The sequence below is a fragment of the Euwallacea similis genome, chromosome 5 (genome assembly GCF_039881205.1).
Source record: "Euwallacea similis isolate ESF13 chromosome 5, ESF131.1, whole genome shotgun sequence".
NCBI lineage: Eukaryota > Metazoa > Arthropoda > Insecta > Coleoptera > Curculionidae > Euwallacea > Euwallacea similis.
In genome coordinates this window covers 6947972-7020060 of record NC_089613.1, presented here as the reverse complement: position 1 = coordinate 7020060, position 72089 = coordinate 6947972, and the positions used below count along the sequence as shown (strand labels likewise).

Sequence of the window (72089 nt, the reverse complement as noted above, 5' to 3'; positions counted from 1 at the left end):
GGGATAGAAAGGGTGGATAATTATGAAGAGTTTTTGGAGCAGGTCGAGGGAAATTGGGATGATCGAAATTATAAAAATACTGAATTGGTGGTGGGAAATTTACTAGATAATAAAAGTAATATAACAAAAGTAATAACAATGGGACTGAAAGAAAGTAATAATGTTAGTATAAGACAAGAATTTGAAAAAATATATCCGGAATTAACTGAAATCAAGGGAAATATGGGAGTGATCGAGCAGGAATGTAAAATAAGAACGGGAGGAATTGTGAGGCCAGTATCAAGGAAAATAGTTAAGTTGGAGTATGATGGGAGTGAGAAGGATTTGTTTGGAAGGATTTTGGAATTAAGGGAGGAGACAAATAAAGATGAGCTGGAGGGTGTGGCAACGGAAACATTGAGGAAAATGTTGGAGAGTGTGTTCTACGAAGGGAAAACGAAAATTAAAATTTATACAAAAGAAAGAATAGTAGAAGGGAAAAATCAAAAAGGGAAGAAAAATGGGAAAAAAAACATATGCTCTAATTCTAGAGAAAAAACCGGATGAAGAGACGGAGGAGATTGTGGATAGGATAAAGAAAACAGTGGTTGGGTGTGGAGTGAAGCAGGATGTGAGGGGAATGAGACTGACAAGGGAGGGAAGAATCTTTGTGGAGATGGGGAATCAAGAGGAGATAGCCACGGTGGTTAAAAAAGGGGTACAGGAGGAAGTGAAGGCCAGGGTAACGATGGTGGGACCAGCAAGGAGAAGGAAAGTGATATTTGTAAGGGGTATGGACATAACAACGACTAGGGAGGAGGTGATAGAGGCAATTAAATGCAGACTGCAAGGAATGGAAGATGGGGAGTTTTCGGTGGGAGGTTTAAGAATGAACAGGGGATGTACGCAGGCGATAACGGTGGTATTGGAGGAGAAGTGGGGGAGGGAGTTAATTAGGGAGCCACGCCTTAGGGTGGGGTTCTCGGTGTGCGGAATGGAGGAAAAAATGAGAGTGGGGAGATGTTCGAGGTGTTGGGGACTGGACCATGACGTAGGGAGCTGCAATGGGGAGGATCGAAGGGAAGTTTGCTACGGGTGTGGTGAGAAAGGACATAAAAGTAAGGATTGTAAAATAGGGGAGAGGTGCGTGAATTGCGGGAAGAATGGACATAGGACCGGATCGGGGCAGTGTGTGGAGTTCAGGAGGGCCCTTGCCAAGGCGAAGGAGGAGGATAGGAGGAGAAGGAAGAATGAGCCTCCTCCCGAAGGAGAGGGCGGAATCTAGGAGGAACTTAAATTCCATTCCACCCCCCCCTGAAGTAATGCCTAACGGGGGTTCCGGGGGGGATCCTGGGTGAAGAGAGGAAGGGGGTTTTAGTGGGTAGTCGGCATTTCGCTGTTCACCGGAGCCCCACACAGCCAGATCGATCTACCAACAGAACATCAACGGCCTGGCGGAAGTGCGTAAATGCATTTCCCCTACCTCTATAAAAAAAAAAAAAAAAAAAGGTTGATTTGCGATAACGAAAATGGTTTTTAGGTAATCTGGTCAGACGAAAAAAAATTTAATCTGGACGGACTAGATGGCTTTTCTGATTATTGGCGCGATTTGCGTAAAGAACAGTGGTATTTTTCTAAGCGCAATTTCGGGGGGGGAAATGCCATGGTGTGAGGTGCATTCGATGCAAAAGGAACACTTCCTTTGGCATTTAGATCGAAGAAAATGGTCACTGAAGATTACCAAAAAGTTCTCGACGAACACCTCATCGCATATTGGCTGCTAGATTTCCTGTTTATGCAGGATAACGCAGCTATTCATCGCAGTACCGGACCTTAATCCCATAGAAAACCTTTGGGAATTACTTGTTCGTGAAATCCATCGTGATAACAACCAATACGCTTCTGTTAATGAGTTAAAAACTGCCATTTTGATCGCGGGGGGGCAACATTGATACACGTTCTTAGCAATTTGGCCTTCTCTATCCCAAAACGTTTAGTTGAAGTTGTTAAGAATGCTGGTTGTCCGACTAAATATTGATTTATCGTTGTTATTGTTATTTGTTGTTAATTCGTAATTAAACGTTAAAAAGCAAAGTGGCTTTATAGTTTTACGCAGAGTCAAAAACGCTACAACACGGTATTATTAAGTTTTTCACATCACATTTACCCACAATATAACATCACTTTAGGATATCATTTAGAGGCCTAAAATATATGTGTAACAAAAATTTCAGCCAAAACGGACGTCTTTTCCAGAATCTATGCAATTTTTCCAAGTGGCTTTATAGTTTTGTGCAGTAGTGTATATACACTGAGTTCCAAAAAAGTGGCTCACCCTATTTTTTTGTCAAACTCGAAGCTTTATAACTTTTAAACCAGTTATCCGAATTCAATAATTTTTTTGATGCTTTGTAGCCTAGCCTATTGGCTATTAATGTAAATGGAAGAAATGGATTTTGTTTCTATATTCGTGGAAATTAATGGAAAAATCTAGATTCATGTTCTTTATCATTTTTTTACATCACTCTACGGATGACTGCGGCATTTGTGTTAAAAATCTTTAAACGTTGTTGGAAAGTGCCCTTTTTAACAAACATTTCGGTTTTAAGTTCATTGTCTTATCTTTAAAATTGTCGAAATGACAGCATTCTTATTGAAATCTTGCATTTAGCAAAGAATCCACTCTTACCAATACATTGCTGAATTCAAGTAGGCTATGAAAAAACAATTGCCTCCATATTTGACGTTTGATAAACATTGTGGTGGTGTCGTTATTGCCACAAAAAGTAATTTTGCGATTGAAATAAAAAAAATGCCTATTACACCTGAACAAACGATGAAATTGGTTACTTTAGTGAATGATGGTCGTAGTAAACGATATGCTGCTCGTGCAGTGGGAGTTTCTTTTACCACAGCGCGTAGAGCTCTTCAAAAATATGAAGAAACTGGAAACGCAGCTCGAAGGGCGGGCTCTGGTCGCCCCCGAAAAACAACTCGTAGAGACGATCGCTTTGTGAGGTTACAGGTTTTACGTAATCGATTTAGCACCGCAGTAGAGGCGCAACAAAACCTCCGACAAATTCGAGGGACCACAGTTAGCAAACAAACTGTTTGTAGACGACTGCAAGAAATAAATCTTAAAGCAAGAAGGTCTGCCAAAGGTCCTAAATTATCTCGAGAGCACCGTACAGCGCGAAGAAACTTTGTTGCAACCTATGCACAATGGAACATTCCAGAATGGTCCTGTGTCTTATTCACGGATGAATCAAGGTTTTGTCTCAATATGGTAGATGGCCGGAAGCGAGTGTGGCGAAGATTAGGAGAAAGATTCAACCAAGAGTTGTTTATGGAGCACCAGAATTTTAATGGAGGCTCAGTCATGGTCTGGGGTGGAATTTCGATGAACGGACGTACACCGCTTCATGTTTTTCCTCCTAGGCAATCAATGACAACACAAATCTACATTTATGACATTTTAGAACAGTATGTGCAACCGTATGCTGAGTTAGTTGATCCTAACTTTATCCTAATGCACGATAATGCCAGACCACATGTAGCAGGAATCGTTAGAAACTTCGTAGAAGCTGCTGGTATAAACACATTGCAATGGCCTGCGCAAAGTCCAGATATGAACCCAATAGAACATCTATGGGATGAATTAGGACGCAGGGTGCGTTCCCGTGATAGGCCTCCAGCAACTCTAGAAGAAATGCGTGATGCATTAGTTGAAGAGTGGAATATCATACCTGACCAAGTCATACGAAATTTAATTTCCAGTATGCCAAGAAGATTAGAATCTCTAAGAACTACTAGAGGTGGTAATACCCGCTACTGAGTTTATTTAATTTGGTGATTTTGCCTTGTTCACAACACAATTTTATAGTAAACATGTTAATTAAACTACTGCCTTTTGTATTCACAATACTTTGCCTTTGATAATGTTTAGGAAAAACGAAAAATAATGGTTCCAGTAAAAATGCTGTGATTTAGACAATTTTAAAGATAATACAATGAACTTAAAATCAAAATGTTTGTTAAGAAGGGCACTTTCCAACAACGTTTAAAATTTTTTAACACAAGTGCCGCAGTCATCCACAGAATGATTTAAAAAAATGATAAAGAACATGAATTTAGGTTTTTCCATTAATTTCCATGAATAAAGAAACAAAATCCATTTCTTTCATTTACATTAATAGCCAACAAGCTAGGCTATAAAGCATCAAAAAAATTATTGAATTCGGATAACTGCTTTAAGAGTTGTAAAGTTTCAAATTTGACAAAAAAATCGGGTGAGCCACTTTTTTTGGAACTCAGTGTATATACAGGGTGGGCCACGAGTAACTCTTCGGAATTTTATGACAAAGCCAAGAGATTTTTTAACTGTTTCTTTTTTGGGATGTATACAGACTAACTAGAGCTACATTTTAAAATTATTTTCAAAGTAAACAGTGTCCCAAACACATTGATCAAAGTTGCATTTTTTAAAATGAGATCCCCTGTATATTATATAATTTTTGAACTCAACCATTAAAATAAAATTAAGTTTTATTAAGGCTTATGGTATCTAACTCTAGCAGTTTTTGAAATAATTCAGTTTTCGTCAAAATACAAGATAATTTTCAACACCCAATCTCTCATCCGATATTTAAGTTTTTAAAACAAAATTTTAATAGGAAGCCATCAAGGGACCAAATTTTGTACTGCAAGTTTCAAAAAGTCGGCCAATTGTACAGGGTGTTCTAAAAATAGCGTCAAATTCGTTCAACTTTTAACTATTAATAACTTCTTTAATTTAAATGAGACACCCGGTATGTTGTATTACTGTTAGATGCCAAATTTACTTATCTATCGAATATCATTACGGTTCCCTATACCTAGCTCTACTCATTTTCGCAAAAACATAATTTTTTATAAAAATATCTAAATCCCCAATTTTAACAATTTTTTGAGAACAAGTCTATGCAGAAGAAATTAACGACAAACCTCAATTAATTTTAAGAATAAAGACGGCATGTACCGAGTTGAGGAACAACAGCGAAATAATATCACCCTCTATTAATTCATTGCGAAGAAGATGTGAAATGTGTAATCAGGAAGGTGGTCTTCATTTTGAGCACTTGTTATAATAGTTTATGTTTATTTGTTACTGTTAATTTTATTAGTAATAAATAATTTTTAATTTTCCAACTCGTAAATGTGTTCATATTTTAGAAGTGTTGAAAAAAACTATTAAATGGTGTGAACGTAAACGGTTTTTATTTTTTTACTGAAAAACAACACGTCGGAGGAAAAAAAGTCAAGTGAACTTTTCTCTTCTAAATTAAACGAGGATTCTAAAAATAATTTTTAATTTGAGAAAAATCATTAGCATACCAATTTTTTATTGAAAAATATTCCAATTGGTGCCCGACTGCACGCCACTGGTGAATCTAATGTTAATGTTTTTACAGCTAAATATGAACTATTGAGCACAAAAAGTGCGAGCAAAGTTTCATTGTAATACCTGTAGGGATTTGAAAGCTATTAATAAATTTCTATTTTTTTACGAAAACTTTAACACCCTGTATCTCAGTAACGAGAAGTTTGCGAATATAGTTTTAACAAGTAAATCGTCATATTTTAATTACTTCTACATGATCCTCAATTATTTATATTAAACTTTGAAACACCCTGTATACATATACAGGGTGTCCCAGAATGAGGGGGTCAACGCTTAACCACATATTCCTTGGTCAAAAATATATCGATTCATGGTGATATACTTATATACGAAATTGCCTCCTTCTGAAGATACAAGCTCTTAAAGTCTCATTTTTTTTTTCATTTTGCAGATAAATAGAAAACGGCTAGATGGATTGCTACGAAATTTGGTGTATAATCCTTCTGCTTCTCGGGGCACATTCGACGGAGCTTATTATGGTAAAACCACCAGGGGTACTGGTCAATTGCTACAAGGTCGAATGTTAAATACACCAGAACTTTTCTATACGTTCATGTAGATGGTTGGTTGTTTTTTAATGAAATTCCCGGTCAGTTACGCAATTTTTTTATTTCTTATTGAATTTTGATTTGGAGCCTTCATTAGATGAAAAAAAATTAAAATTTTGATTTTGATTTCTGGAAAACAAGTTACAATGAATGCGACGCCTATGTTGTGTAATTGACAAGAATGCCGGCACTAGCTCAACTCATTGTTGATAATGTTAGTGAATGCATGTGATTGATTAGTTTTGCCAGGTTTTAAGAAAATTTAAAAAAATGTATACGTTTCGAGAAAAAACAGATATGTTGCTCACATTAGTATTTTGACAAGAAAATTATCGTAATACTGTCAGAGTTTATGCGGAAAGATTTTCAAATGGGCAAACACCAAAGTGGAAAATTTTTGCGCGATTGGAGAGAAACCTCCACGAAATTGGCAGCTTTGCTGCTCAACGTTATCTATGTGGGCGCCATAGGGCGCTACGGGTAAAACGGGAGGAAGGAATTTTAGAGAATCTGGAGCAAAATGCTCGTAACAGCACAAGAAGACTAGGACTTCAACTTAATATTCCAAAAATATCGGTGCATACAACAATAAGAGAACAATCAATCCGTCCTTTTCATCTTCAGGCAGTTCAAGATATGGAAGAAACCGACTATCCACTTCGTTTGAATTTTTGTCGAACCATAAAGGATCGTCAACGACGTGATCCCCGTTTTGTTAATAAAATTTTATTTACGGATTAATCATGCTTCACTCAAACGGGTATCTTGAACTTATATAATGAGCATGTCTATGCAGAAGAAAATCCTCATGCTACTGCTGTTAGGCATTACTAGTGAGAAATTCGGGTAAATGTTTGAATTGATGTTATAGGAGACCATTTAGTTGGTCCATATTTTTTGCCCCGTGCTCTTAATGTCATTAATTACCTCCAATTTCTGCAAAATGATTTGTTGGAGTTATTTGAAGAAATACCCCTAGAAGTTCGAGGCGAAATGTGGTTTCAGCAGGATGGGGCTCCTGCTCATTTTGGATTAAATGTTAGGTATTATCTCCACGAGCAATTCCCAGAACGTTGGATAGGCAGAGGAAATGATGCCCCTCTTCAATGGCCACCTAGATCACCAGATCTAACTCCCTGCGACTTTTCCATTTGGGATAGGCTAAAACCTCGTGTATATGCTGTTCCTATTCAAAATGAAGACCACCTAAGAAATAGAATTTTGCAAGCAGCTGATGGAATGCGCAGTGACCCAATGATGTTAGAAGATTAAAATTTAATTTTCTCCGACGCGTGAACCTCTATATTCGAGAACGGGGTGGTCACGTTGAGCACTTATTAAATTAATTGTTTATTGAAATGTATGCTTTTATTTCCTTCTGAAGGGTATGTATTGACTGACATTATCAAAAATTTAAATTTTTTTTCGTCTAATGGAGGCTCCAAATCAAAATTCAATAAGAGATAAAAAAATTGTGTAACTGACCGGAAATTTCATTAAAAAACAACCAATCATCTACATGAACGTATAGAAAAGTTCTGGTGTATTTAACATTCGACCTTGTAGCAATTGACCAGTACCCCTGGTGGTTTTACTATAATAAGCTCCGTCGAATGTGCCCCGAGAAGCAGAAGGATTATACACCAAATTTCGTAGCAATCCATCTAGCCGTTTTCGACTTATCTGCAAAATGAAAAAAAAAGTGAGACTTTAAGAGCTTGTATCTCCAGAAGGAGGCAATTTATTAGGTCGTGTAGTATGAAATGAGTAGATTCTCGAAATGCCACATTCAACTGCGAATAACTTCACTCTAAATCTATATTTGGACTTGACTTTTTTATGTGGGAAAGGCACATTCTTCCTCTTTCGATCAGAGTTTAAAGTGTTAAAAATTATTGAAAACTTTTATTTTTATAAAAATTTTTGTGCAGCCATGCAAAATAGTGAAATTCGTGTGTTAATGAAATATGAGTTCCACCGTGGAACCACAACATCTCAGACGGCCCGCAATATTAATAATGTGTTTGGTACTGAAGTCACTTCACAGCAAACAGTATCTCGTTGGTTCATGAAATTTTGTTCTGGCAATTTTGACCTAACAAATGAACCACGTGGACGACCTGAAACTCAAGTGGATAACGTTTATCTGAAAGCCGTGGTGGAAACGAATCCACGTCAAAGTGCAAGCGAATTATCGTTAATATTCAGTGTAACCAAAAAAACAATATTGACTCATTTGGCTGAAATTGGTAAGGTGAAAAAGCTGGACAAGTGGGTACCGCATGAGTTGAGCGACATACAGAAAGAACGACGTCTCGAAGCTTGTTCTTTGTTGTGCCGCTATAATAACGATCCATTTTTGAATCGGATTGTTACTTGTGATGAGAAATGGATCCTATATGACAATACCAGACGTTCATCGCAGTGGTTGGATCAAGATGAACCACCAAAACATTGTGCGAAAAAAAATCTTCATCAAAAGAAGCTTATGGTGTCCGTTTGGTGGTCCAACGCAGGTGTCATCCATCACAGCTTCATGAAACCTGGTGAATTGATTACGGCTGATGTCTACTGCCGACAACTGACCGAAATGATGAGGCAACTGACGGTTAAGCATCCAAGATTAGTCAATCGAAGCGCACCGTTATTGTTGCACGACAACGCTCGGCCACACACCGCACAAGTCACCTTGGCCAAGCTACAGGAGTTGGAATTGGAAACTCTTCGTCATCCACCGTATTCACCCGACTTAGCACCCACTGATTACCACTTCTTTCAAAATTTGGATAACTTCTTGGTAGGGAAAACATTAAACTCCGACGAGGCTGTCAAAGCTGCCTTCCAAGAGTTTATCGACTCCCGGCCTGCAGGCTTTTACAGCAGGGGAATCAATGAACTTCCCGTTAAATGGCAGAAGTGTATTGATAATGGTGGTGCATATTTCGATTGACAATAAAAACATTTCATATGAAAAAAAAATGACTAAAGTTTCAATTCAATTCTACTCATTTCATACTACACGACTTAATAGTATATTAGTATATCACCATGAATCGATATATTTTTGACCAAGGAATATGTGGTTAAGCGTTGATTCCCTCATTCTGGGGCACCCTGTATATGTTAGAAATAGACCGGGAAGATACAACACTGAAATAATATTAAGGGATTACGTAAAATAGGGCTCTCCAGTTATTATTCTCTTGAGATGAATCAAGGAGAGTATCAACGATGACACCGCAGCATATCCGACCAACAAAGGTCGCTCAGTTTGTGAACAGGTTGCTTCATGGCCCTATTTTCCGTGAAAATTTATCAATTTTTGCAAAAGTTTCGTGAATAAATCCCTACTGAAAGTTAGTAAAATTGTTTGTGCCTTGAAATTACCGTCTCCTATCATGTATGTATTTATTCTTATGTTTTGTTCATTCTATAGCAATAATTCATGTCCCGGGGAGAGCACGATTCAGGAAGATCAACCTTTTCCTAATGAGCAGTTGCATTCTCTGATTGACAGTGGGTTTGGTAATCCTCTACATCAAGATGTACAGTACCAGTCAAAAGTATTTGCCCACCCTAATATATTTACATTAAATTAATTCTTAAGTGTACAAACTTCGATAAAATTATATTTCCTGATAGATATCGCCAAACAAAATGTTTAATTAGTGTTCTTGCCTTATGTCTCGAATGTTGTCCTATGTGTTTTAAACTGATCGAAATTTTCCTTATCGAGGAATTTTAGTCGTTAGGGAAAAATTCAATAAAATCATAGTTTGCCAAACATTTTCGTTCGAATAATCATCGTTTATTATATTGGGAGTCGTGCAGAAATTGACGAATTGGTACATGTTTTTGGTGGTTTGCCACATTTGTACGTTCTGCTTACCGAAAGTCAGTCGTTTAATATTGGAAGCATAGTACAGTTATTTTTACTTATTTTTTCGAAAATATGCCAAAGAGAACTGAAACTTCCATTCAAACTTGGGCACTAATTATTGCTCAACATAGAATCGGAATGACTAACCGTTAGTTTGCTTTAGAGCTAAAAATTTCTCGCCGAACTGTTGACTATAAGGTTAGAAGATTTAGACCCGGGCAGTCGTTACCCAGTCCCTCCCGATGTGTCTCCACTTTGTCGTAGTGGGAGGGCTTGTACTCATCCAATGATCCCAAAGGCCATGCCGGTGATAGCGTAGCTACTGGTGAGTCTTACCTTGCCGGACGGGCGGAAGGAGAGGATGAGGACTAAGAGAGGCACACAAACACAAAATATGATGATGAACCAAGCAAAAAAAATGGAAAGGTTACCTTCTCAGAGGGACTCAGAACCTCAGGGAACGGCGGATGACGTGATGAAGCAGGCCTCGTTGTCGGTCGTAATACAACGACTGTCTTCAAAGGAAGAGTGTGCGAGGGACCTCAAGGTCGCCGCTCGGGTATAAACTTCTGGGAAGAGAGGAGACTCTAAAATAAAAGTTGGGGAGCACAAACGGAATGTATCCCAGGCGGGTGACAATCCCGCCACCGGCTCCGACCGGGTGAGACCCCCAGTGGATGTTGCAGGCCCCAAAAAACGGTCCCCGAAGCCAGGGAGAAGGGACGAGGTCGAACCGACGACGATCAAGGGAAAGATGGCCAAAGTGGAGGAAATTGGCCACCTTATGAAAAGCCTGAGCGACGAGGCGAAAATCCTAGAGCGGCTGATACTGGTGAACACCAACACGAAAATGGAGGTAAAAGAATCAGCTAGAAGATTGGAAAAGCTGATCGAGAGGTTAAGTTCGCTCAGAAAGGAAGTCTTAGGCGAAGCAACATCAGCGGTGGAAAACAGCCCGGTTTGTGTGGAAGCATTCACACAGACGGAAATTTTTGCTACGGCGAAGCCAGCAGGAAGCAAAGAAGGCGGCAGCCAGCCAGACAGATGCCGCCGCTATACCTGCTGCAAAGAGCAGAAGAGACTTTGACGTTCTAACGGCACCGACGCCGACGCCAAGGAAGGCTGAAAAACAGCAGGAGCAGATGACAGAACTGCCCGTAGAAGGTACCTACGAGGCATTCAAAAAGGTAGCTAGCCAGGACTGGGTGGAAGGACTGTACAACTCTATGGAGATTGTATACAAGAACCCGGTCGAGGAAAAAGTGCCTGGAGGAGCCAAAGTCGTCTTCGTGGAACAAGACGACTTAAAAATGGACACCGGCGTTCAACGCTTGTACAGGAACAAGCACCCGGAACTGGAAGAAATGGTGGATTTTGACGTCATGGAACAAGTGACTAGAATCCGATCCAAAAAAAGTGGTGACAAAGCCCCAGGAAGCAAGATCTATAAGATCTTAGTGCCTTCGGACGAGGAACATCTTTTTGCGGCACTAACGAGGCTTCAGAAAGAAGCAAAAGACGTCCCGAAAATAGCGTTGCACCAAATGAAAAGCGTGACGGTGCCGAGACTACAGAAGCTAGTCGAATTCATCTTCCGCAAGGAAGATCAGCAGGTAAGGATATACGCGACCAGGCAGAAGCAACAAGTGCAGAGCCAGCGATCCCTCACCCCACGGCAAGCGGTGACGGTGAAGATCCAGAAGCCAAAGAAGTTCCCCACATACGCCATTGTGGTCAACAAAAGTAAAGAGAAGACGGCGTCGGAAACGATCGCCCAAATAAAGAATGGCCTTGGAAAAGAGGGCAAAGGACTCTTCAGAGCCATCAGGACAAACAGGGAAGGGAATCTCGTCATCACGATGGATAAGGACGAGAAAGCCCTGATGATGGCGGGCGAAGCCATACAGAAGACAATGGGGAATGAAAATGTCCGTCTCTGTAAAGAGAAACAACTGAGGACGACTCTCCATGTCAGAGGCTTGGAACCTACGTCCACCAAGGAGGACGTAATGGAGGCACTGCTATATAAATCACCTGGCCTAAAAGCGACCGAGGTCAGGATGGGAGAGATGAGGCCCCTGGGACGAGCAGCAAGGGCGATCACGGTCCACTTGCCGAGAGACATGGCAAAATCGATCGTGAGGAAAAATTCCTGACAATAGGGCTCGTCAGATGCAAGGTAGACGAGCACCTACAGATTATCAGATGCAACAGCTGTTGGGCATTCGACCACAGGGCGTCGGAATGCAACAGGAGGACCAGACGAGAAAACTGCTACAGATGTGGCAAGAAGGGACACAAAAGCAAAGACTGCCAGGAACGAGAGCAAGACTGCACTTGTGTCCTTTGCGAGAAGAAAGGCTACCATTCGGGAGGAAACAAATGTCCGAAGTTCAGAGAGGCTCTGAACGCGGCCAGGAGAGCGGCCGAAGCCACGGAAACGGTGACAGCTGTACCCGCCGCAACCAGGAAAGCAGAAGGAGGAGAACACCCAAGACGACGCCAGACGGAAGAACTGAGAAACAGTGACAGGGGGGTCGCGACAAGGAACGCCAGCGGAAAGAGAAGGGACTCATACTAAGTAACAGAGCCCCCCACCCACTCCTTTAGTAGTAAGCACCGCCCCTAGTTAAACTATAACTCACCTAGGGAGCAAGTAAAGAAAAAACCACAGGATGAGGCTCACCGAGAAAATCAAGGTGCTGCAGATAAACGCAGATAGGTCCAGGAAGGTCCACGACATGGCGGACCTGGAAGCGTCCAAGAGAGACGTAGACATCATAATAGCCAGCGAGCCAAACAGGAACCTGATGAGGAACAATCCCAAATGGATCTGCGATGCGAAAGGCTACGTAGCTGCTTTCGCCAGGACCGACTTGATCAAGTTGGAGAGAGTTCGAAGAGACAAAGACGGAACCGTCACACTGACAGGAGAGGACTACACGATAGTAGCATGTTACGTGTCACCTAACTGCTCTATCAAGGAGTTCGAACTTCGGATGGACGAAATTCAAGACGAGGCCGCCGGCAGGAGAGGGGAGCTCCTCCTGCTGGGAGACCTTAACGCAAAGTCCCCAGAATGGGGCGCAAGGGCCGAAGATAAAAGAGGTGCGGCACTCGCGCAGACGTGCGCGGACCTAGACCTGGTGACGGTAAACACCGGGGAGCCGACGTTCTTCAGACGGAACCAGAAGTCTTGGATCGACGTCACTTTCGCCAGCAAGGGACTAGTTGCCCGGGTGGAAAACTGGCAGGCCCTGGACGAAAACGAGCCATGCTCTCCGCACAGGCACATTTATTTCGAGGTCGGAGGCATGAAGAAGAAGAACAAGACTCGGAAATATGAGCTGGGAGCAGGGACATTCTCGCATTAATTAGACAAGGAGAGGTACGTCGCAGTCTTCGACGACCTCCTCGCGAGAAAGAACGAGGAAATAAACTGCGAGAAAGACATCACGCGCCTGATGAAGTCCGCTCGACGAAAAGCGTCGTCGAGAAGAGAGCAAGGCCATCGCAGTAAGGAAAAACCGCACTGGTGGACGGAAGAAATCGACCAGTGCAGAAAAGACTGCATCGCGCTAAGAAGACGAGCGCTGAGGGCAAACAAAAACGACGGGAAGATGCGCTGTCGTCCCTCAGATCCGTCTACAGAAGAAGACCCGTGGAGCCTGCACAAGGAAGCAAGAAAAAAGCTCCATAAGGAAATCAACAGACAAAAGAAGCGAAATTGGACACAGCTATGCCAAACACTAGAAGATGACATCTGGGGCTACGGATACCGGATAGTCATGAAACATCTGAAGCCAGGAAATCCCTACACGCTGACGACGGGAAAGAAAATGGAGGTCGCCCAACACCTCTTCCCCCGAGGCATGGGATTCATACCGGAAAAAAAGATGCCGGTCGCCTTCACGCCTTTCGATGAGGAGGAACTCACGAAAGCAACGGCGAAACTGAAAAGCAAAGCAGCCCCAGGACCTGACGGCCTGGGAGCGGATGCCGTCAAATTCAGCATGGAGACGTACCCAGAAACGTGGCTACGCATCATGAACAACGCTCTGATGTCTCAAAAATTCCCGGAGTGATGGAAAATGGCGAAACTAATCCTGCTTTTAAAACCAAATAAAAGCAAAGAAGATGAGAGATCAGATGCGTACAGGCCGATTTGCCTGATCAACGCGGCGGCAAAACTACTCGAACACCTGATCAACGAGCGTCTTGACAGGGAGCTGACCGAGAAAGGACCGCTGTCGGACCGGCAGTACGGCTTCAGGAAGGGAAGATCCACCTTCCAAGCCATGGAGCAAGTTCTGGATCTAGCTGCCGAACACAGGATAAAGCAGCTCGACAACAGACACAGCGAGCGCTGGTGTGCGCTGATCACACTGGACGTGAAAAACGCCTTCAACACAGCCTCGTGGCTGTGTCTGGTGAAGGAACTGGAAAAAAGACGAGTGTCAGACTACCTGGTCAACATGATCAAGGACTACTTCGCCAATAGGAAGATAGTCATCGATAAAGACACGGACCTGAAGATGGCACGTGGTGTTCCCCAGGGATCGGTAGTCGGGCCGATGCTCTGGAACATCATGTACGACGCCATACTGGATGCCGGTAAGACCGAAATGGCGACCCCGATAGGCTACGCCGACGACGTAGCTCTCGTCGTAGCGGGCCACAACAAAGAAAACCCCATGGCAAAAGCCAACGATGCCATAGGAAGGTGCGAGAGATGGCTCCGAGATCACTCGCTGAAGCTAGCATCGGAAAAGACGGAAGCCGTGATACTTCACGGCAAAAGAAACAGGACGAACATAAAGTTCGTGGTCGGAGGAGTAGAGACAGTGCCCCAAAAAACGGTACGGTATCTGGGAGTGCTGTTTGGAGACAACATACACTTCGGACAGCACATGACGAACGCCTGCAACAAGGCGCTAAACAAATTAGGCCGGCTGCAGAGGATCATGCCTACGTTGCGGGGACCCCCGACCCAGAAAAGACTGCTCTTGTACGGAGTCGCCCAGTCGACGCTCCTGTACGCAGCCCCTATCTGGGGAGGAACACTGAAGACTAAAATGTACGGCCAGATGATGGCGAGCGCACAAAGGAAAGCCCTCGTTAAGACAATATCGGCGTACAGGACGGTATCGGCCAAAGCGGTCCAGGTGCTAGCCAGCACCCCCCCTATCGACCTGTTGATTCAGGAAAGAACGGAGCTGAACCAACTACCATCGGTCATCCCCCACACAGAACACGGCGCCACTCGCCAACGACAACGAATGTCCCTCGATTGGATTGTCCCGGAGGCGAGAACAGCGCAGGCGAAAGAAGAGCGAGGTTTTTTTTAGTGGGTAGGCGCTCGGGGGACTCACCTCAGCAATCAGCCAGCTGAGTGCGGGACGAGTCCTCCGGGTGAATCCCACAGTACCCGGCCGCCAGACCACCAGGCCGGGTGTCTTTAGAAGATTTTTTTTCCTCGGAAAAAAAAAGTCGTTACCCAGTAATGGACGGTGTGGAAAGCCAAGAGTGACAACTGCTATCGAAGACAGAAACATTGTGATCAAATCCAAACGTAATAGAAGATTGACTGCTCCAGAAATGGCTGCAAGTGTGAGTTTATCGCGTGACAACTCAATCAGCGTTACCACAGTACAGCGACGTCTTCGGAGCAGTGGACTGTATGGCAGAATAGCCGTGAAAACCCTTTACTAAGAAATGTGAATAAAGTAAAATGATTACAGTGGGCAAGAGAACATGAAAATTGGACTATTGAACAATGGAAAAAGTTTCTTTAGAGTGATGAGTTCAAATTCGAAGTGTTCGGGTCAAGGAGTAGAGCTTATGTCAGGAGAAAATTGGGTGAGCGTTGTGCTGACCAGTGTTTAATAGCATCTGCTAAACAGAGAGGAGGCTCCTTGATGGTTTGGAGATATTTTCATAGCTTATCTGTTGGAAACATATTTAAGTAGAAGGAATTATGCGAAAAAGGCACTATTTGAAAATTTTGCAAGAACAAATGTTGCCTTCCGGTTTACAAATTTTCGGAACTCACTTCATTTTTTAGCATGATAATTATCCAAACCATTCTGCCAAAATTTGTAATGAGCATCTAAACAAATTGAAACAAAATAATACCATTGGTGTCATGAGCTGGCCACCACAATCTCCTGATCTGAATCCCACAGAACTCTCGTAGAAATCGCTCCGGCGCAAATCGTCTCGTTAAAGTGGTCCAAAAATCGGAATTTTTGGGTCTACGTAAAGCACGAAACTAATGCTTTGTGCGGATTTAAGTGCAAAGTTTGTACAATTTGGTTTTCATGAATTACGTAGAATTTTGTAAATAACTAAGAATCTGATTAAGTCATAAAAATCTACATTGCCTATAAAAGGGTACTCGCTTCGAACGCAAGTGCCATAAATCGTCCCTTTCGGGGTGCAAAATTTTCTTCAGGCCCCAACATCTGATGGCTAAGTGTTTATTTTCTTTTCTATTACTTTCGCTGGTAATTCTGTTTTTGGTCGTCGAAAGTAAGTAAAAGCGCGGAACCTCCACAATGAATTCCATTGTGGAGGTCAATCTGCTACATAACAGCAGCGAGGATGAAAGCGAGGAGGCGTGAGTCCCAAAAAGGCCGCGCAAGCAGAGGTCCCCCAAAACACTAGCGGAGCCTCCTCCAGCTCGGGGGAGTCTTCATCCTGGGAAGGGACGTCACGGGGCAACACCGTGAAAAAAGCCGTCAAAATGGCGGAAACAAACCAGACGTTCGAGGAGCTTAAGCTCCTGATTAACGCCATGTTCCTCGAAGGGAGAAATTTAATGGCTCTCACTAGGATAAATAGAAACATCAAACGCGAGAGTAGATATACAAAGAGAGTTCTGGTTCAATAGCGTTAGCGGGTAAGTGATATCCGTTAACGTTATTTTGTGCAGTGCGAGAAGTCCCCGTGCGCGTTGGTGTAATTGAAAAAAGAGTGTCAATGGAGAATTGAAACTCGGTGCCGCTTTTTTTGGTTGAAGTTACGATCGCATCCAGGCAGTCGCCGGAGTGAGGGGTGGGGGGTTGCAGACGGAATTTTTGACTCACGCCATGGAGGTTAATAATCAGCTGTTTTGTGTTAAAAAATTTATTGTGCATTTCTTGGCTCTCTTGGAACAAGTAATTATTTAACTAACCAATCGTGTATATCATGACAATTTAATATAGCATATGCCAAATGTTTGTCGCTAATGTGTTCTGAACACATTGGATGTTGCGTGAATACCGGCGATGGAGACCATTCCCAATGGAATTCATCTATGTCTATGAGTTGTGGTTGACGTTGTGCAGCGGAGAACTTTTGCAGAATGTTCTTCAGGAAGTTCGTCAAGTTCTTGCCCCTCATGTACACATAATTACATCCACAGAGCTTATTGGTGATAATTTCTTCCAGTTCATCGTAGGGGATATCTTTTTTTTATAGGGAAGGAAAACCTTCATGAGTACCCGGCCTGATGGTCTGGCGGCCGGGTTATGTAAGATTCACTCCCCTGAAAGGGGAGCGCCTACCCACTAAAAATCTCCCCTCTTCACCCTGAATCATCCCCGGGACTGCCGTCAGGCATTACTTCAGTGGGGAGGTAAAATTCACTGGTTTTTCATTTTGCACCCATCCTCCATTGCACCACCACATCCGTTTATCCATTTCACATCTTTTTTTTCTTCTCTCCCCCATCACTCTACTCATAATATCCCTCATATTATCGGTCACCACATTCCATGACTCCTCGCTTCCCAACATAAGTCGTGCCACACTCTTCTCCGTCACACAAACTCCTTTTCCTCCTAGTCACCTCTCTCTCTCTCTCGCGTGCCCTACACAATGAAATAGGGTATATGTTGGTGTATCCCTCTCTCCACAGCACCAACACCCATCAGTTTCCTTCCTCACTATTAGATGCAGGTAAGTGCCAAATACTACATGACCCGTGAGCGCCTGCGTCATGTAAAAGCCCACATTTCTGAACTCCCTGGTCACCCACCCCTCCACTGTCGTGATAAACAACTTTATCTACCTATACATATTGGTTCCACCTCCTTTACCACTCCCTAAAAAATTCTTCCCTCACCTGCTTCCTGTACCCTGCACCCCTCGCGTGTATACTCATCCTTTCCTTTACCGCCAGATCAATTGGCGCCAGCCCCGCAATAACCGCAATGACATGGATTGGCACCATCCTGTATGCCATCGTTATCCCTATTGCCGCCCTTCTATTCACTCTTTCCATCTTCTCCCTATACACCTTCAGACTACAAATTCCCTCTCAAATTGGTGCTGCGTACAGCATGATCGACCTAGCCACCGCCGCCAACAACCTCCTCTTATTGGCCGAGCATCCCCCCACCCTAGGCATCTGTCTTATCAATGTGTCCATTGCACTATTAGACCTCTGACATACTTTCTTTATATGTGAGGCGAACCTAAAATTCCTGCCCAGATCCACCCCCAGGTATCTAACAATCTCCCTCGTCGCTATCCTGGCTCCCTCTATCCCGATCTCCACCTTTGTAACCTTCCTCCTTCCAGCCAACAAAACCATTTCCGTCTTACCACCCGCCACCATGAACATCAATTTCCCCAACTCGTATATCACCCTACCCACCGCATGCTCCGCCTTATCCTTCAGTTCGCTTCCGGTTTTTGCCCTCACTAGCACTGCCAAATCATCGACGTACACTACCAGATCCCCTCCATCCTCCATCTCTGTCCTCAACACACTATCTTAGAAAGCATTCCACAGGATGGGGCCAAGTAACGAAACCTGCGGCATCTCACATGAGACATCCACCTCTTCTCCCCTCTCCGTGATAATTTTCCTCGCCGTAAAATACAACTTCACCATCTGTATCAAATATCTCCTAATTTCCTTCTGTTCCAGTGCCCTTACTACCCCCTCCCATGAAGCGCTATTAAACGCGTTCTGCACATCAACCAATACCATCACACAAAAGTCCCTGTTCCTCACCACACCCACCCTAATCCCCTCCACTATGTCCTTGACTCTTCCCAAAGCGCCGACCGTCGACCTGCCTCTTCTAAACACATACTCCCTATCTGACAACATGCCCCCTTCTTTCAGTTTCCTCCGTAACCGTTCCCCCACAAACCTCTTCAGCATCTTCCCTACAACGTCTATCAGGCATATCCGTCCATATGCTACTTCTCCCCCACCAGGTTTCTCTACCAGCACCAGCCTCGCCTTCTTCCACACCGTCGGAAAGGATCTCTTTTGAGGTAAGTATTATACATTTTTAGGAAGGTGCCCTGATGCCCTCTTACGTATTTCGCTAAGAGCCCCGGAGAGATCTCGTCCAGGCCTGGGGCTTTCTTCATTTTAATCCTTGATGTTGCCAGATTAAACTCCCCCAAACTAAACTACGTAACTTCCTCCTCATCCAACCCCTTGTCTTCCCACTCCACTTTCAGTCTTTTCGGAAAGAGCCTCCCTATCTCCTGTCGCACCCTATCCTCGTTCAGCCCTCCTTTCCACCTCCTACCCAAACTTCCCGTTACGATATGATATACCCTTACCCATATGTCTTCCTCCAATTCCCTACATTATTTCCTCCAACATTCCAGTTTACCCCTGCGGATTTCCCTCTTCAGTTCTTTTTTCGCTACCCTGTTATCCTTCTTCCATCTCTACCCACTGCACCTCCGTCAATTCTCTCCTCCTCGCACGCACCATTCTTCTTCTTGCCTCATTGCACCGCCTTCTGCTGTCTGCAATCTCCATGTTTCACCAATACATAGGGAGGTGTCTTCCAGGAGACCCTATCCTTCTTTCAAAGTACTTTCTTCCTCTTTCGATTATCTCCCCCATTATTTCCTCCACCAAGAAGCCTTCTTCCTCGACAAACATGTTCGGTATCACCCGGCTGAACTCCTCCATCACGCCCTCCTTAACCCTCCACTGCCCGGCTCTTATCCCTTCTTCCTTGACTCGTCCTGACTCCGCGTTAATATTAAAACTTATTGTTCTATGGTCACTACAGTTCTCCTTTTTTATTTCCATCCGACCACTTCCCTCGCGATGCGCTCCATCCCCATTGTTACGTCAATCACAGGAGATCTCCTAGTGTCACAGTAGGTTGGTTCCCCAACCCTATTTATCGCTATCAAACCGTTAGTCGCCATCCAGCTCTCCAGAATGACGCCTCTTCTGTTGGTAATCATTGATCCAAACACCGACGTCTTTGCATTCAGATACCTCCACCAACACTTCCTTTCCAGTTTTCCTTATCCTACTCAACATATTTTCCAACATTTCCTCAAAATCCTCCTGCCTCCCATGTGGCGAGAAGTAGCATGATATCACAGTCATATCCCCACAAATCCCACACCTTTAAAGCTGCCTTTTTTATCCGTCCTCCTACTCACTTGTATAAAACTATCACCGTTATTATCACATAATTGCCCCCTCCCTACGCCTATGTTGGGTTCACACCCAATCAGTATGTCCACTCCTTCCTCCTCCATTGTTCTTGTCATTAGGTCATATGCCGTCTTACACCGTTTAAAGTTCAACTGCATGCATAGTATTCTTTCTTTCTTCTGTGGCATTTCAGTTTTTTTTTTGTTACTGTTTTTGCAGCCTACGCCCCATCTTCCCCCTGGGTTTCCTCCGCGTGTACTTCCACCATTGTTTTGCTCCCCCTAGCTATAGAGAGGGCCCACTTGAATACCTCGCATCTTCCTGACCCTGTCCTGTGCCCCTTCTCATAGCAAAAACTGCATCTCTCTTTTCCATTGCATTCTTCCTGCCTGTGTCCCTCTTCTCCGCATCTGAAGCAACATTTAGTGCGGTCCTGCCTTTTGTACTCTCGCATTGTGGTCTAGTCCCCAGCATTTGTAGCACCTTCCTACATCCACTCTATTCTCCATTCTACACTTCACATACCCCACCCTCAGGTAGGGGTCCCTCATTAGGATTTCGGCCTTTCCTGCTTCTAGTGTTAGGGTCGCCGCCTGTGTATCGTTTATATTCCACTGCAGTTGTCCCAGCACGTGTTCCTGTTCATTGAGTCCCCCCACTTTCCTCTTTACTTTCAATTGCCTCTTTCATTTTCTCCTTCTGTGTCGTAGAGTCCATTCCCCTTACATGTATCACCACCTTCCGCGTCTCTGGCCCCACTAATCTCACCTTCGTCCTCATCCCCTCCTCAATTGCTTTCCTCATCTCCCTGGCATTTGCCACTTCCCTTCTCATAGTGACTAAAATTTTTCCGTCTTTCATCGTTCTTAATCCTTGTATTTTTTTATTTCCGTCCTTATCTTTATTTGAAGTTTTGATCTTAGGGGATAATACCGGCGTTGTAAAGGAGTCCACGTATATGGTGTACTGCATGGTCCACAGCCGTTTGTTTGTGAGAGAGAATGGTACGGTACAGGTGGTTTGAACAAATAGTGATCTATTTTAACCCCATTTTTTATGGCTACTTCTTTCGCGTGAAACACTGGGTTGGAGCCTGAACCTAAATAAAAGCCTTATATGTTGATGACAAGAACTTTTATTTTTATTGGTATTTAATATGTTGTGAATGGTTAAGAATCGAGAGAGAGACGACTAACATACAATTGGAAAAATGAGCTCTGTTTAAATTACTGTACGAGGTGCGGTTAACCAGTGATGGTACTAATTTTGTTTTTTATGAAATAAACTTCAGATATATACCATACTTTGTGCCGATTACAACTTTAATTTTTTACGAGTAGACGTACAGAGTGTCCCATTTTCGTTGTAATCGTGGGATATCTCAGTTATTAGCAAAGATAGAGCGATGCGATTTTCGCGAACCTGTGTCACTTTTTAGTCAAACTAATGATAACGTTAACAGAATTGATCCAGTTATCTTAGTTTTTGCACTACAGGGCGTTTTTTAAAATATTGTATTTTGGGACCCCCCTATAGTTTGAATATGCATTAAGTTATTGAAAATGTATAAGCGGTGTCGGATAGAGATTTTTACGAAGAATCCAGTGGCGTACTCAGATTTTATTTATAATTCTTAGTTTTCGAGATATGGGCCAAACTTATGTTTTTTAATGGGACACCCTGTATATTTTTACCTATTTTGATTCCCCTCATTTTCCCCATTCTAAAGATACTAAACTCGATATGGTTACTTCAAATAATAATGTCACTATTTGACATTTTCTGAAAGAGGATATTACGTAGTGTGCCTTGATCAAGAGTCAACCATATTTAAAACAATAGAATACTTAGCTTATCTATTGTCATTTGCGGTTATCAGAATTTAACCCGGCGTTGGTACGGTGGGAAAATATTACATGTTAAGTACACTGGGGTATGTGATACCCCTATTTATAAAAGATATTAGCAATAATTTTTAAATTTGAAATTTGTGTTTTGGTGTTTTTCTTTTCCCAATAAGTACTGTTGATCATGCGAAACAAAAAATAATCATAAATATTTTTTTATTTTCAGAAAACAACAAGCTTTACACAAATATAACATTTTTCATATATGAAAAAGGTACTAAAATTATAATCACAGAAAATAAATAAAAATAAATGTTTTTGGTAAACGACCTCTTTTACCGCGAGCAATAAACATAGAACAACACAACGAAACTCATTTTGAGAAAAGAATTAAACATTTCAAGGGCTATTCGAGGCCTGACATTCATCACATGTGAAAGAGCAATGATCCATGCATATGTAACGGTTGCATGAATGGCAAGTGTAGAATGATTTTCGATCGGCCTTTCTGGGACACAAACAACATCTTCTTGACACTTTTTGTCTTTTTACAGATGGGTCACCACGTATTCCCTGACCATCAGAACTTCCACTTGTTTCTGCAATTTGTCTGAGAAGCTCCCGCCGTACATGAGGATTTTCTTGTCTTTTCTCTCTGTACTCATTGACAAGAGATAAACCTAGTTCCTTCAGAAACTTTCGGCGTGGAAGTTTGCTAGTTTTGTCATTGTTATTACTTTTCCATATAATCATGGCATTTATGGCTGCAGAGTTGAGAATTGAATAAAACAGGGTGAGGGGCCACCTGCGACTATTCCTAGAAACGCTGTAGGTACCAGATAATTCATCTACAACATTAATTCCACCTTTAGTGAAGTTATAAAACGTGATAACTTCAGGTTTCTTCAATTCATTTGTATCTGTATCTATTTTTCTGTCGTGATGCAAAGTGGAAAACAGTAGAACATTTTTTCCTTTTTTGGGAATATAGAAAACAAGCATAATGTTGGATTAGAATCCAAACATGGAACTTCTTTCTTCCCTGCCTCGTACTGCCAGCATCACTGGAGGTATTTCACGTTTATTTTTCTTCAAAGTACAGACAGCAGTAAGTTTGTATTCTTTTAGAAGTTTTATAAGAAGAGGATAGCTTGCAAACCAATTATCAAAAGTGATATTTCTATTTGAACCTCTAATTGGTTCTACGAGTCGCAGAACTATATCATCTGGTTTATTACTCAAAGAAAAAGGTCCATCCGGTTGCTTACCAACATAGACCTCCAAGTTGAAAATGTAGAAAGTCCTTGCATCTACAAGCGCGAATACTTTTATGCCATATTTGGCCGGTTTATTGGGTATGTATTGCCTGAATCCACAACGGCCCCTAAACGCCTCCAATTTTTCGTCAATCGTCATATATTCTGATGGAATATAACATTCTTGACAGTGGTTGATAAACCGTTCAAATATGGCTCTGATGGGTGCTAATTTATCAATGCGACGCCTGTCGTTTCTTGTACCTGCGCAATCAAAACGAAGACACGCAACTAAAATCTGGAACCTTTTCAAAGGCATTGTAGATCTGAAAATATCAACTCCAGTACCATCATTTGCCCACAAATCTTCAAGATTTTGTCTTGATGACCGAAAGACTCCAGCAAGGTAAAGAAGTCCCAATGCAGCTTTCAATTCAATTGTGTTAGTTTCCCGTATCATATGTTTATCAGAATAATTTTGTGACTTATGGTTTATTTTTTCATTTGTGTATTTCACAGTATCATCCAGCATAACATTGTCTACAAAAAGGCTCCAGCATTCTAATGGCGTTTTGGCTGTTGTTACTATTGTTGTTTTCTTTGGACCAGGTAGATGTGTCACTATATTTACGCTCCTAGTTCTTACAGCTTGATTTCCGGGAGACTCAGCCCATTTTGTTTTCCCATCTTTACCCCACATATACCGTTGCCGAATATTACTTGATGATGTAGGATGATCATTACTTGTAGAATTATCTACAGACCGGTCAACATCGAGAGGTTCGTAGTGTTCATTTTCAATTTCGTCAGATGGCTCAATTTCCTGTGCGCTGTCTGAGTTGGATAAATGTTCACTCACATGGTCAAGCAATTCTCCATCCGATTCAGATCCTAAGGGTTCCTCAGCATTCTCAGGTATATCATCATAAATTGCCCACATTGCAGTCAAGCGTTTTTGTTCGTTTTCATAAGACATATTGAAGAAATCTATTTAAAATACCAGGATGTAAAACGATTACTGTAGAGTGAAATACTAGTTTACCTACTTTGAGTTATGAAATCACTAGCACTGAGATAAACGAAATTTTCACTATTAGAAATGTAAACACCTTTTCACCTTATTTCACGTCACTGGTACACTGGGGTATAGTAAACCCCCGACCACTTCAGTTGCATACTAAATACACAAATGACTATTTTTGAGATTATCCCGTCAGTGACTCCATCTATGAGGTCTAATTCGAAGGTACATAGACGCTTAAATTAATAGGATGGTACGTTTCTTTAAAATTCCCAATTTACTTGGGCTCGGGTATGTCATACCCCAACGCACCAAGGCCGGGTTAATAATATAACTGTAGTTGTGTTAATGTTACCTTTGTATTTATATTATGTCAGCCAATATGAATGATAATCAGCAATTTGAAAACTATGAATATTATGATATGCTCCTAGTTTTTGCAATTTGTAAAGAGAATTCCAATGAAGCATCTGAACTTTATTTTAACAGGTAAATACTAATTGACTTATTTGTTAACCGACATTTATATCTTTTCATTGTCTAAAATTAGGTATTCAGAAAGGCGCCAACCAAATAAAATATTTTTTTCGAAATTACGGCAAAATTTAATAAACTTCGGATCTTTTAAGAAACCCAGAAAAATTTTATACAATAAAGAAAATAGAAATAATGAAGAAATTAACGTCTTGGCCAGTGTCAATTTTGAAGAAGTAATTTCATGCAGGAAAATTGAATCCCAAATTGGAGTCTCAAAAATTAGAGTGCAAAAAACTTTACGTAAACATAAATTTAAACCATACAAATGTAGAGTAGTTCAGAATCTGCATCTTGGAGATCGCGAGAAACGCATTAGATTCTGACGGTATTATTTAGAAAGAGCCAATGTTGATCCAAATTTTTGTCGCCAAATTATATGGAGCGATGAATCTTATACAGGGTGTTTCCTAAGTACGGTACATAACTTCGGGAGCGTATTCTACAGCTGAAATAAAGGTAATTTTATTATATAAACTATTTCCGAAAAATGTTTCGTTGCGGAAATACAGGGTGTGAAAGTTTCTTTAAAAAATTACAATTTTTTAAATTTTTCCGAAACTACTTGAGACATTTTAATTAAATGTTGCAGGGTTTGAGAGTTAGCAACGGTGTGTATTTTACGCTAAAAACAGTGGCTGTTTTGTAACCAGTGACGTACGGGCAAGATAATTGTTGAATATTTTAAAGAAAAAATGTGGTACGCCACTGCTCTTTTTCAATATTTTGTTCCTTTTTTACTTATGTGTTCGATTTGAAAGAAAAAAGGTCTCTTAACGTTTTTTCATAGGACGCACCGTTTTCGAATAAATAAATAATAACCATTGTATCTAAATGTTTTCATTCTTTTTTATTATTTTTAACAGAAGAAATACTTGTATGAAGATATGAATTTTTTATTGTGTACTTGCCTGTTTGGTAGCGAAATTGTCGACATTTTACTAGTCACTAACACCATTTATTTATCTGTGCGTGAGACATTAAAATTCGAAAATGAATACGGTAGGGTGGGGCAAAATCGACCGATGAGGTAAAGCCGACCTCTGCCTTTTTCTGGACAACGGCAGCCTTCAACCAATTCATTTTGTTTTGGTAGTGTAGAGCATTGTATGTGACCAAATTGGTTGTACAACAGATGTCATTCGGATTAAGTTGGATCGGTGAAATAACCACAAGTTGCTTTTAACGTGTCTCGAAGTTTTTTTTTAAATAATATGTTTCTATTTTTTTCTATGTAAATTCCGTAATTGCGAAACAGAAATAAGTAATTTATAACTATTAGATATTCAATTATTTAAAATAGTCTTGATTTTGTATACAAAGTGTGTGAATATACAGGGTGTCCCGAAATTAAAGCACCATATTTAAACAACGTAAATTAGGTCAAAAAATAACACCAAAACTTTAAATAAAACAATGTCGGAAAATGCTTCCTTAATGAGGTATGCCTCTTTAAAGACGTAACTCTGATGATGGTAATTTTGAAATATTTCCAAAACGGTGCAAGATAACTTTATGAAATTTGGTACGATTTTATACCTTATAAGCCTCAATTGACTGATGTGGCTGAATGGAAATTATTTCGTCAGAGGCGTGCTGCACGGGTAGTGTCGGGGTTAAAAAATGCTAGATTTTTTTTATGTGCCCCATTTTTTAGTTGCTGATGCAAAATTATGAAACCATATACGCTTCCAGAAAAAAAAGACACTCTTGGTTCACGATGCTAGGACGCTTCGTTTTCGAATAAAATGAATTTAAACATTACAATACATGACAAATACAAATGATTTACTTTCTGTGAAAACTTAATAGTAGGCTACGAAATATTAAACAATGTTGACTGTCAATTTGATGTTTATATTTATTCTGTTGGGGAGTTTCTTTGTGTCATTATTAAGCTGTTAGTGAAAAATGGAGAAATTTTCAAGTAGGGAGCTTGCCGATATTCATTTTATTTATGGGTTCTGTAATGGTAATTCGCGAGCCGCCGTAGAAGAGTACAGAAGGAGGTACCCGAGAAGAAGAATACCTTTTCGATCTGTTTTTAATCGAGTACATAGAAATTTAGTCGAATGTGGTTCTTTTCAACGTTCTCGAGGCCAAGGAAGACCTACAGTAGATTACGATTTCGAGGATGTGCTTAATCGAATAGAAGAAAATCCTCAAATTTCTCTAAGAACGCTTGAAAACATTACAAACATACCAAAATCGATCGTAAATACAGTCGTTAAAATAACAACAGATAAACAGTTATTTCGAATATTAATTTTTAGATAGGAAGAATGACTCGGATGCAGGGATTGCATCCCTTTCACTATAAAAGGGTTCAAGACTTACGAGAGGAAGATTTTACAGTTAGGATGAATTTTTGCCAGTGGGTTTTGAATCACCAAAATGTTTTACATAATATCTTGTGGTCTGATGAGGCTAGTTTTACGAGAGACAAAGCATTTAACATCCATAACACACATTATTGGGAGTATGAAAATCCAAAAGTCGTAAGGAGAACACATTTTCAGCATAGGTTTTCTGTCAACATTTGGGCAGGTATCATAGGAAATAGATTAATAGGACCAGTTGTATTTCCAAACCGGTTAACAGCACAACACTATTTACATTTTCTTCAAAATGAGCTGGCAGGCCTATTAGAAGATATACCATTGCATACCCGATTGCAAATGTATTATCAACAAGATGGGGCACCAGCTCACTTTGGAAATAACGTGAAAAATTGGCTTGATGAAAAGTTTCCAGGCAGGTGGATAGGAAGAGGTAGTCCAATAACCTGGCCCCCTCGATCACCTGACCTTAATCCCCTGGATTATTTTTTTTGGGGCTTTATGTGTAGCATAATCTATGCCACAGAAATAAACACGAGGGAAGAACTGTTGGATAGAATCAACTTAGCTGCTAATCAAATAAAAGAAAATACGTTTCAAATTTCCCGTGCCTCCCAGAGCATAAAAAAACGATCTAGACTGTGTATCCAACAAAACGGAAACTTATTTGAAAACTTACTTTGAAAGTGCGTCATTTAAATTTCTTGTTCGTTTTTTATTATTGTTTAATCGTTTTGATGTGTTTAATAAAATATCGCTTTAAGCATCATTTGTATTTGTCATGTATTGTAATGTTTAAATTCATTTTATTCGAAAACGAAGCGTCCTAGCATCGTGAACCAAGAGTGTCTTTTTTTTCTGGAAGCGTATATGGTTTCATAATTTTGCATCAGCAACTAAAAAATGGGGCACATAAAAAAAATCTAGCATTTTTTAACCCCGACACTACCCGTGCAGCACGCCTCTGACGAAATAATTTCCATTCAGCCACATCAGTCAATTGAGGCTTATAAGGTATAAAATCGTACCAAATTTCATAAAGTTATCTTGCACCGTTTTGGAAATATTTCAAAATTACCATCATCAGAGTTACGTCTTTAAAGAGGCATACCTCATTAAGGAAGCATTTTCCGACATTGTTTTATTTAAAGTTTTGGTGTTATTTTTTGACCTAATTTACGTTGTTTAAATATGGTGCTTTAATTTCGGGACACCCTGTATACAGGGTGAGTCTTAAGTAATGGGACACAGAGCAACGATGGATTTATGACATAAAAATAATGCAATATAGCTAAATTTATGTTATTCCAAAAGTTGATAATAACTGAGATACAGGGTGCCAAAGTTGAAAAATGAAATCAAATTTTCTTTAATATCTCTGGAACAGTTCGGGCTAATTTCACGAAATTTCTTATATAGGGGTTTTTGGAGATGGTCAATTCAAATTTATCGACGATTTCGGTGTAACTTCTAGATTGTGCCACAATCGACAATTAAGAGTCATTTAAACCATTTAAACTTTTTTGTGCCACGGTGTATGTCATTTGGACTCATTAAAATTTGCTCCCCTACCTTTTCTAGTTAAAAAAGTTATACCTTATTGGTGTCGCTAGGAGCAACGGTTTTCGAGAAATTCAATTAAATAACTTAAATTCCCATTTTTTCTACTTGTTGACATGTAACAACATAATTTTTTTGTATTGTTAAAAAAGCACAAAGATAATATGAACACAACTTAATACCGTAGTTGGTCTTCTATTGACATATTTATTTAAGTTCCAAACGAATATTTTAACAATAACAAAAAATTAAAAATTAAACATATCTTCCTGTGACAATAAATGTTCGACGTGTCCACCATTTACTTGGATACATTTTGCAATTCTTTTACAGAACGACCTCTTTATTTTAGATAGCAATTGTTCATTCTGAAATAATGTGGCTGCATTTTGAATTTTGTTTAATAATTCTTCAGGTGTATTTATTGTATTTTGGTAAACCGAAGATTTCATGTAACCCCATACACAAAAGTCCAGAGGATTGAAGTCGGGGCTCCATGGGGGCCAGGGTATTTCAAATCCACGTCCTATACAACGATTGGCAAAAAGTGTACTTAAGAAATCCCTTACTGGACGGGAAAAATGTGCGGGTGCACCATCTTGCATAAAAAACATTACTTGCCTTAAATTCAGAGGCACATCATCAAGAAGGTTCCCTAGTTCATTTTGGAGGAACTCTAAGTACAGAGGACCATTCAATTTGGGTGGTAATACATAGGGTCCTACGAAATAGTTGTCAATAATCCCGCACCAAACATTTATTTTAAATTCGTGCTGAAAGTGGCGTTCAGTAGTTAGGTGAGGGTTTTCTGTGTCCCATACATGTTTGTTACGGTGGTTAATTATACCTCGACGGGTAAAAGTTGCCTCATCCGTAAAGAGGACCTTATTTAAAAACAGTGGATCTTCATTCTGGCACATACGAAAAAAGTTCCAAAATTGCAATCTCGCTTGAAGATCGACTTCACATAAGTTTTGTACCGGCGTAAAATGGTACGGGTACAGTTTCTCTTCATGAAAAGTTCGCACTACTGATTTTTGACTTACTCCTGCACGTGCTGCCATACGCCTTGTGCTTATTTCTGGGGTATCAACAACGCCTTCTAAAATTTCTTCTTCTTGCTTTGGTGTAATAATTTTCGGGCGTCCAAGGGTTTTTTTTTATGATGAAATGAGCCGGTCTCACCCAATCGATCGTAAATTCTTTTAATCGTTTTAAAATTTGGTTGTTGTCGATTTGGGTATATTTCGAAATAACGCTGTCAAGCTTGACGCCCGTTATAATTTTCTTGGGCGTATACACACACCTCTCTCATTTCAACATTAAAATAATTATTATGTCTTGGCATTTTAATTAAATTGTAAATTTATTTGTATACTTTACAAACACAATGCAGTGAAACTGAATTTTTGTTTGACATATCTTTGTTTTCATATGTTATATCATTTATTTGTTATATCATAGACTACTAAGATAAAGAACGTCGTAATTTTTTTTGTTATTGTTAAAATATTCGTTTGGAACTTAAATAAATATGTCAATAGAAGACCAACTACGGTATTAAGTTGTGTTCATATTATCTTTGTGCTTTTTTAACAATACAAAAAAATTATGTTGTTACATGTCAACAAGTAGAAAAAATGGGAATTTAAGTTATTTAATTGAATTTCTCGAAAACCGTTGCTCCTAGCGACACCAATAAGGTATAACTTTTTTAACTAGAAAAGGTAGGGGAACAAATTTTAATGAGTCCAAATGACATACACCGTGGCACAAAAAAGTTTAAATGGTTTAAATGACTCCTAATTGTCGATTGTGGCACAATCTAAAAGTTACACCGAAATCGTCGATAAATTTGAATTGACCATCTCCAAAAACCCCTATATAAGAAATTTCGTGAAATTAGCCCGAACTGTTCCAGAGATATTAAAGAAAATTTGATTTCATTTTTCAACTTTGGCACCCTGTATCTAAGTTATTATCAACTTTTGGAATAACATAAATTTAGCTATATTGCATTATTTTTATGTCATAAATCCATCGTTGCTCTGTGTCCCATTACTTAAGACTCACCCTGTATATTTTTTACACATGTATTGAAAGTAATGTCATGGGGCAAAGCCGACCATTAAATGATGGGGTAAAGCCGACTGGTCTTTTTTTTGCTGACTTAACGTAGAAATAACTTTAATTCAATTGTCTGCCGACGGTCAATAAATGTAGATGTTTGTTAGTTTTCCCGTCAGACTGATACGAGATTTGCTATATAGTAGCGTTTAAAAAAAGTTCTTAATTTATTTTGATTAGTATCGAATAATGGTGCGCAATTATAAAAGAAAAACTCAAAAGCGTGAAGAAAACGATCTCCGCCGAGCTGTTGCGGCTATGAAATTGGGAGCTTCGTTGAAAGCTGTTTCTTGCGAGTTTGGCATACCAAGATCAACTTTGTTATTGCATCGACGCAAAAACGAAAGAACTATGCATACACTAGTGTCATCAGAAGTTGACTTGGATGAATTAGTAATCGCTAGACATGGTCGTGACACAGTAAGATATTGAACACTAACGCTTTGATTATCAATTCGAAGCAGCTGAAAATTAAGCGATCATAATACCTCAAAATGTTCGTATTTTTATTGAATTTAATTTGTTAACAGGTGCTCGGCAAAGAAAAGGAAAATGCTTTGGAAGAATATTTGATGTATTCCTCCGACATTTACTTTGGGTTGACAGCAACTCAAGTGCGATTATTAGCATATGAATTTGCAGCACAAACACAAACCAAAGTGCCTAAACACTGGAAGGTGGATTCAATAGCTGGAATCGAATGGTTTCACGGTTTTATGCACCGTCATCCCAAATTATCGCTCCGGAAACCTGAAGCAACTAGTTTGGGTCGTGCAAGTGCATTTAATCGAACTAATGTAGCTTCTTTTTTCACCAACTATAGAAAAGTTTGTGAAGGTGTTCAGTTTGGCCCACAAAACATCTGGAATGTGGACGAAACTGGAGTTTCAACTGCTCATCGAACAATGAAAGTGGTTGCTCGTCGTGGCGGTAGACATATTGGGCAAATAACTTTTGCTGAAAAAGGCAGTTTAACTACTGTTCTCCTCGCTGTGTCTGCTATTGGAATGCGCATGCCACCTTATTTTATATTTCCACGAGCTCGTTTCCAAGAACACTTTTTAAATGGTGGACCAACTGGTAACACTGGTGGTGCAAATTCTTCTGGATGGATCACATCTGAACTGTTTCTTGATTTTTTGAAGCATTTTCAAGCTTTTACTCGCTGCACAGTTGATCAGCCAATCTTATTGTTCATGGACAATCATGAAAGCCATCGATCTCTAGCAGCATTGCAGTATTGTCGCGCTAATGGCATTCATGCAGTCTCATTTCCACCACATTGTTCATATCGCCTTCAACCACTTGACGTGTCAGTTTTCGGCCCTTTTAAGACTGCAATGAACAATCAATGCGCAAACTTTTTGCAAATGCATCCTGGTCGCGTAATTCGAATGTTCGACATTCCAACAATGGTGAACAGAGCATTGGAAATTGGTGCAACGGAAATTAATATAAAATCAGGATTCCGAGCAACTGGTATCTGGCCAGTGAATCCAGATGTCTTTCAAGATATTGACTTTATGCCTAGCGAAACAACAAATCGACCATTTGAAGAAGCTGAAGAAATCGAAGTGGAAGTTTCAACTAATGCAGAACATAAAAGCAGTGATATAGTTCTCAAATCAACTCTAGAATCGATACGTCCACATTCACATGCGCCACCACGCAGCCAAGCATCAAAACGTGGTCGCAAAAGAGGGAAAACCTCAATATTGACTTCAGATAAGTCAATTCTTGAAGCTAAGGAAGCTGATCGGAAGAAAAAAGCTAAGTTGAAAACAGCAAAAAAAGCTGCCGAGAAGAAAATATTACAAGCGTCAAAAGCAACAATAGCATCAAAATCTGGGCTATAACAAGCATCAGTCAGACAATCAACACGTTCAAAAAATGTGTCAAGCAGATATTTTTACGAGGAATGCGTATTGGAGGATTCTGATTAACCTAATTCCATTGAATTATCATTTCTTTTGCATTTGTTATAGGTTATTTTTCCATTTTTTTTTGACAAGAACATTGTTACACAATGTACAGAAACTAGGTAATGAGTGACAACATTTTTTCAACAAATGTTCTCAACTTGGTGTGAAAATATTTATTTTTCTATTGACAATCGGCAGACAATTTAATTAAAGTCAAATTTACGTTAAATAAGCGAAAAAGAAAGACCGGTCGACTTTACCCCACCATTTTTGAAACTCGTAATAACTCAAGTTTTTTAAATCGATTATACTATCAAAATTTATACTTGATAATACACTCATATATGGATACAAATTTGCGACAAACGATAAGCTTCAAATTTATGTATACCTTAATTTGATAGAGTCCCATTTAAAAATCTAATGGTTAAAAATGCTTACTAGGTCGGCCTTGCCCCATCCTACCCTAACTTTACTAACGCTGAAATGGTTCAAATGCATTTCATGTATGGCCTAGTAAATGGAAATTCAGTAAAAGCTCGACGACTTTATCAGGAACGTTGTCCAAATAGAGTAACGCCATGTACTAAAACATTTAGAAAGCTACATGCCAGATTGAATGAAACCGATAGTTTTAAACATAATCCGGAAGTTCATGGTAAACCTCCAACAGTAACAACGCCTACACTAGAAGAAGCTATACTTCCAGAGATAGAAGAAAATCCTTCAACTAGTACGAGGAAAATAGCACAACAACTTCATGTGAGTCCAAAGACTGTTTGGAAAGTTTTGAAAGTTTCTCAGTTATTCCCATACCACATACAACGAGTACAAACTCTGTTGCCCCGCGATTTTCAGCCAAAGCTAAATTTCAGTAGGTGGTTACTCCATACAGTGGCTCATAACAACATTTTTTTGAGTAAAGTTTTATTTACTGATGAGGCAACTTTTTCACGAGAAGCAATCATTAATTTTCATAATGAACATTTGTGGGCTTACGAAAATCCTCATGCAATAAGAGAAGGTCGCTTTCAGCAATCATTTTCACTAAATGTATGGATAGGGATTATTGGTGACTATCTTATTGAACCACACTTTTTACCCCCTCGACTAAATCGTAATTCGTATAGTCAGTTTCTAACTGAAGAAGTAAATGTCCTGTTAGAACATAAAAGATGTTCTTCTACAAGTAAGAGCTAATTTCTGGTTTATGCACGACAGTGCCCCAGCTCATTTCAGCCGTATTGCTCGTCAGTACCTCGACAACACTTTTCCTAATCGCTGGATTGGACGCGGAGGTCCTCAAATTTGGCCAGCTCGCAGTCCCGATATGAATCCTTTAGACTTTTATTTGTGGGGTCACCTTAAGTCACTCGTGTATAAGACACCTGTATTAGATGAAAATTACTTAAGAAATCGGATAATTCAAAGTTGCATTGCCATAAGAAATACTTCAAGAGTTTCTGAACGAGTGAGACAATCAATGATGAGACGAATAGAACCGTGCATTTTATCAGAAGGTGGCCATTTTCAACATTTGCTTTGATTCTGTGTCAGAAATGATAATTTTTACGATTGCTATTTGTAGTTAAATAATAAAAAAAAAGATGCTGTATTCATTCACAAATAGTACTTATTACATTACGGTATATTATTTATTTACTCGAAAACGGTGCGTCCTACGAAAAAAAGTCAAGAGAACTTTTTTCTTCCAAATCGAACACATAATTAAAAAAGGAACACAATATTGGAAAAGAACAGTGGCGTACCACATTTTTCCTTTAAAATATCCAGCAATTATCCTGCCCGCACGCCACTGTTTTTAGCGTAAAATACGCACCGTTGCTAACTCCCAAACCCTGCAACATTTCATTACAATGTCTAAAGTTTCGGAAATATTAAAAAAATTGTAATTTTTTAAAGAAACTTTCACACCCTGTATTTCCGCAACGAAGCATTTTTGAGATATAGTTTATATAATAAAGTTACCTTTATTTTAGCTGTAGAATACGCTCCCGAAGTTATGTACCGTACTTAAGAAACACCCTGTATATCTAGTGCTGGAATATTTAATATTCTAGCGACACTGGACACTGGACACGTCAAAATAATCATGTGATGCTACCTCGAGAGCGGCAAGGACGATTTGGATATAATGTGGCGTGCTTCATACTGGGAACTAGGATCAAATATGAAATCTTTGAAACAACACTGACTGCAACACGATATGTAGAAATATTAGAAAGCATATTACCTGAGTTGTTAGAGGATACCCCTTTAGCTCAACGAGATGGTATATTTTATCAGCAAGATGAAGCCCTGCTTCACAACTCAAAATACACAAAGGCATTTTTAGATTAATACTTTCCTGAAAAATGGATAAGGACGCATGGACCTGTGCTTTGGCCACCCAGATCACCTGATCTTTCAGTCTTAGATTTCTTTTTATGGGGGTATTTATAAAACAGGATTTATCGAAGACAACACGAAAATATGATTAGTTTACGCATTGTTACAGACCAAGCTTTCCAATACCTAGAAACACACCCGGTAATAGTTTTAAATGCCTTAAACAGAATATCCAAACTATGTCAAAAATGCTTAGACGTAAATGGAAATCAGTTTGAACATTTGCTTTAATTTACATTATTATACAGTTAAAAAAGAATAGTAAATTTGTTTTTGTTAGTGATATATTCATGTTCCAAAAATAAAATTATACGTTGAGCCCTTTCATAATTCATATTGTTAACTAGATATTAACTATTAATATAATGATTGACAATTATAATTGTCACTAATTATTTTGTTTTACATATGGCCGTCTCTAGAAACTATTCTCTTTCAGAAAATGTCAATTAGTGACATTATTATTTAAAATAACCATATCGAGTTTAGTATCTTTGGAATGGGGAAAATTAGGGAAATCAAAATAGGTAAAAATATACAGGGTGTCCCATTAAAAAAAACATAAGTTTGGTCCATATCTCGAAAACTAAGAATTATAAATAAAATCTGAGTACGCCACTGGATTCTTTGTAAAAATCTCTATCCGACGCCGTTTATACATTTTCATTAACTTAACGCATATTCAAACTATAGGAGGGGTCCCAAAATACAATATTTTCAAAAATGCCTTGTAATGCAAAAACTAAGATAACTGGATCAATTCTGTTAACGTCATCATAAGTTTCACTAAAAAGTGACAAAGGTTCGCGAAAATCGCATCTCTCTATCTTTGCTAATAACTGAGATATCCCATGATTACAACGAAAATGGGACACCCTGTATAATGACGCTTTCAATAAAACATTTTATGGAAATAAGAGATCTACTAAGTCATATACAAAAAGGAAATATCAGACCATATTTTATTAAACTGTTAAAAACTGATTTAAAAGTTCCGGAAGACTTGCTTAGAAAGCTTGATTCTTGTTGTGAACACATGTGTGGATACAAGCGGAGACCAAGATGTTATCGATGGATCAGAAAAATCTCATAAAAAATTTTATATATAATATATTTATATATATTATAAATATATAATATTATATACTTGTATAAAATTACTAATTATGAATAAATAAATTTTATAATTTATTTTTTATTTTACCCATATACAATTCTACGAGTTAAACGAATTTACTTTTCGTACAATTTCACTAAGAGGTAAATGTTCGAAAATCCAATCATGAATAATTATACAATAGGCTTTTGTATTAGAGGGAATACCCTTTCTTGATTCAATTTCAATTTTCACGTCAACTATAGACGACTTTAAACTTTCATCGCATCTTGAACAGTCTACAACAAATAGAGCATGTTTTTTGATAGATTTGTAATCAAGTATCGGATATTTTCTCTCAGTAAAATTAAAAAAGCTTGGATAGAATTCTGAGTAATTATAGTATACATCAGCATAAACGTTAGTAGCAAAATTTAGATTTAATCTTTTGTACGGATAATATTCGCCGTTTAAAAATAATCTAATATCTGATATATCTAAATGGTTAAATTTGGTGACTTCGACAGTAGCTTTATTCTTTACGTCTGTTTGGAATGCAATAATGGCATAGCGAGGACAGTCCACATTAGTAACAGTTTTCACACTCCATATTTCGTTTGTAGAACTCTCATTAAAGGTGGGCAATTCATGAAGTTCTCACTTTCTAAATGGCATTAGAATGGGTTTATCATTCTTTATTTGTTTTAATAATTCAATTTTTGATGATGTCGTGAGGTACTATGTGTTTTACTTTTAACCCATTAAGGCTTAAATTATTTTTTTGTTTTTAAAAGTTGAATAAGACACATTTTTAATTTAGTTTTTAATTAAGTAAAACAAATATCAATAGCATTTTTACAACTGAGCTTTAGTTTTTGCAAAAAGAGCTGATCTATAAATAGATCGCTGGGTTTTAAAGAGATTAAAACTATTTTTTTCTTTTAACATACATTTTATTTTAAATCGAAAATATCTTTTCATTTTTCTTGTGAAATTTGGAAAAACAAGTAACACAAAGTAACATTACATTTTTTACAAAAAGCGAGAGGTCGACTTTTACATATAGGATATTGACACCGTCATTGGTTAATACGCTTTTCTAAAAAATGTCCTTTTTCATCTAGCCTTACACTGTCTAATACACGTGACGTGGAAGTTGATGGGAAACTAAGTGGCCTACCTTTTAAAACACTTCATCCATGTCCAAATTTTAAAACGTAATGACAATTTGTCGCCTAAAATCTTTTATTATGATGGATTTTTTTCCATGTATTCTTCTATATATTAAAAAAGCATTTACCATAGCCATGTCAATGATCCTGGTGAATAAACATCAGTACCATTTTTTTCCTCTTATAGCTATGGAATGTTTCTTCGAAAGCTAGTCGTGGTGATCCACTCCGCCCATATACTGATTGTAGTCGTATATTAGTTTTGGTTGAGGGACTTTAACCTTGGCTTTTTGCTGTTTGCTCCATCGTAATACGGACGATTCTGCATTTATGGTGTCAAAATTGGTTGCCACAGAAACACATTTGCTGTCATTCCATTTGACTAATAAAATTTTGTTGTTGCTGTCAAATCTGTAGTCATAAAATCCTCGTGGCAATTTTTCCAATGTTTTAGTTGCCTGAACAGGACAATTTGCCATCCTATTGTCTCTGATCGTTCCTGTGGCTCGGAAGTTCATTTCCTTCAGTCTGGAGAGTAATGCGTGACTTGTAAAAAAATTATCAAAGTATAAGCAATGACTTTTTGCATTTTCAATTATAGAGACCATCTTCAGAACAACTCTCGTACTAAGAGGATCTACTGATTGTTGTGTTTCCTTGCCTGTATATAATGAAAAATTGAAGTAATATCCGTCTTCTCCACACATTGCCCATAGTTTATAGCCAAATCGAATTGGCTTAGCTCTTATAAACTGCTTCAAGGTGTGATGACCACAATACTTAACGATCATTTCATCTATTGATAGATTCTGTTGAAATATCCCAAATTTTTGAAAGTTTTTATTTATTAAGTCTAAAAGGTTTCTGATTTTAAAGCATTTATCATTTTTATTTTCTTGAGCTCTGCTATTGTCTTGAAAGTGAATAACAGATTTCAGTTCACGATATGAATTTCTGGTCATAGCATTTTTAACGATAGCTTGCCCTAAGTCGTCATCGTCAGACCAATAATCTCGTTCAGATGATAATGTACAGGGTGAGTTTTTTAAGTGTGTCACGTAAATATTTCTGAAGTTATGAGTTTTAGAAAAAAAAGTTTCAAATAAAAAAGGGATTATATGAAAGAGGAAAACTTTTGACATCATCATTGTTTCGATTCAAGGTCATCTTCAGGCTCTAATTAAGGTCAACTTTGTTTTTTCAAATAGAAACCCAACATTGTTTTGACAGATTCTGATTTGTTGTTCAAAACAAACATGTTTTTACTTGAAACATTTTTTTATTCATTTGATAGTTTTGGCACAAATTGACATTTTTAAAGAATTTTGTTCTAACGAAAATGCTTGTATCGATACATTAAAGAGAAGAAATTAAAAAAATATATAATTTTTAAACAATTCAATCAATTAAGTGTTCAAAATGATGTCCTTCTACTTCAATGCATTTAGCGATTCTCATTTTGAATGACTGTTGGATATTCCAATATATTTCTGATCGAATGTTACGGCAAGCTACAGTTATATGGCTATTTCGCCTTACTTTGTAATATCTGAATATGATTCATCGTCTATTATACGTGCCAAAATGACGAATTTTAAGTTTAACCATATCAGCAGATAATTACTATAAAAGGCAGAACCATGTAAACCAAAAGTTAAGTTATAAGTTGACATTCAAACTAGATGTAGTTGTTGTAAAAGAATCTTGTATCGCTCTAATGAATAAAGTTTTAATTTTTAAAACATTCATTCCACGATCAGAAATATAATTCTATTCTTATTCTTTCTTTCATGTTTTCAGCAGTTGTTGGCACTTCAGCGTAGACAATTTCTTTTAAGTACCCCCAAAGAAAGAAATCTGGAGATGTTAAGTCTGGTGAACGTGCTGGCCAGTTAACATAACCACCTCGACCAATCCACTTTTGGGGAACATTTCATCCAATTTTTCCCGAACAACTGTTGCATAATGAGCTGGGCACCCATCATGTTGATACCACATGGTCATTCGTCGATTTAGATTTACTTCTTCCAGAAGTATTGGCAAGTCATGTGTTAAAAAATCGAGATACTTTGCAGCATTAAGATTTCCATCGATAAAAAAAGGGCCAATTAAATGTTCTCCTACAATGCCACACCAAACATTTACAGTCCATGGGCGCTGGTTTTCCACCTCTCGCAACCAATAGGGATTTTCAACAACCCAGTAATGCATGTTGTGTCTGTTAACTTGCCCAATGTTTTGTGAATCCAGACTCGTTCGAAAACAACACATTCGAGAAAAAATCATCATTTTGTCTGATTTTTCTTTGAGCCCAAGTACAAAAGGTAACTCGATTTTGAAAATCGTCACCATATAGTTTTTGATAAAGAGAGAAGTGGTAAGGATGAAACTTATGATTTTTTTAAATTTTATAAATACTACTTTGTGAAATACCAGACTCTTCAGCCAGCTGGTGAGTACTTACATGAGGATCAAGTGCAATGGCAGCTAAAATATCAATTTGATTGTTTTCATTTCCAACGACAGTCTTTGAGCATGCTCTTTTTTGTGTTTCGACACTTCCTGTTGCTCGAAATAAATTCACAATTTTATTGACAAAAGTCCGTGACGGAAGTACGTTTTGTGGGAAACGCTCGGCATAACGCTGCACCGTTGCAGTAGAACTTCTACCTGATTCGCCATAAGCAAAAATAATTTCAATTTTTTCGTCTTTTGAAAATCGTACTGCCATTTTACAATATTTATTATTCTAAAACTGAATTGAAACTGTAAGCGAGTAGAACTGTGGATCCTACTTGTTTACAAATTGATAAAACATCTATTTATTAGGTTTTTTTAAATTCTTTCTTTATTCGATCAGAAACATATTGGAATATCCAACAGTCATTCAAAATGAGAATCGCTAAATGCATTGAAGTAGAAGGACATCATTTTGAACACTTATTTGATTGAATTGTTTAAAAATTATATATTTTTTTAATTTCTTCTCTTGAATGTATCGATACAAGCATTTTCGTTAGAACAAAATTCTTTAAAAATGTCAATTTGTGCCAAAAATATGAAATGAATAAAAAAATGTTTCAAGTAAAAACATGTTTGTTTTAAACAACAAATCAGAATCTGTCAGAAAAAATGTTGGGTTTCCATTTGAAAAAACAAAGTTGACCTTGATTAGACCCTGAAGATGCCTTGAATCGAAACAGTGATGATTCCAAAAGTTTTCCCCTTTCATATAATCCCTTTTTTATTTAAAACTTTTTTTTCTAAAACTCATAACTTCAGAGATATTTACGTGACACACTTAAAAAACTCACCATGTATGATAACCGCTGTAAACTGAAAATCCGATAAAAATTTTAATGTCGTCCTCTTTTATTGTATACCCATGTTTGTTCTTTTGGGTAACAGCATATCTCATAGTTTCCTGTGCAATTATTGGTAAACTTCACTGTCAAAAAATTGTTCAAACAAATCAACTGCAGTTGCATGATTCAAAGAAGTTTTCAAATTAGTTTCTCTTACTAAGTAGTAATTTTCGGATAAAAATGGCTCATATGTAGGGGCTGTTTTATTCCAATTTGCAATAATCTTCATAGGAACTTCTTTTTTCAGTTTTTTTCTGTATGTATAAGACGTGCTAATGGTATATTATCATCTTCTTCATTACTTTCTTCGTTTAATTGAATTTCAACGAATCCAGCAATATCTGACACAGTTAGCACCTCTGTATCTTCGTTATTAAGAACTTCATCATCTGTTAGTTCATCAACATCTGGAGGCAATGCTAATATATCTGCATCGATATCCTCAGAGTACCGACACTCAACTGCTTCTTCAAATGATTTGAATACATTATTCTTACTCATTTTTCAATTCTACACAAACCAAAATTTTAAGATAACATATCATAAGCACCCAGCGATCTGTATATAGATCGCTGTTTTCAAAGATATGTCAGCAGCCAGCAATTGAAATTTTTTATAAAACAAAATGTTAATATTTTACATACTTTAGTTATCAAACAAATTTATAAGCATAGTCAAATTACCTAATTTAAATACACGATTTTTCTCACTAAAACAGAACTAAGTCGCTCTCACAAAAAATCGTAAATATTTGACAGCCAAAAGGTCTAACTTAACAGGTTTCTAAATTGGTAGTAACGAAAAATATTCAATATGTATGAATCCGTCTAACATTTCTGGTAAAAAGTCAAGTGGGCAAAGGGTCGGATGAGGGCAAAAACACTTGAGATTTGTTGTGATCTATAAATAAATTGCTGGCCGTTAATGGGTTAATTCGATACTATTTATAGAGATTTTAAATTCAGTATCGTTGGTGGTTATGATCACACAATTATTATCGTTCCTGGATTTGATCCATTTTAAGTTATGTTTACCACACATAGTTATATGCTAGTTCTGACAAATTTCTAAAAAATGCCTGAGGAGAATCGGCATAAACAAAGTCCCATCTGCGTTCACGCTAGGATTATCAGGAAAACTCCAACTGGCTATTTACAAGTGTTTAGAATCTTCCAGATTGTAGCATAAGTAGCCTCGAATTAAGCGGACTATTCCCGAATCTTTCACATGTTCGATTTCAATGCCGACGAGAGAATAAAATTATCTTTCAAATGAGTTATAACACAACCCCTCTTCCAATTTAAAAATTTCAAAGGAGTAGTTTCCAGGGGTAGAGGGATGATATTTCGAAAACGACTTTTTTACCAAATGATATCCCCCTCCCTATCAAAGTTGACGTGTTTTAGCGGTTTTTTTTAACGAACAACAAGGAAGATATTCAGGATGGACACTTTTCCCTGGGACACCCTGTATATTGATCACTATTAAAATGAGTTTAGACAAGTTCGGTCGAAATAATCTTAAAGAAAGATATTCTCATCTCATATTAAAACCGAAACCATCATTAGTCTATACGTCAAATGGTGATGTAGATATCGAAAATAAAAGAATTTGTAACTTAAAAGTACCTCAAGATAATACCGACGCTGCAAATAAAACATATATTGATGCTCAAATGAGTTTTCTACAGAAAGTAATGAACAACCAAAAAGATAACATTACAAATGAGTTGACTAAGATACAAAATAGAGTGAACATGCAAGAGAATGAGTTAATTCAACTTCGAGGCTTAATATCAAGTTTACAGAGAATAGTCTAAAAGTTGTCGATATGGCAAAAGAAAAAACTCAACTTGTTAATGAGTTACATAAACCTACTAGATAAAATTTTCCAAGACGACATACCATTATTAAGGGAATAGATGATTTGTGGCAGGCTGATCTTGCGCAAATGGATATGCATGTAAAATACAGCAAAAAGTTTAAATATTTTCTTATTATTATTGACTGTTTTTCGAAATATATTTGGGTTGAACCACTCAAATCAAAAACTAATGATGAAGTTGCCCAAGCTTTTTCTAAAATTCTGAAACATTCACATAGGTCACCAAAAAACCTTCATACAGACCAAGGAAAAAAATTTTATGGGCACCATTTTCAAACTATGATGACAAAATATGATATCAATCATTATAGCACTTTCAGTCATACGAAAGCTGCTATTTCCGAACGATGTATTCGTACAACAAAAGAAAAACTTTACAAATATTTTAGCCTAAGTAGTAGTTACAAATAGATTGATGTATTATCACAAATTATAAAAAAATATAATGAGGAAAAACATTCAACCGCAAAAATGCGACCTATTGACGTCAATAAAGGCAATGAAAACAAAATATTATTCTCATCATATAACTACATTAAACTTGACATTAACTCAAAGAAATATAATATTGGGGATGTGGTTCGCATAAGCAAAATAAAACATGTTTTTGATAAAGGTTGTTTACCAAATTGGACTACAGAATTATTTAAAATTAATAAGGTACAATTGACCAAACCTCCAACGTATTTGCTCGAAGATCAGGATGATAGACTCATTCAAGGAGCATTTTATGAATATGAACTTCAGGAAACCTAACATCCAAATGTTTATTTACTAGAAAAAGTATTACGTAAAAAAGGAAGACGCGTATATGTAAAATGACTCGGATTTGATAAAAGTCATAACAGTTGGATTGACATTAATATTAAATTATGATTATTCCAGAATATTCTTTCCTTCTCCATCTAAAGTTTATTTCCAATATAAAATTGTTATTTGTGGTTACTAATACTATTTTAAAATTCATTAGACCAATATGTGCAGTACAGTGGAAGAAAAGTGTGTGGTTACGGCGAATAAAGTATTCGTAATATACGAAAAAGTGGTGCTAAAAGACAATGTCACACTCCAGGGACCCAAGAAGAAAGAAAAAGACTATTACATAACTAATTCAATATTTACATCTTCAACTACTGCAATTGATGTTCACGTCAGCCTAAATATGTTAAAAGAATTTCAACCTATTATAAGGATACCTGCAAATGGGAAGATGTTATGCTTTGATGAAAGTGAATGAACAAATCTTATTTCAAATTTCTTCTGGTTATTAGATGTCTATTTCGGTGTTAACACGAAAGTTTCTTATTTACAACTTATGTCAGACAATTACGTAGTAAGTAGCTGTCTAGAACAAGATAATAGGAAACTAATTTTCGTCTCTAAATAGGAGACTGTTTTGTATTTATCGGAGAATATGCATAATCTATGTGTGATCAACGATCATTTTATTGTACATAAGTTATACGGGGTGGCGCACTTCACCTCCCGTCTCCTATACCGTATTGGCCATAATTATTGCAACTTTTAAAATTGTTTTATAGTTTTGTTTAAATCGAAAGGACAAATGCGCCACCTCGTACATACATTCTTTATTGAACTACCTTTACTTATCAGAGAAATGGAATATATTATCTCTTCGCATATTCACTGGTATAAACAAATTGTGTTTCTACGCTGGCCAAAATTATAGCAACTAAATTATTTTGCTTAAATAATTAACTATAACAACGAAAAATAAAACAAATTTTTAATATTTGGTGTAATATCCTTTAGCCCTCACTACATCTGCCATTCTATTTGACATAGAATTAATTAATTTCTCAATTATAGTTGGATCCATTTCTGACCAAGCTTTTGATAGTAATTCGAATAGTTCCGTGGCATTTTTAACTTTTCGGTCCGGAATTTTCTGGTCCAAGATTTCCCATAAGTTCTCAATTGGATTGAGGCCAGGACTTTGGGATGGCCACTTCATAACAGGTATTTTTTGCTGTTCTAACCACTCTTTGACTAATTTGGGAGCATGCTTTGGATCGTTATTTTTGTCGAACGGTGAATTTAAGCGGCATGATCTCATCTGTATAGGGTTCCAAAACGTTCCTTAAAATGTCTCTGTACATAAACCTGTCCATCCTTCCCTCAATTTTGTGTAGAGGGCCCATACCAAATGACGAAAAGCACCCCCACACCATTACAGATCCTCCGCCATGTTTCAAAGTGGGACAGGTGTATTTTGGATCCAATCTCTGGCCTTTAGGTCGCCTTACGTGAATCACACCATCACTTCTAAATAAATTGAACTTAGATTCGTCACTAAATATGACGCTTTTCCAATCATTTTGTGTCCAATGAATGTGATTTTGAGCGAACTCGAGCCTGGCTTTAATGTTCTTCTTCGAGAGCAAAGGCTTTTTGGCAGGTCTATAACTATTTAAGCCATTTTCACAAAGTCTTCGCCTTATTGTTCGACTTGAAAGGCCCGATGATCCTGCTTGGTCGATTTCACTCAGGATTTTCGTTGAAGATAGGAAAGGACTTCTTTTCGTAATATTTAAAATTTTTCGGTCCAATTGCTTGGAGGACTTTCTTGGTCTACCAGTGTTTTTTAATGGTATTATACCACCAGTACGAACAAATTGTTTGATGATTCTCGACACTGTTGATTTATGGAGTTGTAAATTTCGGGCTATTTCGACTTGCCTTAGACCATTCTTATAAAAATTAATCACTCTGTTTCTAATGTCACCACTATATGTTTTACTTCGAGCCATGATGGAAAATTCATTAACTAATAGTCGAATTGAATACAGGAACTAAAAAGCAAAATCTTCTCAAAAAAACACGAAAAAATAAATAGTTGCAATAATTTTGGCCAGCGTAGAAACACAATTTGTTTATACCAGTGAATATGCGAAGAGATAATATATTCCATTTCTCTGATAAGTAAAGGTAGTTCAATAAAGAATGTATGTACGAGGTGGCGCATTTGTCCTTTCGATTTAAACAAAACTATAAAACAATTTTAAAAGTTGCAATAATTATGGCCAATACTGTAGTTCTTACCGTTTTTGAGATATTTGACCTTGAATTAAAGATGTGCCTCTGTAATGACCAATTTTAAAATTGTATATTTCCGTAGATATTAAAGATATAATCTTCATATTTTGCAGAATGTCAATACATAGCCTTAGGTTCACACTTTCACTATTTATATGGTTTAGTATTATACAAGTTGTCCAAAATTCAGCTCCTAACATTTACATTTTTGAAGTTGCAAAAGTCTATTTCTTTATGGGACACCGTATAACTTTAAGCAGTATCAAGTAGAAGATGTAATTCTCTATCGAACTGTATTAGAGTTACCTATAGCTATTCCAAACCATTTTCGAAACAATTAAGTTTATGTGAAACTAGTAGTACAGGGTGTTCAAATAACGGAGGACGTCGGCTGTATCTGGGAAACAACTCATTATCGGCTCTAGAGGAAAAAAATATTATAGCTAAATCGACCATGAAAAATCGCTGGAATATATTTTCAAGTTCATAGCTATACCGTTAGGGGGCGTTTTTTACATAACAAATCAATAAAAGACGATTTTTAGTCAAATTTATCTGCAAAATGTATATTTTAAAAATTAAATATCACTTTTTGAGACAATTTGTCACAACTTTTGTAGGAAGAGTTTTTTTTAATTTTTTGAAACTGAAGGGTGGGGGAAGCTTCTAATTTCAGCTCAAAAAAATCAGTTTCCTCGACATTAGCTAAACATAAAACTATATTGTAATACCTCGTTGGAAAGGTCTTTTTGCAAGCTATGACGTAGCAATTCTCTCACTTCATGTTAATACGACACAAATACCACTAGGTGGCGCAATTTGAAAAATATGATAATTTTTCAAATTATTTCAGAAATCTTAAATGGAAGGGTATATCCTTTGTTGTACCCTTCGAAAGAGTGTTAAATTCTGCTTAATATAGTCAAAATCCGATGCAAATATCTTTATGTGGTAGTAAATTATTGAAGTTTGAAAAAAGGATTTTCTTACGCATGAAACAAACCAGTTTCGCTTATAAATCAAGTAGGCTATTATTTAAATACGGTTTAAATTAATCCTAATAACTTCAAGAAACAACTAAGATTAAAAGAAGAACGTTAAAATAAAAAAATTATTAAATATATAACGCGGAGTTATTTTGAATCATATCACAACCAACAACATCCTAACTACAAATTATTTAAAAACCTATATAATCTTTTAGAAGAAACAGGCTCTTTTTGCCCTAAAAACCAAAACAATGATGCTCGAAGAATTACTCGGATCGAACAGGAAGAAGACATTTTAGAGTGAATTGCTAAAAATAAAGAATTAAGTACACGCCGGTTAAGTGCAACAATGGGAATGAGTCAATGGTCTGTCTGGGAAATTTGACATAAAGAAAAATTTCATCCTTATCATTTAACACCAGTTCAAAATTTGCTTGCTTAAGATTTGCTCGATTTTTGCAGGAAAAACAAAATGAGGATCCAAATTTTTTCATCAAAATCTTATTTACTAACGAGGTAACTTTCACGCGTCGTGGAATTTTCAACTGAAAAAATAGTCATATATGGGATTCTAAAAATCCACATGCTGTAAGACAAATACATTTCCAACATGAATTTAAGATAAACATTTGCTATGGTCTAATAGGTGATTTTTTTATTAATCCTTTTGAACTTTCAGCCAATTTAAATGGCCTTCTGTAGTTAAACTTTTTGCAAGGACAATTTAACGAACTTTTCAAAGATTTTCCAATACATTTACGTCAGAATATGTGATTCATGCAAGATGGGGCAACTCCACATTTTTCTCGACCAGTGCGCCAACATTTGAACAATATTTTTCTACATCAATGGATCGGTCGTGGAAGTACATTTCTATGGCCCCCGAGAAGTCTAGATCTCAACTCACTGGACTTCTCAATATGGTCAAGTATGAAAGCCCTTGTATACAAAGGGACAATTAATACTCGAGAGGAATTGTGGCAAAAAATTCAACAAGCAGCTGATGAAATTAAGAATAACGGCGATATACAAATATATAAATATAAAAAAAAGATAATAAAATCTTTGAGAAAAAAGATAGCAAAGTGTATTGAGGTGGAAGCTGGTCATTTTTAATAGCTGCTTAGATAAGAATTATTTTTCATTTGTTTTTAATGCGCCAACAGATTTATTTGAAAATCAATAAAATCAAGTTAATAAATGTCTTTTTTTTTTTTTAAACAAAGATATGGTATTTGACCTTTAGGTCTAGACTTCTCGCGAGCCATGGAAATACATTTCCACAATCGATCCATCGATGTGGAAAAATATTGTTGAAATGTTGGAGCACTTGTAGCCATCATCGTTTTTGAGGATTTGAAATGGTACGACACTAACTAGCTTATGGGTAAAAATCTCGTAAACGAAGAGAGATATCGGGATTAAACAAGAATACCTTTTTGGAGTAAAAACAGACGTTCTTTCATAATGTGAAATAAAATTTGATTTCAGTTGCATTCATACAAAAATAAGACCAAATATACACTTGCAATGAGTCGTAACTAGCGCTTTCTAGAAATTACATAAAAATTAGATCAAAATTCTTACTTGACATCTTACAAAACCTAAGTATACCAATTTTTGTGTTGATGCTACAAAAACACAAAAAATTATTAAGGAATTTTAAAATCAAATTTCAACCTTTAACACCCTGTAATTCTGAAACTCAACATTTATGTAAGGAATATTGGGTCCAACCCATTTAAAACTGTCTAAGTAATATGGCAACTTTAGAATTGACAAGCGCCTACTAGATTTTTCCTAATGTCATTTATTTAGTATTACTTTGAGTTTTCATTAAGGTTAGTACAACGTTTCACAAAAATAGCTAAAAAATAATTAAAATGAATCATTTTACGAATCAAGAAATGACCGATATTCATTTTATGTATGGTTTGGCAAATGAGAATGCTAGAGAAGCAAGACGATTGTACATGGAAAGACTTCCAAACAGAGAAGCACCGGATAGAAAAACATTTTCAAACATTCACGCTACACTCTGCGAAACCGGCTGTTTTAAAAATGTAAATGTAGGTGGTAAGCCTGTAACTGTCCGCATTCCAGAATTTGAAGAACAAGTTCTTCACAGTGTTGAAAATGATCTAGAAGCCAGCACCAGAAAAATTGGCCAAGAACTTCGAATCAGCAATAAATTAGTATGGAATATTTTTCATGAAAATTTATTATACCCATACTACTTTCAAAGGGTGCAGGCTCTCCTGAAGTGATATTTTCAACGACGAATAGCGTTTTGTGAATGGTATTTTCAGAACTTTGAAAGACTTAATATGAAAATTTTGTTTACTTTCAAGAAGTGGTATTGCGAATTTTCATAACAATCACCAGTGGATGGATACAAATCTAAATGCTATAGTGCAATCATATTTTCAATATGAATTTTCATTGAATGTGTGGATTGAAATTGTTGGTGATAATCTCACTAGGCCTTACTTTCTCCCTGCGAGGTTATCAGGTGATATGTATGAAAGATTTTTAAAAACGCAATTACCGCAGTTATTAGAAGAAGTACCTCTAGCTATCAAGAGATGTGGTTGATGCACGACGGGGCGCCAGCCCATTTTAGTATATAACACGTCAGTATTTAAATAACGAATTTCCGAATCGTTGGATAGGTCGCTTAGAAGCGCAAGCTTGGCCTTCCAGGTCACTTGACCTAAATCCATTAGAGTTTTTTCTGTGGGGTTATTTAAAATCCTTAGTTTATCAAATACCAATAAATACTGAAAGTGAACTTAAAACGCGAATAATCCGTTGTTGTGAAATAATTAAAAATACTCCTGGAATTTTTGCAAGGGTGCGGAATCCTTCAAGAAGAAGACCACCTCATCATTTCAAGCACTTAGATAATGAAATATTTAAAATGTTCTTGCATTTTGTTAAATAAATATTATTAATATTGTTATTAATTCTTTTTCAGTTAGTCAAAAATCAGTTTTTGGACCGCCATCTTTAAAGAGTGGTAGCTCCCTTAAGAAGCAATTCCGGACCCAAGTTAATAGGAACTTTACTTCATATTTTTGCTTGAAGAATCGTTCCCTGAAGTTTGGCCATAGAGTTAGGAAATACCCTGTATACAGGGTGTCCCGAATTCAAGACACCATACTTAAACAGCATAAATTACGTCCAAAAATAACACCAAAACTTTATATAAACATATATCGAAAAATGCTTTTTTAACGATGTATGGCTCTTTAAAGACATAACTCTGATGATGGTTATTTTGACATATTTCCAAAACGATGCAAGATAACTTTATGAAATTTTGTATGATTTTATTCCTTTTAAACCTTAATTGACTGATGTAGCTGAATGGAAAATATTTCGTCAGAGGCGTGCCGCACGAGAGGCGTCGGAGTTAAAAAATGCTACATTTTTTTAATGTGCCCGGTTTTTTAGCTGCTGATACAAAATTATGAAACCACATATTTGTCCAGAAAAAAAGGTACTCTTGGTTAACATTGATAGAACGCTCCATTTTCGAATTAAATTAATTTGAACATTACATTGCATGATAAATACAAATGATGCTTAACGGAAGAATACGGGACTATCGTAAATTTTACGAAGCTCGCCCGATTTCGTCAATTTTCGCCTACTTTCGGTTAACTTATGAGACTGGCTATCTGAGTACCTTCAAACGTAGTATTGTGCAATACAGTGTAATATGCACCTGCTTTAAATTATCTCCCTAAATCGATTTTTTTCAAATTGAGTCGTAATTTTTACGACAGTCCCGTGTTCACATTAGTTTTTTTTAATAAGTACGGTTTTTTAAGTTTTGTTATTTTTTCTATTTTTTGTTATAAAATATACATACATATGTAATATAGGTAAGATTGCTTGGTTTTTCTGCCTACATGTACGATTGCAAATATTTTTGTAGTATCATGTCCAATTTAAAATTTTTGAAGCAAAAGGAATTAGAGGATGAAGCGGCACGTATATTGACTGGAAATGAAAGTGATCCAGAGTCCTATGAGGACAGGGGAAGTGAGTGGGAAGAGGACATTTTGGAAGCTGCGTCAATTGGTTCCGATACCGATAATGAATATGATGAAAATTTGGCTTCTTATACCAATCAACAAGATAATATTCCCGATCAAACTGGAGAAATAATGGACGAATTAGATGAGGATGATATTCCCTTATCACAATTGCGTACCCGTTCAAAACATATTGCCAGTTTCGAAAATATGAATCTAAAAGGGAAGAATGGCCATAAGTGGTCCACACAAATACCCAAAAAGTCCAAAAGAACAGCTGCGAGAAATATTGTACATTTTATATCCGGTCCTAAAGGCGCAGCAAGGGACTGTTCTACTTTGGACGAATACTTTCTTCATTTCTTTTCGGACAAAATTTTAAATATTATTTTGGAACATACAAATGCACAAATCGCCATACAATCGGAAAAGTTCAGCGGCCACCAGAATGTCTCCCAAACGACAAAAGATGAACTAAAAGCTATGTTCGGTATTTTAGTACTGTCTGCTCCAAAGAAAGATAATCATTTATCAGTAAAGCATATGTTTGATATCACTATTTCGGGTACTTTTTATAGAGCATGCATGAGTTATGACCGATTTTATTTCCTGCTAAATTGCCTAAGGTTCGATGCTAAAGAAACTAGACAAGAGAGAAAACTAAATGATCCATTTGCACATATCCGAGTGATTTGGGACATTTTGATTGAAACATGTAAAACGTCATATACTCCGTCTTCATACCTCACCATTGACGAACAACTCCTAGCTTTTCGGGGACGTTGTCCATTTAGGATGTACATTCCTAATAAACCAGCGAAGTATGGAGTGAAAATTGTAATGGTGTGCGATTCTTCAACCAAATACATGTTAGATGCAAGCCCTTATTTGGGAAAAAAAACACCGACAAATGGTTTACCACTATCCGAGTTTTATGTAAAAGAATTAACGAAGTCGGTTCACGGTACAAATCGCAATATTACCATGGACAATTGGTTCACATCAGTTTCGCTCGCTGACCAGCTACTACAAGATCCCTACAAATTAACAATGATAGGAACTATACGCAAAAATAAAAGGGAAATTCCAAATGAGTTATTGAATGTAAAAAGTCGAATCCCAAATACGTCAATGTTTTGCTTCGACAAGAAAAAGACACTACTATCTTATATGCCACGAAAAAACAAAATAGTTCTGTTACTCTCAACAATGCATGAGGGAGCAGAAGTCATGGAACCAACTGGTAGACCAGCAATTATTCATAATTATAACCAAACAAAGGGAAGTGTGGACACATTTGATCAAATGTGTTCCAATATGAGTTCAAGTAGAAAAACACGGAGATGGCCTTTATGTGTATTTTATGGCATGATAAATATGAGTAGCATAAATTCTTATGTCATTTACACATTCAATATATTAAAAACTGGTAAAAAACCTCTGTCCAGATACCAGTATATGATCAATTTAAGCCAGTGTCTGGCTAAGTCATGGATGCTACAACGATATAATAGCTCGACTTTACGTCGAAATCTTCGCCAAGATATAGCATCAATTCTTGATTTAGGGCCAGAAGAAGACGCCAACAACCCTCAAGAAAAAAAAAGAAAAACATGTTTCTATTGTCCTAGCCAAAAAAGTCGAATGACCACTAATTATTGCAAAGACTGCAAACAGCCAATATGTGGGGAACACCGCGGAAATATTTGTAAAAAATGCACTGAAAGTTAAAAAATAATATTCATTTTGTAATGTTACAAGTTTGTTTGAATTACAAATAATATATTCGTTATATTTGCCGTTTCTTAATAACTTGAGAAATAGAATTAAATATAAATATTCATGGCGTCGTAAAATTTACGATAATCCTGTGTTTACGTTCAGGGTAAAGAGTCCCGTATTCTAGGGTTAAAACGATAATTTTTAACCATATCAAAACTATTAAACAATAATAAAAAAAACACCAAGAAATTTAAATAACACATTTTTAGAGTAAATTTTCAAATAAGTTTTGCGTTCTTAGTTCTTTTTTTTATATATTTTTTTTATAATTCAAGCAAATAATTTTTTTAAAATAAAAAATTGTTGTATTCAATTGAATATAGGTAGCCAATTATCATCAATTTTAGGTTCTGGTTACTTTACTACTATTAATATAAATACATCAATAAAATGTGTGTATTCAAGTTCGAACTTGTTATTCATATCGCATGTTAGTGTGTGTTACCTGCATTTATAAAGTGACTCTTGTCGTGGTTGCATTTTTGTGATTATACATTATGAATTCTAAGTGAAAATTACATACGAACAAGAGCAAACTTATCTGGAAAAATTGTGGGACCTAATAGATTTGTCAGAAGAGGAAGAACCTTTCAGTGCAAGTGAATCGGAGTATAAAAAAGATTTTGAAAGTAAAAGTTCAAGCGATGAAGATATTCCTATCAAGAAAAAGAGTTTTTACAACAAAAAAAATTCTGACATTCAATGTAAATAAAAAAATGAAAAAAAAAAACATTAGTTCGATAGTGTTCTTCTGGTAAATTACATATCATTTCGATGTTTTCATTTACTTGTAGTTTTTTTTAAGTTTCTGTCAGCAATACAAAAGAAACAAAAAAACTTGATCAACAATATGATTTCAGTAAGCCCTCTACTTCAGATATTTTTCTAATTTTATTCCACTGACCATTTTTGTTTATTTTATTTTTTTCTAGTCGTTAGACCTCAATTAGTGAAACCATTGTATCCGTTATAACATCAGAAACTGCAAGCAGTGATAATGAAGAAATGGAAATGGGTAACGATGAAATTCATAATGAAAATAGAAAACTAGTACAATTATTTGGGATAATTTTACACAATCTAAGTTGAAAATTTTTAATTTCACAGAAACAGAAGTAGGGGTAAGAAAAGAGATATTATATGAGTACAAAGACAAAAAAGAGGTAGATTTTTATAATATTTTTATAACAGATGAGGTATTCAGTTACATGGCACTAACCGAAATTAATAGATATGCTCAAAGTATTAAGTCTTAAGCTACTAATATAAACTCAAAAGCATAACTATAGCACCACCCCAATTTTTGATCAAACTTTGTTTTTCAATTATAATTTTAAATAATGTCTACTGTAATAACGTACAGCAATCTAAAATATTGGTATTTAGCAATTATAGCTATTGTAGAAACTAATGTAGTTAAATTAATACAAAAAAATAAGAAAATTATAGGTGCATAACTATAGCACCACATTAAAGTTGGCTGTGATACGAACATTCAGTCAATTATTAAATAAGGGTAATAAATTGAATAACAATTAGTTCATTTCACAGTTTCGACTGAAAATGCCTCGTGGTAGTTATCTCTCGGAGTTGGAAAAGGGAAAAATTTTAGTTTTCATAATGAGGGTCTTAGTTTACGAAAAATCGGACGACGAATTAATTGGTCACATAAAATTGTGATGAATTATTTGAGAAACCCTGCTGAATATGGAACTAACAAAAAAGGTGGTCCCAAGAAAAAAATTTCCCCCAGAACTGAAAGAAGACTCATTGCCATCGCGAGTAACAGTGTAAAAAGTTGCAAAAAAATAGGGCAAGAATGTGGAACGAACGTCTCAAGGTGGACAATAAGAAGAACAATAATTAAAAATTAGGTAATTATACCGTAAACGGTTTTCGCTCCGATCGGTCTGATTTTTTAATATGTTATTCTAAAGGTCATTTTGAACAACTTTTCTAAAGGGACAAGGGCGCGCAAATGCCTCTTTCACACTTTTTTTTAGGTTGAACATTTTTCCAAATCCAACTGTCTTACGGGACCGTGGAGCGAATAGGGGTGCTGGGTGGGGTAAGGTAAGGTAAGGTAAGGTAACACATTTCCATTTTTCATCCAAATAATCATTTTGAATTTATCAATTCGACAACATTACTTGATTCTCCCAGCATTCATGTCTCACATAAAAACGTTTTGTTTTGATATTTTGGACTAGTTTGAAGGGAAAGATAGTTTGTAAGGGTTGTGAATTATCGTTAAAGGATTTTATCGTAATGTTAAGTGATAGAAGGCAATTCGTGGATTTTTTAATAAATCATGGACTGTTAGTGAAATATAGCTATTGCAAAACTTGTAAAAATCGATTAGAAATTAACATAAATAGTTTATTGTTTACTTGTGGCCGAAAATACAAGAAAAGTAAAAAAGTTAAGAAGTGTGCCTTCAAAAAAAATGCAAAAAGAGGAACGTGGTTTCAAATGTCGAAATTATCGTTGGAGAATATAATGTATTTCACTGTTTTGTGGTTACGATTAGGATTTCCTCAACAACGATTTATAATGAAAGAGCTTAAATGCAATTCCAATACTGTTGGAAAGTGGTCATCATATTGCAGAGAAGTATGTATTCAGTGGGTACTTAAAAATTCAGAAAAATTGGTGGAGTTGGAAAAATTGTGGAAATAGATGAAGCAAAGTTTGGGAAGCGAAAATTCAATAGAGGACGTAGGATTCAAGGAAAATGGATCTTTGGTGGGTTCGAAAGAGATACTAAGAGAGTTTTTCTAGTTGCAGTTGAAAATAGGACCTCACAAATTTTGCTCCAAATTATTAAAGAATGGATACACATCCTGGAACCACTATTGTATCGGATTGTTGGAGAGCATATGATGTTTTAAAAAATGAAGAATATCAGCACTTGCAAATTAATCACTCCTTTCAGTATGTTGGTCCTAATGATCCGCAAATTCACACTCAGAATATAGAGCGTATATGGAGAGATGTTCGTGGTGGAATTCCCAGATATGGAAGAAAAGAGCCCCATTTTGTTGGATATCTAGCAGAATTTTTGTTTAAACGGTCATTTCCTTTATTAAGCGACATTCATTATTTCTCTATTGAAATTGCAAAGTTACATCTGTTGGGAAAATACCCAACATCTTCACCTAATAATAAATTTCTTTCTTTGCCAACGTAAACCCTTCTTAATCACCCTTAAGGGCAGTGTTTACATTATCGAAATGCATACATGTTCCACACTCTTCCCACGCTCATAACTCTTCTCACCCATCATTTTTCTCACACCTTCATGGCACCGTATTGATAAGCAGTCCTTTCCCCTGCACTAATAATTCACAGTAATTGGTATGACTATGAGGTGGTAAAAATATATATGGATAAGATGAGGTTCATATTCGGTGGGAAGATTAAGTTATTGAGTTGGTCTAAAACAGTCTCATATAGTCTTTCTCACAACACGCAACGCCTCTCCAACTTTCTTTTTATACTCCTACAGCCTCAGTAGGATCTCAATACGGCTCTCAATTAAAACACAACATTTGCCCTGTCCCAAAAAACTCCCGATCGTCAAAGGTTCATGATAATCGGTGGTCGCTTGGGGTTTTCTAGTTGACCCTAATTCTACACTTCGTTATGACCTTTGTCACCTGTGCAATAGTGTTGGACAGTTAGTAAAATAAAAAATAAGTGTTTTGTTATCAAGTGTGTTTGTTCTGCATTGGTTCAGCGCCAAATAAGCTGTGGTCCTTTGAACAAAAATAAAATCTAAACATAAGAGATACTGTTCACCTCAGCACTGCCAATCAACTGTGCCCCCCTTGTGTTTGGGGTGAGACAGCAAGCAAAACGCAAACTTGCCCCGATCAACATCCACCTCAGTAAGGAAATTTATTTCATTTAGTTCAGGTTAGTTTAGGTTAGTTCGGATCACCTCAGTAAAGGAAATTTATTTCATTTAGTTTCAATTCTTATCAAGCAATATGTTTTTCATTTACTTATTTTGATCAGAATTTATATTTTTTTCAATTGCGATTGCAATTAAAATAAAATTGTAAAATTTTTGTATATCTTTCTTGCGCAGGGGCCACGCTAGTATTTTAGTCGATTAAGTGAAGTGTCTTTCGGGATTCATGGAGTGAATTGGAGTGTTGAGTGAGGTAATTATCAACAACGTTTCAGATCTTTAAAGCAACAAAATATTACATACCCATAGTGAAGCAGTTTACCCCACCCAGCACTCCTATTCGCTTCACGGTCCCGTAAGACAGTTGGATTTGGAAAAATGTTCAACCTAAAAAAAAGTGTGAAAAAGGCATTTGCGCGCCCTTGTCCCTTTAGAAAAGTTGTTCAAAATGACCTTTAGAATAACATATTAAAAAATCAGAACGATCGGAGCGAAAACCGTTTACGGTACTGTTACCAAAAATTATTATATCGTGCGTCAAAAACTAAAACAAGCTCCAAGACTCCTTCCTCGACATAAAATTGCAAGACTAGAATTTGCTCGGGAAAACATGAATCGTAACTTTGATAAGGTAACAAATAACATCATAACTGTCGAATAAATTAAGCTCTGTCTATTGTAAATAATCTTTTCCAACGAAAAAAAAATTTAATTAGATGGCCCAGACGGATTCAACTCGTATTGGAGGGATTTGAGAAAGGAACCTCAATATCTCTCCAAACGTAATTTTGGTGGTGGCACGCTAATGGTATGGGGGGCATTTAATAAAGCAGGTGTTTTAACTCTGGCTTACCCCTCAACGAGGATGAACAGCAGAGAATATTTTGACGTTCTCCAGGCACATTTATTACCATACTTAAATAATAATGCAGATAGGCAACTAATTTTCCAACAAGATAACGCCAGAATTCATGTTAGCAGAGAATCGAAGAGATAGTTTGAAGAACATCGTATTGATTTCTTAAACTGACCTGCTTGTTCCCCTGACTTAAATCCAATGGAAAATCTTTAGGGTATTTTGGTTCGTCGGCTATATCAAAATAACAAGCAATATGACACCCTAAATGAATTAAAAACTGCTTTGGAGAATTGTTGGAACAATTTAGAACCGGATATTATAAATAGTTTAATTAATAGCATGACTTCTAGGATTTTTGAAGTGATTAGAAGAAATGGAAACCCAACTCACTATTAATTTTGAAGAATAAGTGTTAAAAATAATTATTTTGTTAACGAATGTTGTGTGGTGCTATAGTTATGCACCTACCATTTTTTTGTTTTTTTGTAATAATTTAAACACATTAGTTTCTAGATTTACTAAATTTGTTACAAATCAATGGTTTAGAGTGCTTTATCTCATCTGCACCAAAATTATTTTAAAATATAATTGAAATACAAGTTTAGATTAAAAATTGGAGTAGTGCTGTAGTTATGCTCTTAAGTTTACCTCATGCACGTATAAACAGTTGGTATAATACCACTATTGATGAAATGAAAATGTTTTTGTCAGCTTTACTTTGGATGGGTTTAGGTAGATTACCTCAAGTTAAAGATTATTGGTACAAGAACGAGATATACTCAAATAAAATAAAGTCAATATGTTCACGAAATAGATTTGAGTTGCTAGTAAGAACATGGCATTTTTGTGATAACTTCAATCCGCCAGAAAATGATTGTCTATACAAAGTTAATAATAAACAAGCTGATTGAACGTTTTCAATATGCCTATATTCCAAAAAAGATATTTGCATTGATGAGACACTAGTTCCTTTTCGTAACCAGCTCAGTTTAAAACAATACATTCCAAATAAAAGGCACCGATTTGAAATAAAATTGTATAACCTATGTTTGCAAGGAGGTTATACCTTTAACCTAAAGGTTTATTGTGGCAAAGCTAAGTCAGATACAATGAATATTTCTGCGACAACTAAAACTGTATTAGATTTATCTGGAAATTTGCTCGATAAAGGAAGAACTATCTATACTGATAATTTTTATAGCAGTACTCTTTAGCGCATGAGCTTCTAAAGAGAAAAACTTATTTGGTAGGCATCTTACGTTCCAACAGAAAATATAATCCATCAGAGGTTGTAAAAGCACAATGAAATAGGTACGAAGCTGCAAGTTCACAAAGTAACACTGGTTATATTATATTGAAATGGAAGACAAGAAAGACATTTTGATGATTTCCACAAAACACAATGATTCAATGGTTACTATAAATAGACACGAGGAAATAATAGAAAAACCGACAATAATATTAGATTAAAATAAATGTAAAGGTGTTATTGACCTTTCAGACCAACTAAAATCGTATTCAACAAGTTTACGTAAAGGGATAAAATAGTATCGCAAATTAGTAGTAAAATTACTAACCGGAACAACTTAGAAGAGTGTTCCACAAAGCCACCCCAGCCTAATCAAATTGATGAAAATCATATTTTAGTTGAATATAGCAAAAAAATTAAATGTTCAGCTTGCTATGAAAAACTAAAAAATACCCATGATTGGGAATATGCTCAATCAAAATCTTCGCAAACTCGACACAAATACAGTGTTTGTGAATAATTTTACTGTTTAAAATGTTTCTTTAATAGTCATAAATTAAATATATGTTTTTTTATAAATAGCGTATTATTGGAACTAAAAAAAAATCGCTGGCCAATAATATATTTTGGTCTAACGAGCCATGAGCAACAAATTTACTAAGGTGTTATATGCAAGTTACATATTCAACCTTCAAAACAACAAAGGATGGGTACCCGTAATAAAGGTTCTTTCCCACGAGAGTGCAAAACAACTATTTCCTAGGAATCGGCAGAGTCAGCAAACCTACGATATACAGTTACTCACACAATTGAGTATACACCTCTGATTTTATCAAATAAAGGTCTATTTTTTCAATTTAAACAGCTTTTGGAATAACATATCTCTCTCTATATAATTGATACAACTTCAACAACAGTATATTAAAAAAAGAAATTGCAAAAAATCAATTTAACTTCGTATTTTAAATATTTTATGAAATCAAAGCGAAATACGATGACACAAAATTAAAGATACACCGCTTAATAATAATGAATTTCTAAGGATAATTTTGTTTAATAATGGGTTGCAAATCCCTTAGCATCAATTACGGCCTTTAGACGATCTGGCATAGATGCTACCAAATTTTTCGTAACGGAAGACGGGATGTTTTCCCACACATCAATAATATCTTGCTTGAGTTGGAAGATATTTGAAGATTGTTTTTTTTTAAGGGTCCTTTTCATATCCATCCACAAATTTTCTATGGGATTGATATCTGGTGATTGTGGGGGTGGGTTTACTAATCGAGGAACGTTGTATATTAGCCACTGCTTAACTATAGCCGCAATGTGTTTGGGATCGTTGTCTTAGTAAAAGTAGTAACATCGAGGCATTTTTAATTTTTCAGCTGAACGATGCAAATTATTTTTTACAATTTCTATGTATCTCTCCTTATTCATAATGCCGTCGATGAATTCCAAAGTCCCAGTTCCTTCAGTTCCCATACAACCCCACAATAGTACACTACCGCCTCCGTGTTTTACAGTAGGAACGGTGTGCTCTGTTTTGAAGACAGTATTTGGCTTTCTCCAAACAATTTGACGACCATCAGAGCCAAATTAATTGATTTTGGTCTCATCGGAAAATATTACGTTGTTCCAAAACGATACATCACAATTAACATATTTTTTGGCAAATTCCAGTCTTTTAAGACGATTTCGTTTGGAAATGAAGGGTTTCTTACGTGCAATTCTACCATGAAAATTGTTGTTCCGAAGTACTCTTCGTATTGTTTCATTGGATATCGTCCGATGTATTCTTTCCTCGACCTCCTGACGTAGTTGTGCAACACTTTTAGGATTTCCTTTAATTTGTCGCAATATAAAACGCTCATCTTGAGAACTCAGGAACCTTTTCCTTCCTCTTCCAGGTTTATTTTCGATTGTTCCTTCATATCTGTACCGATTAATAATCTTCTGTATTGTGGAATGGTTTTTGTCAATCAATTTTCCTATTTCACGAAACGATTTTCCTAGGCAATACCACTTTATAATTTTCTTTCTCATATCAATTGATATTTCGCTTCGAACATGTGCCATTTTTGTTTAAGATGATTTACTAATGCAAGTAACTACAGAAAACAACTGACATATAAAACCAAGAATTCCTAAGTGCGTAAACAACTTTTTTTTCTAAATTCCGTAGATATTTTATAGATTATTTGCAGGCGTATCTTTAATTTTGTGTCATCGTAATTCGCTTTGATTTCTTAAAATATTCAATATCCGTTGTAAAAGTACTTGTTTGAAATTTTTTTTTTAATATAATGTTGTTGACATTGTAAGACTTATTTAGATGCAGAATCGGCATTCAAAAAGTCGGTTAAAATTTGAAAATTAGAACCATATTTGATAAATTCAGAGGTGTATACTCAATTATGTGAGTAACTGTAAATTATAGGAATCACGGAAAAAAGGAGCTTTTAGTGTTCAGAAATAAAATAGTTAGTTGAATGCTCTTTGCGTTTTTTTAAAACATCCCTTTTCTTGGAAGGAAAATCTAACTTGCATCTGTACAGTTATTCGAATACAGCAAGCTCAACGTAAGAATATTTCGCATTCGTTAAGATACAGATGACTTAAGTGACCAAGGCCACCTATATCCAAAAAGATACAAATGGCGCTTAACTTGTTAAGAACATTATTTTGAACAAAAAAGTTCCTTACAATGGGAGCCGAAAACCCAATAGTTAAAAAAAAAATGTCAAAATTAGTAACTGAAAAGCTATGATAAGCTTTAAAATTTGAATAAAATGTGGAAAAATGTACTTGACACATGTTGATTGTTTGACATGTAACAAAAATCTTAAAATTATTCAACAATAACATAGCTAAAAGCAATGAAATTAAAAGCATTGAAAACTTAATTAATAACTTATACGGTAAAAATAAACGTAAGCGGCAACGCGGCAGTGAACGTGACCGAGGAAGAGGAGTTTGTTTTTGTTATGATTGTTTTTTATGGCCCTTATGAGGGTCGCTCTCCCACTTTGTGAGTGAAGCGATAAGGCATTGGAATGTGCAGTAAACAGATTGACTTAGTACCTCAATAGTACATGTAGAGTTATGTAACCATCTACGTTATGCTGTGACCATCTGCACTTTATCGTATTTTATGTGACATATAATCCTGGGCAAAGACGTCTGGCGCCATGGACATGTGGAGCCCATTAGGGACCATCGAGAAAGGATAAGACAAAATTCACCCTTATTTTTCAAATTTGTATTAACTGTATGTCTTTCCATACTTTTAATATTTTAGTATGATTTCGTTCCCGCTGATTGCATCTTCTGTTAGTACACGCAACAGATCATCATCCGAAAAGTTAATTTGGGCGAGCTTTAAGTGATTTTATTGCGACTTATTAACAATATCTACGTGACAATGTATTCTGTACGCGAGTATCATAACGTGCTTTTGATTTATGGAGAGGCGTTACAAAATTCTGAAGTTACTGGGAGTATCGGTAATCGTTATCTAGAAAGAAACTTTCCACAAACATTTGTGGAAGTTTCCCAAAGTCTTCTGGATATAGATAGCTTTATATCTCCGTATAAAGAACGCGGTCGACAGCTAGAAGTTAGTTCTGAAGCCGGAGAACAAATTTTAAACCTTGTTCAAAAGAGTTCAACAAGGAGTATCCGGAGTACAGCATGAATGGACTCAAATAATGAACATTTCAAACATTTAATGTAGCAAAAACAATCATACATTTTATTTTTGAGTGTGATGTGAGTGGTGTAAAATATGTAACGTCACATGTTATGCTAATTAAAGATGATAACAATAATTTCAAGGTAAATGGCTTTTCAAAATAGTAAAATAAGAATCACATAATTTTCAAATTTCACGAATTTAATGCATTTTGTTAATTATGTATTGTAAAACCTACCAAACCTAAAAAAACATGTAAAAAAGCAAACCTACTTCATGCGGCTAATTAGGTAGGTATGCAAATAAAATAAATACAACGCGACGTTGCCAATTTTCACAAAATATTTTTTTCATTTTCCGAGGAAATAATTATATTTACGATCCCTCTTGTAAGAAACTTTTTTGTTCAAAATGATGTTCTTAATCACTGGTTAAGTTTACGAAAGTTATTTCACTAACACCCTGCATACACAGGGTTCACCGTTACTCCGACCTCGGTTCCTGGTGTCTTTGTATAAATATTAATATGAGATGTTGAGTACAATACTCATTTATCTTGAAAAGCTGCATGATTTAATAATATTTTTGTTTATACAAGGTGTTCCGTTTTCGCTGGGCAGCATAAAGTTATATTCTTTTAAATAGCAACCCATCATTTTTTTACATCTTTTAATGAAGTCTTAACTTAGAAGAAGAATACTTTTAAAAAAATTTAATTAGTTGCGGCGTTGCCATATTAAAGCAATTTCTTTAAAAATGCAGCATCAGAATGAAATGATCACAAAACTGGTGTTTTTTGAAAATTTGAAATTTGTTTTTGTAAATTAGTAAATGAAAGTCAGAAGTACTTAAAAACTTTAAAACATTTTTTTAATGCACCATACTTTTTATGTATGTGAGCTTTAATTTTCATATTTTACAAATTGCTGAAACTCATTTTTTTAAACGGTTCCTAGGAATTTTTTCAAGTGTTTCTAATGTAGGGTTTCTCTATTAATTTGCAATAACATCTTTTCATTTAGCATTTACAGTTATGGAGATATTTACAAAATTTCAATCAAATTGCAACAGGCATTATTATAATACAACAGGTTTATTCTAGTAGGCTTTGATCCATTTAACAAAAGAATAAGTTACTTATTTCATTTAGTTGCCATATTTCTTGTCACTACCTTCTGCTTCATGAATTTTCAACACAATTTTCAACAAACAAATTTTCTACACAACGAATTAGTGGACATGGTTTTTATTTTAAGTAAATGTGAATAAAATTGCCTTTTGACTTCTCGTGTTTATGAACAAAAATTTGCCAACCTCCAAGTACCCGTGCATTACAAAAATTATTGGTTTGATTTGAACAAATAATTCGGATTGATACATTACAAACTACCTGTTCAAAGAAAAACTGTCAGAACAGAAGAGACAGAATTTATGGTATTGCAAGCTGTAGCTGAAAATCCGAATGCAAGTACCAATCAAATTAATGAAACATTTGGTGGAATTAGTGCTACTTCAGTAAGAAGAGTACTAAAAAACTATAAGTATCATCCATATCACATTGAAATATATGAAAAATTGACTATAAGGGGTTTTAACTCAAGAAGAGCTTTCTGTGAATAGGTATTAAATAAAGTCAATGAGAAGCCAGGTCTACATCAACTATTTTATTTACTGATGAAGCTACCTTCCATAGTAATAGCCAAATGAATCGTCGTAATTTTCGTTATTATGATAATGTAAATACTCATATTTTACGAGTTGTGGATCATAAGCATAAATGGACGGTCAATGTATGGGGGGGAATTGTGGATGATTTTATCATAGGTCCTTACTTCTTTCATGACCGTTTAAATACCAACAGATATTTGGAATTTTTGAATAATTTTTTGACACAGTTACTATGAAATGTTCCGGAAAACATAAGACGCACCATGTGGTATCAGCAGGACGGTGCTCCCTGTTATTATACTAGAAATGTGCGTAATTAGTTAAAAGAACAATTTCGTGACCGATGGATCGGCCACGGAGATCCTGCGCCATGGCCGGCAAGATCTCCGGATCTTATTGTCATAGATTTCTTTTTATGGGTGTTTGTAAAATATTATGTATTTCAAGAAGATTTTACTACACGAAAGGCAACGAAAAACAGAATAAGAACCGCATTTTCTAATGTGAAACCAGAGATGTTACAAAATGTGCGCGAACTTTACGACGAAGACTTCAGACGTGCCTACAACAAAATGGGCTAAATTTCGAGCAGTTGTTAAATTAATATACTTTTTTTAATTTTTGTTGTTTTTTATTATTCTTTAGTTTTACTTTATGAGTATCTCTAAAACTGTAAATGTTAGTTATAATAATGCCTGTTGCAATTTGATTGAAATTTTGTAAATATTTCCACAATTGTAAATGTTAAATGAAAAGATGTTATTGCAAATTAATAAAGAATTAAAAACACTTGAAAAAATCATGGGTACCGTTTTAAAAAAATTAATTTCAGCAATTTGTAAAATATGCAAATGAAAGCTCAGATACAAAAAAAATATGGTGCATTAAAAAATGTTTTAAAGTTTTTAAGCACTTCTGACTTTCATTTACTAATTTACAAAAACAAATTTCAAATTTTCAAAAAACACCAATTTTGTGATTATTTTTTTCTGATGCTATATTTTTAAAGAAATTGCTCTAATATGGCAACGCCGCAACTAATTTAAAAATGTTTTAATGTGTTTTTCTTCTAAATTAAAGCTTCATCAAATGGCGTAAAAAAAATTATGGGTTGCTATTTAAAAAAGTATAACTTTATGCTACCCAGCGAAAACGGAGCACCTTCTATAAACAAAAATATTATTAAATCATGCAGCTTTCCAATATAAATGAGTACTGTACTAAACATTTCATATTGATATTTGTACAAAGACACCAGAAACCGAGGTCGGAGTAATGGCGAACCCTGTATATATAGTGTGTCCCCGGATTGAGTTAACAAGAGGAAAAGCTTTTTTATTTTTGCTTTTACAAAAAATATTCTGCATAAAAATTTCTGCTTGCCAAAAAGATGGGTTTAGAATATAAAAAATTTACTTAACATGTACAGGGCGTCCATCGATTAAGAAATTATGAAAATTGTTCAAGAGAGAAGTGCCTCTATTTATTATTTTAAAGAATAATTTTATAAATAAAAAAACGTTGTGTAAAATCGTGACTAATGCTCGAATACAAAATTTGAGCTTTGAATTCTGAATTTGAAATTTTTATGCTTTAAGAATTCTTCTTTCGATAAAACAACGAGTCAATGGAATCAATTAATTTATTTAATAAATGTCAACATCAAATTGGCATCTATCGAATTGATAATTGAAGAGTGGAAATACCAAAGAATGTGCCAAAATAATCATTTTTTTTTTAAATTAACTTTCATGATCTATGTACCAACGCCAATATCCCAGCAAACGATCTAAGTGCCAAACAGTTGCTTTGACTATTAAATCAGTCGCTAGGTGGCACCACTGTTATAAATTAATTTAACTTTACTTTTTGGCATTTCCACTCTTCAATTGTCATTTCGGTATAAATTGATCATCATTATTATTGATTATTGCTCCAGTATTTTTTTTAATCAAAATGTTAACCAAAGAAGAACGAATTTATTTTATTAAATGTTATGGAATCGGAGATATGTCTTACAAAAGAGCAATTGACATTTTTCATGAAAGGTTTCCCAATACAGTAGTATCCCGCGAAGCTCTGCGCAAACTTATAAAACAATTTGATGCAACGGGATCAATATTGCGTTTAAGCAAAACAACAAAAACTTACAACGAAGACGATGCAGCCACAGTGTTGGCAATTAATTCTTTGAAAGAGAATCCCAAATTATTTTTACGTAAGCGCTCACAAAGATTAGAAATAATAAATAAAAGAAAAATAATAAACTTACATAGAATTTATAAAGAAAACAAAATTAGACCATTTAAACCAAAGTTTAAACATACACTAGAAAATGAAGATGAAACAAAAAGGTTGGACTTTCGTTTATGGGTTGATGAGAATTACTTTGTTAATAGAAGTTTTCACAAGATGTTCTTTTTTACCGACGAGTCAACTTTTTGCACTAACGGACACATTTCGGCACAAAATAGTCGTTATTGAGCTATTGATAACTCAAATTACGTTATTCAATGTAGAAGTCAGCGTTTTAAAAAACTCAATGTTTGGTGTGGAATTTTTTTCGATCGAATAATTGGAACTTATTTTATTGAAGAAAATTTAAATCAACATGTTTATGTACGCCTTTTAGAGAATTTTGTTTTTCCTTTCATAAATTCTTCCGGTTTTCCGGCAGCAGGTCGGATGTCCTGCTCAATCTATCCTTTTGGTAAAGCAATAGTTAACACAGCATTTCGGACAAAAATGGATGGGTAGGTTTGGGCCTATCAATTTTCCTGCCAAGTCACTTAACCTTACCTCGATGGATTTTTACTTGTGGGGTGTCTTAAAACAAAAAGTGTATGCAAATAATTTACCTCATGACGTGGATACTTTAAAAAAAAGAATACGTGACGCTGTGATAGAAATAAATGTACCTGAAGCCATTCGTAAGGTATACGCCAAATTTAATATAAGAATGGAGAAATGTGTAGAAGTTGGAGGGGAACATGGAGAATGATATTTTTCACTAGAACTATTCAAACAAATTATTAATATTATAAGGCAGAATAAATTAATGAAATAAATAAATTGATTTCATCGACTCGTTTTTTTATCGAAAGAACAATTCTTAAGGCACAACAATTTCAAATCCAGAATTCAAAGCTCAAATTTTGTATTTAAGCTTTAGTCATGATTCTACAAAACTTTTTCTTTTAAAATATTCCTTAACAAAATAAATAGAAATACTTCTTTCTAGAATAATTTTCAAATTTTCTTAATCGATAGACGCCCTATAAATATACTACGTGACAAAGAAAGGTAAACACCCATTAAAAACCATTTTATTTTGATAATTTTTTGCATGTTGACTTATCTTAAAAAAAGAAAGAAATGATCAAAATTTCAAGTTTATCTGTTAATTTTTTTTTAGTTTCCATGGGTCGTTCCTTAAAAAAATAAAATTTTGTTTAAACATTTTTGTTCACATTTGCATCGCAACTTTTGTGAAGTGTGTTGCAATCGGTCATAATTTGTACTCATTATGCCTAGAGTTCGTAGAATTGAACAGATCCGTCAGCTTAGTGACTTTGAGAGGGGGCGGATTGTTGGGTTGCGCGAAGCAGGTCTGTCGGTCAGAGAAGTGTCTAGAAGAACTAACAGATCCTTAGGAACCATAGTGCGATGTTACCAGGCGTGCACTCAGGAAGGCAGTGGGCACCGAGCCAGAGGCACTGGGCGACTCATAGGAACCACAGAGCGCGAAGATCGTCAATTGCGACTTTTGGCTCTTAGAGACCGAATTAGTAGCAGTCGAGCTATTGCAAATCAGTGGTTTGAAGAACATGGGAATAGGGTTGGTATGCGTACAGTATATCGCCGAATACGAAGTTTTGGCCTTTTGTCCTATCGTCCGCATTGGGTGCTGCCTCTCACTCGCGAACATCGATCTAACCGCTTACAATGGTGTAGAGAGAGGATTCAGTGGGACCAAGAATGGACTCAGGTGATCTTTAGTGATGAATCCCGCTTCTGTCTGGGGATGAACGACGGTTGGACAAGGGTGAGAAGGCGACGGAGTGAAAGGCGAGATCTACAATTTGACAGAGAACGTCATGTCCACCGTACTGTAGGCGTTATGGTATGGGGTGCTATCGCATATGGTAGCAGGTCACCCCTAGTTTTCATTAGAGGCAACATGACTGCCCAATGCTATATCCCAGAAGTGTTGGAGCCATATGTGATTCCATATTTTCGAACTATCCCGAACGCTATTTTCCAGCAAGACAATACTATGTTGTTGCTAGGCAAACAATAACCTTCATGGATCAACATCAAATCAACCGTTTACCCTGGCCACCTCGATCGCCGGATCTGTCTCCTATTGAACATGTCTGGGACATGATTGACCGCAGACTGTTGAATTTACAGCATCCTCCACAGACTTTAACAGCCCTTACTCATGAAGTTCAGATTGCCTGGAATGAGATACCTCAAGAAGACATTGACAATCTTATTAGATCCGAGCCCAGGCGTATCAATGAGTGTATAAGGAACCGTGGATGCTCAACACACTATTGAAAAAAAAGGGAAGTTCTTCCTCTGATCTTGCTGAAAATGTAATTATTGAATAAGTATGTGGTACTGAACAGGTACAAAAAAAAATCAAAATAAAATGATCTTTAATGGGTGTTTACCTTTCTTTGTCACGCAGTATATAATGTCAAACGGCTATCAGTTAATCTAGGCTTGCGTCGTAAATTCACTAGAAATTTCATTGTGGCAAAGATTGATATCGCTATTATAGGTGCAGATTTCCTACACCACTTCAACGTGCTGATCGATATGGGACATTCTAGGATCATAGATAGCACTACGCAGCTGAACAAGTATGGTTGTATGAGACCTACTATCATATACTCAGTTCACACTACTCCTGCATCCAGAAAATACTATAAAATCCTAAAACAATTACCTATTCTCACCATATTCACCTCTGCTCCCAGCGACTTAAAGCACAACACTACACACGTGATCTATACGAATGGATCACCAATCTACTCAAAAGCCAGACGATTACCCCCAGAAAAAGTCAAGCTAGCCAAACAGGAGTTTCAGTGCCTTCTAAAAATGGGTATCTGTCGATCCTCTAAGAGCCCTTGAGCTAACTCACTACATATAGTCCCGAAGAAGGATACAGGCGAATGGAGACCAGTGGGGGACTACCGCCGTCTCAATGCAGCAACTATAGACGATAAGTATCCATTTTCAAACTTGCACAACTTCACGCATTTCTTGGAAGGAAAAACTATCTTCTCCACACTGGACTTGATGCGTGCATATCACCAGATACCCGGTGATGAGGACTCAATCCCAAAAACTGCTATAAACACCCCATTCGGGATATTTTAGTTCACTTGTATGCAGTTCGGATTGAGGAACGCAGCATAATCTTTCTAAATATTCATTCACAAAGTACTGGAAAACTTGGACTTTTGTTTTCCGTACGTCGACGACATCTTGATAGCATCCAAAGACGAGAAGCAGCACGTGGAGCACCTAAGGACAATATTCGAACGCCTGCAAAAATTTGGGTTGACCATCAACTCGGAAAAGTGCGTTTTTGGTGAGGAAGAGATAAAATTCTTATGATATCAAGTCTCTCAGCAAGGTTCTACACTACTTCCGGAAAAGGTAGCCGTTATGGTAAACTACCCTCTGCGTAGGACTCTTTCAGACTTTCTCGGTATGATCAACTTCTACCGAAAATGCATCCCTAAAGCAGCTCATAACCAACGTGTTCTTCATGAGTTACATAAAAATAGCAAGAAGAACGACAAGACACTGATAAACTGGACGAAAGAAACTCAGACAGCTTTCGAACAATGCAAGAGAGAATTAGCAAATGCAGCACTACTCGTGCATCTTAACCCAGCAGCCCCAATTTCACTTACGATCGATATCTCTGATTTCGCGATGGAAGCCGTCGTAGAGCAATTAGAGGACAACTAATAAAAACCACTTAGTTTCTTCTCAAAGAAATTCTCAAACAATGAGAAAAACTACAGCACCTACAATCGAGAACTACTTGCCATTTACTCAGCTGTTAAGTACTTCCGATATATAGGGTGTCCCGTAAACCTTCGACAATACTTCGCTTGATGAAAGGCCCATCCTTGAGAAGTCAGAAAATGAAAAAATAGCATTAATGAAAATATCATAAATGTCGAGATATTTACACTTATTTTAAAATCGACAAAAACTGACATAACTTGATATTTCGTATTATCACTGTTACACCACTTCATATAGAAAAGCAAAATTTCCGTATTAGTTTCGTCAATGGTCATAGTTCAAAAGCATATTAAAAAATTTTACATGTATGCTTCGGATTTTTAAAAAACATTTTTATTTTAACGTAGTCCTTAGAATTCCATTTCTGTTATGTAACTTTTGCTCTCTACTGTAGCAAAGGATGTACAACTACAGTAGGTGCTCGGTTATATGAACACCCTATTATGTGAACTAGCCGCTACAATGAACACTTATTTCAAATAACATCAGGTTCTATAGAGTGAACAGCGTTGCTCTCGATTAAGTGAACAAAAATACTAGTTGGCAATATGCACTATTATAGTGGTAACCTGTAACATTTTCCTTCCCACATTAATAGGGACTTCCCCGAAAATGTCGAAAGACTCGAAAGGGATGAAAGGTTAATTTCATCAGTGTATGGCTTGCGTATACCACGACAGATGCACATTACAAGTTTATGCAAAGTTTATCATTATGAAGCGAAAAGTGTTAACTTTATCAGTAAAAAGCGGCATTATAAAAAGTTTAGAGAATGGTTTGAGTGTTACAAGTTTATCAAAAAAGTATGGTGTCGCAAAATCTACAATTTGTGCTATAAAAATAAATAAATTGAACATATTGAAAGTAACATCGCAATGTGCGTGTGAAAAATTTAAAAGAAGAACGTTGAAAAAAGGTGAGATGCCTAGAATGGAGAAAAGACTTTATGAATGGTTTTGCAAACAGAGGTATAAAAATCTACCAGTTACAAGCGAACTGTTAAAAACCAAAGCTAAGTTATTATACGGGGAATTAAAAGAAAAGGAGAAGTTTTTTGCCAGTGACGGGTGGCTACAAAATTTTAAACGCAGATATGGCATTCGATTTCTGAAAATTTCTGGTGAAAAATTGTCGACTAATCCTGAAATGATCGAACCATTTAAACAAGATCTGCGTTCCATCATTGAAAAGGGAAATTTGGTGAATGAACAAATCTACAATGCAGATGAAACGGGCCTTTTCTGGAGATTACTCCCTGATAAAACTTTAGTTAAAAGCGATGAAAAATCTGCTCCCGGAAGAAAGGCAGAGAAAGCAAGGCTTACTTTTCTTGCTTGTACTAATGCAACTGGAGCACATAAAATTCGACCGCTCGTAATAGGAAAAGCTAAGAATCCGAGATGTTTCAAGAACTTTACGCTTCCAGTTGATTATGACTATTCCGCAAAGGCTTGGATGACTTCGACCATTTTTGAAAACTGGTTCCACATAACATTTGTGCCTGAGGTCAGAAGATATTTGAAACAAGTAGGGCTTCCTGCAAAAGCAATTCTACTATTGGACAACGCTCCCAGTCATCCTCCGGCAGAGAATCTACGATCAAACGATGGAAATATTTTTGCATTTTATATGCCCCCAAATGTAACGCCACTTATACAACCAATGGACCAAAATGTGATCCGTATTACTAAACTATTCTACAGGTCAAGTTTGCTATCTTCGATTGTCTCTTCGAAATCTGAAAACTTATCAAAACTCCTCAAAGAACTGACAATTAAAGATGCTGTTATAAATCTTTCTCGAGCATGGAGTAGACTTCAGGCTGATACGATTAGGAAGTGCTTTGTAAACATTCTCAACTTTGAAGGAAGTAAGAACGAGGAATATTCTGAAGAGGATATTCCCCTTAGTATTTTGAAGGAACGATATAAAAGTGAGACTAAAGAGCCCGAGCTGGAAGTCGTAAGTTTACTGAAGGA

The 72089-nt window shown here is 36.5% G+C and overlaps 2 protein-coding genes and 1 pseudogene across 2 annotated transcripts; 1 reads left to right on the top strand and 2 right to left on the bottom strand.

The window, feature by feature from the left end:
* Positions 1-23122: 23122 nt before the first annotated feature.
* Positions 23123-24343, bottom strand: LOC136409057 (piggyBac transposable element-derived protein 4-like). The gene has a single exon (XM_066390339.1). The coding sequence runs from the start codon at positions 24341-24343 to the stop codon at positions 23123-23125; it is 1221 nt and encodes a 406-aa protein (XP_066246436.1).
* Positions 24344-29291: 4948 nt separating this feature from the next.
* On the bottom strand, positions 29292-30169 carry LOC136409056 (uncharacterized; annotated as a pseudogene).
* A 20291-nt stretch (positions 30170-50460) lies between these two features.
* On the top strand, positions 50461-69447 carry LOC136409055 (piggyBac transposable element-derived protein 4-like). Its single transcript, XM_066390338.1, has 5 exons — positions 50461-50732; positions 50786-52593; positions 53177-53371; positions 68843-69169; positions 69218-69447. Exons 2-5 carry the CDS (start codon positions 50790-50792, stop codon positions 69445-69447), a joined length of 2556 nt encoding a protein of 851 aa, XP_066246435.1. The 5' UTR covers positions 50461-50732; positions 50786-50789.
* The last annotated feature ends 2642 nt before the right edge of the window (positions 69448-72089 follow it).

Coding starts and splice junctions, on each gene's coding strand:
- LOC136409057 (XM_066390339.1), bottom strand. CDS start 24,343: ATGTCTTATGAAAACGAACAAAAACGCTTGACTGCAATGTGGGCAATT.
- LOC136409055 (XM_066390338.1), top strand. CDS start 50,790: ATGTCCAATTTAAAATTTTTGAAGCAAAAGGAATTAGAGGATGAAGCG. Junction 52,594..53,176: donor GGAACACCGCGGAAATATTT/GTAAAAAATGCA, acceptor ATGAATTCTAAG/TGAAAATTACATACGAACAA. Junction 69,170..69,217: donor TCAGTGCCTTCTAAAAATGG/GTATCTGTCGAT, acceptor CACTACATATAG/TCCCGAAGAAGGATACAGGC.